Here is a 72,089-nt window from a genome sequence, read left to right as displayed (position 1 = left end):
ATTCAATCAGTCTTTGAAACTGGATCATCTCAGCTAGACCCCTCAAAATTGCCCTGAGCACTTTGTAGTCCCAAGGTGTTGTGTAGATGATGTTTGTCAGCTTAATGGTATTATTCTTGTGCATGTGGAATTATTCTTGTTGTGGGGTCCCATCTTCTTCCTGGAGACTTCAGTTGATGTTAGGCGTGGTTGTTATTTCCTGCAGAAAACTGATAAGAGACTCGAACACAAAGACTTGTGTGGGCAGCTAATTGCAGCCTTTTTTCTAGAATTAGTACTCTATATGACCATTAATATCTTAACAAAGTTTAAAATGTATATATATATATATATTAATCTTGTAAATTTTGATATAAAATTCATACTTTAAGAAAAGTTTAAAGAATCAGAATAGAATCAAATAATTGAGATTAGTAGTAATAGAATAGTCCCTTAATTAATTTGGTTTTTCTCCTGTCCCATATCAGAAGATGGCTCTTTCTTCTGGCATGATACAGGGAGTTTGCATTTTCCTTTTAACAACATGCTTGAGTTTAAAGAAGGAGAGAGCCATTCTCCAACTCCAAAACCAGCTTTAAATTTTAATTGAACTGGGACTACAAGAAGACCAATAGTGTTAAATTTCATTAGAGAAGAGCAGAAACAAACATTTAAGAAGACATGAAATTTTATATGTGATATACCAATAGGCCAATTTACTCTTCTTTTTGGGACATATTTTCTATATGATTTGTCCTTTTTCTTCAGATGTCTCATTTGTCCAGGGTTCTTCAGATTCCTTAACCTTCATTCTCCTAAAAGACAAAAACAAAAACCTTTCCCCAAGACTAATTTTGGGGAGGTTCCCTTTTGGCAAGTTATATCTGATTAAATGAAAAGGCATGTGTTAATGGTCTAAGTTAGTTTAAATTGGATGTTCATGCTGGTTGATGAACTATCACCTCTTCTAATTAAGAGGTCTCTCTTGTTCAAATCAAACCTTTATCAATTTTAATGGTATCCACAGCTTATCTTCTCCTGTAGAAAAAAAGCAAAACCTTGTCCCCAATGTAACACATAACCTGGTTTCCATTCTGAGGTCAGTACATCCTTAAAGTATATAGGCTGATTTAATTCTGTAGTTTTTTTTCTATTATCCAATATCTCTCTGCAGTTGTTGTTCCTTTCTCATTAGCATTGAGAAAATTCAAAGTTAACAGAGCATTATGCAGTCAATTTCTGGGGTTTTTTGTGACCCCTTTCTGTTTATTTAGCATATCCTTTAGAGTTGTTTGACCTTTCTATAACTGCTTGACCTGTAGGATTATGTGGTATACCTGTAATATGCTTTATATTTTAATAAGCAAAAAACGATTTCATTTTAACAGAGACATATGGTGGAGCATTGTCAGTTTTAATTTGTGCAGGTATACCCATGATGGCCATAACATCTAACAAATGAGTGATTGCAGAATCAGCTTTTTTCAGAACTCAAAGCAGTTGCCCATTGAAATCCTGAATAAGTATCGATGGTATGGTGTACATATTTCAATTTTCCAAATTCTGCAAAGTGAAACACTTCCATCTGCCAGATTTAATTCCTCGGAGTACCCTTTGGGTTACATCCTGCTGGTAATGGTGTCTGATTGTAAAAGAAACAATTTCTTTATAATTTCCTTGTCTTGTTGCCAGGTTATGGAAAAAATCCTTTTTTAAACCTTTACTATTGACATGATTTTTTTTATGAAATTCTGAGGCCTCCAGCACATTCCCTTCAATAATTTATCGATCTCATCATTGCCTTGTGCTAGAGGGCCTGGCAGACCAGAATGGGATCGGATGTGAGTTATATATAAAGGATGATTCCTTTTCCTGATTGTATCTTGTAACTGAATAAATAGTGAAGTTAATTCTGAAGCATCAGGGATAAATTCTGCAGTCTCAATATGTAATACCACTCTTTCAGCATACTGAGAGTCAGTAACTATGTTGAGAGATCCTGAAAAATCCATTAATACCAACAGAATAGCATACAATCCCGATTTTTGAACTGAATTATAAGGACTTTGAACCACTTTACTTAAATTTTCTGATTTGTAAGCTGCTTTTCTTTGTTTGTTTGCATCTGTATAAAATGTACAAACTCCAGATATGGGTTTTTCCCATACAATTCTAGGCAAGATCCAATCAGCTCTCCTTATAAGATCAATTCTATCGCTTTTGGGATATTTGCTGTTAATTTCTCTCAAAAAAATTACTGCAAGCTCTTTGCCAAGGTTCACTTTCTGTCCATAATTTTTCAATGTCCTCCTTAGTTAAATGTATGACAATTTCTGCTGGGTCTATTCCTGCTTATTGACAAAGTCTCAATTTTCCTTTCCAAATCAAGTCAGAGATTTTTCCATATAAGTTTTTAATTTTTTATTTGGTTTATTTGGTAAAAAGATCCATTCCAATATAATATCTTCCCTCTGCATTAATATTCCTGTAGGAGAACGCCTAGAGGGTAAAATAACCAAAATGCAATCCAGCTTTGGATCAATACGTACCACCTATCCTTCATGTACTTTCTTTTCTACCAAGGCCAATTCTTTCTCAGCTTCAGGTGATAATTCTCTTGGACTATTTAAGTCCTTGTCACCTTCTAAGGTTTTGAACAAATTAGTCAGTTCATCATTTTTCACCCCAACAATAGTTCATAGATGAGAAATATCTCCAAATAATCTTTGAAAGTCATTAAGAGTCTGTAGTCCATCTCTCCTAATTTGTACCTTTTGGGGGTCTAATTTTTGTAGCTCTATTTTATATCCTAAATAATTAATATTATCTCCTCTTTGTATCTTTTCAGGAGCAATTTGTAATCCTCAGCAAGGCATAATTTTTACTTCTTCAAACATTCTTTCTAAAGTACCTGCATTTGAGTCGGCTAGTAAAATATCATCCATATAATGATAAATTATAGATTTAGTAAACTTTTTACGTATCACTTCGAATGGCTGTTGTACAAAATATTGGCACAGGGTTGGGCTATTCAACATTCCCTGTGGGAGGACCCTCCATTGATATCTTTTAACCAGTTGAGAATTATTGTAAGTTAGGCACCGTGAAGGCAAATCTTTCTCTATCTTTTATTTGTAAGGGTATTGAATAGAAACAGTCTTTTATTATTTTTTTATTTTTTCTTTATTAAGAAATTTTCTACTCACTCCATATACTATCCAAAGGCCCTCCCTCCTTTGAACCCCAGCCCTCTTTCCCAAGCCACCCTGCATCCCCACATCCCCCAAATCAAGGTCTCCCATTGGTATTCAGCGGAGCCCAGCACGCTGAGCCTAGGCAGGTCCAAGCCCCTTCCCACTGCACAAAGGCTGTGCAAGGTATCACACCACAGGCACCGGGTCCCAGAAGCCTGCAAATAGACCAGGGACAGATCCTGGTGCCTCTGCCTTTGTGCCCCCCAAATAGTTCAAGCCAAACAATCCTCTTTCATATCCAGAGGGCTTAGTCCAGTCCCATGGGGGCTCCCCAGGCACCAGTCACACAGTTCATGGGCCTCCACTAGTGTGGCCGGTCATATCTGCACATCCTCCCATCATGATCTCAACGTCCCTCGCCTGCAGTATCTCTCCTCTCTCTCATCAATTGGATTTCCGGATGTCAGCCTGGTGCCTGGGTGTGGATCTCTGTATCTGCCTCCATCAGTCACTGGACAAAGGCTCTATGATGACAGCTAGGTTATTTGCTAGGCTGGTCACTAGAGTAGACTGGTCCAGGCACCCTCTAGACCACTGCCAGCAGACCAATGTAGGGTCAACCTTGTGGATTCCTGAGAGCCTCCTCAGCACCCTGCCTCTTCCTATTCCCATGATATCCTCATCTATCATGGTATCTTCCTCCCTGCCCTCCCACTCTGTCCCTGTTCTAGCTTGACCCTCCCATTTCCCTATGTTCTCACCCCCCACTCCTCGCCCTCTACCACCCCTCCCCACATCCAGTCCACTAATGTACATCTCATCCACTTCTCCTTCACAGGGTCATCCATGTGTCCCTCCTAGGGTTTTTCCCTGTTAGCTAGCCTCTCTGGAGTTGTGGGTTGCAGGCTGGTCATTCATTCCTTCACATTTAGTATTCCTACACACTTATGAGTGAGTACATACTATGTTTGTCCTTCTGAATCTGGGTTACCTCACTCAAGACCATATTTTCTCATTCCATCCATTTGCCTGCAAATTTCATGGTATCATTGTTTTTTACTGCTGAGTAGTACTCCATTGTGTATATGTGCCATATTTTCTTTATCCATTCTTCAGTGAGGTACATCTAGGTTGTTTCCAGGCTCTTGCTATTATGTATAGTGCTGCTATAACATAGGTGAGCATGTGTCCTTGTGGTAAGATTGAGCAATCCTTGGGTATATGTGCAAGAGTGGTATAACTGGGTCTTGAGGAAGACTCCTTCTCAATTTTCTGAGAAACCGCCATACTGATTTCCAGAGTGGCTGTACAAGTTTACACTCCCACCAACAGTGGAAGAGTATTCCTCTTGCTCCACATCCTCTCCAACATAAAATGTCTTCAGTGTTTTTGATCTTAGTCATTCTGACAGGTGTAAGATGGTATCTCAGAGTTATTTTGATTTGCATTTCCCTGATGACTAAGGATGTTGAGCAATTTCTTAAATGCCTTTCAGTCATTTGAGATTCTTCTGTTGAGAATTCTGTTAAGCTCTGTAACCCATTTTTTAATAGGATTGTTCAGTTTTTTTTTTTTTTTTTTTTTTTTTTTTTTTTTTTTTTTTTTTTTTTTTTTTTTTTTTTGGTTTTTCGAGACAGGGTTTCTCTGTGTAGCTTTGCGCCTTTCCTGGAACTCACTTGGTAGCCCAGGCGGGCCTCGAACTCAAAGAGATCCACCTGGCTCTGCCTCCCGAGTGCTGGGATTAAAGGCGTGCACCACCACCGCCCGGCTGGATTGTTCAGTTTTTGATGTGGGGTTGATGAAGATCTTTTCCCATTCTGTAGGCTCTCATTTTGTCTTATTGACTGTGTCCTTTGCTCTACAAAAGCTTCTCAGTTTCAGGAGGTCCCATTTATTAATTGTTGCTCTTAGTGTCTGTGCTACTGGTGTTATATTTAGGAAGTGGTCTCCTGTGCCAATGTGTTCTAGACTACTTCCTACTTTCTCTTCTATCAAGTTCAGTGTACTGGATTTATGTTGAGTTCTTTAATCCACTTGGCTTGAGTTTTTTGCATGGTGAGAGATGTGTATCTATTTGCAATCTTCTGTATGTTGACATCGAGTTATGCCAGCACCATTTGTGGAAGATACTTTCTTTTTTCCATGGTACAGTTTGGCTTCTTAGTTAAAAATCATATGTTCATAGGTGTGTGGATTAATGTCAGGGTCTTCAATTGGATTCCATTGGTCCACATGTCGGTTTTATGTCAGTACCAAGCTGTTTTTATTACTATGGCTCTATAGTAGAGTTTGAAGTCGGGGATCATGATGCCTCCAGAGGTTTCTTTGTTATACAGGATTCTTTTAGCTATCAGACTCTGTAACCAAAGCCACACCTCCCCCAAATACCACCCACCCTCTGAGACTGCAACTGTTCCCTGAGACAGAGCCTGCCAGCATCCAACTGGACTAAGAAGTGAATCTTCATCCTCATACCTGAACACTCCAGCCCCTAGGCTTTGGGCCCAGAGGCACAACCCTGTGCCTCTACACCACAACCCATTTTAGTTCCAGTTTTAGGCCAGTTGGAGGGCAGACCTCCTGCACACAGGACAGACTAACACCATCCCCCATCAGACCATGTATCTGAAGCCACACCTCGCCCAAATCCCAACCACCCTCCAAGACTGCAACTGTTCCCTGAGAAAGAGCCTGCCGGCACCCAACTGGACCAAGAGGCCAGTTGGTAGGCAGACTTCCTGCAAACAGGTCAGATTAACACCATCTACCACATGCTAAGACTGCAGCTACTACCTGAGACAGAGCCCACTTTCACCAGTTGGACTAAGAGTTGCTCCCTAAGACAAAAATCTATCACCATCGATTGGCCAAGAGCTTCCACTGGATCAAGAGTATCAATCAAACCAATAGAGGCTCCCTCAGACACAGACACCACTTGCACCACGTGGAGAAAGAGATGGGTAGACGCCAATGCAAAAAATATAGTCAATAACATAAAAACCAATATGGCTCCATCAGAACCTACATCAGCAAGACCTGAATATCCCAACACAGAAGAAACAGAAGATATCTACCATAAAAATGACTTTAAGAAGATATTAGAGATCTTAAAAGTGGAAATGAAAAATTCCCTTAAAGAAATCAAGGAAAAGTCAAACAAAAAATGGGAAGAAATCAGTAAATCCCTTGAAAGTCAAGAGGAAGCAATTAAACAAGGGAGGGAAACAGTTCAAGATTTCAAAACTGAAATGGAGTCAATAAAGAAGACACAAACTGAGGTAATGCTGGAAGTGGAAAATCAGAGTAAACGAACAGGAACTACAGATACAAGTATAACCAACAGAATGCAAGAGATGGAACAGAGAATCTCTGGCATTGAAGACACAGTAGAGGAAATAGATTCATCAGTCAAAGAAAACACTAAAGCCAATAAAGTCATGACCCAAAATGTCCAGGAAATTTGGGACACCATGAAAAGACCAAATCTAAGAATAATAGGGGTAGAAGAAGGAGAAGAATACCAACTCCAGGGCACAGAAAATATGTTCAACAAAATCATAGAAGAAACAGTCTTTTAAATCAATAACTACAAGAGGCCATCCTTTTGGTAACAGAGTAGGCAAAGGAATTCCAGATTGCAGAGAGCCCATTGGCTGAATTACTTTGATAATTGCTCTAAGATCTGTTACCATTCTCCATTTACCAGATTTCTTTTTAATAACAAATACAGGAGAATTCCAAGGGCTGGTTGATTCTTTAATATGCTGAGCATTTAACTGTTCTTCTACCAGCTCTTCTAAAGCCTGGAGTTTCTCTGTTGTTAAAGGCCATTGATGAACCCATACAGGCTTGTCTGTTAACCATTTTAAAGGTAGAGCTGTTGGTGTCTTTGGAAGATCATCAATTGTTGTGCCCTGTTCTTGTATAATATGGATGGCTAGTGACCACTCATTAGAATAATACCTTCTAATATTTCTTTCAGCAACATGTGCTAGTTTATGATTTGTTTCTGAGGTTGTAGGGATGTTAATCTAAGTATTCCATTGTTGCAACAGGTCTCAAACCCACAGCTTCCTAGCTATGTCATCAACATATGGTTTTAATTTTCCTCTCTGTCCTTCTGGACCTATACATTCAAGCCATCTCCCATCCTGTTTCATTGAGATAATGTTCCAATTCCTGACAGATGAACGTTTACTTCCTGAAGAGGCCAAGTTGGATGCCAAAATTCTGGTGCAATTATGACCATGTCAGCACAAGTGTCTACCAGACCAGACAACAACAACAAAAAAAATTTATTGTTATTGTTAATTTTGGTCTTTGTTCATTTATAGAAGTTTGCCAAAATTTTTTCTTTAAGTTTTCTCCTGAATTTTCTGTTCACTCTTTCTCAGCTGTTTCATCACCCAGAGCAGCCTGGCTTATTCCAATAGGCATTTGTTTATTTAATTGCTCTGAGTAGGGGTTTCCTCTATGACTGAAGCAAAGGTCTGAACTGAATTTGCTGTGGGGGCCTGCATGAGGCCCCTCTGGGAGTTTCCTGAAGACCAAGGCAAAGGATTATCTTGCCTGTCCCTTGTTGATCTACATCCATTGGTCCAGTGTTTTCCCTTACCACACCTTCTGCATACTCCAGAAGGAAGGGGCATTCCCTTGCCATTGTTCCTTGGAGAAACATTGTTTCTAGGAATGGCCTGTTTACAGTCCCTTTTCAAATGTCCTTGCTTTCCACATCTAAAACATCGGACATTCCTCAAACCTCTTGAAATTGCTTCTCCTATCCACATATCATCATGGTCATGAGCCTCAACATTAACCGTGTCTCTAATCCAAACTTCCAAGGGTGCAGATCTTGCCTTTAATGGCCTGATTATTCTCTTGCATGGTGCATTCACATTCTCAAAAGCCAAAGATTCAATTATTATCTTGCTAGCTTCTGAATTCTGGACCATTCTCTTACTGCTGAAGTCAGTCTTTGTAAGAAATCCGTGAAGGATTCTTTTGGGCCGTGTATAACCTTTGTAAATGACTCAGTTTTCTTTCCTGGTTCTTCAACTCTGTCCCATGCATTCAAGGCTGCCACTTGACATAGAATTAGGGTTTGGATATCATATAAATATTGTGTTTGTATTGCAGCATATTGGCCTTCTCCAACAAGCTGATCCTGGGAGATTTGTATACCTTTAGCTCTCCATTGATTTTCTATGGTATTAGCTTCCTCTTTGAACCACATTTGCCACTGCTGCTGTGCCCTGGGTTCCAGAACAGCATTTACCAGCTGTTGCCAGTCCTGTGGTATATTCTTATTGTATGTTGACCAGGAGTTTAACATTTGCTTTACAAATGGGGAATGCATGACATAAGATACTATTGCCTCTTTAAATCTTCATAAATCTAACATTTCAACTAGAGTCCAAATATTTTGTGCATTCACTTGACCAGGTAGTTGCTGTATGGTTACTGGATGAATTAAAGGTGATTGTGCGAAAACAGGCTTTCTTTCTGTAACCTTATAATCCAATCCTGAAAAAAAATTCACTTTTAATTTCTTCTGTATGAATCTGAATTTCTCTATAATTCATTTTAACAGGTTTAATAGGTTTTTCTAAAGTTTTTTATCCTGGAACTTAAATTGACTATCTTTTTAAATAGCAAAATAAGGATAAGGAAAGTAATAATATGCATAATCCCATTAACATTAATCTTCTCATACAGTTGTTACATTTTCAGATTGCCTAAAATTTTATCAAAGCCCAATTTTCTTCCAATTATACATAATACCCATTTTTTTAATGTGGAAAAAAATTTTCTGTTTTAAATAGTTTTTTTTCTTTAAAATATCTGTTATATTAATTCACTTATTCACTTACCACGTCTGTGTAGAACAGTAGAAATTTGAAGGAATTTCAAAATAGGTACCTAGTGTCCGAGTTGGGAATCTAATGAGAGAGGGATATATATATATATATATATATATATATATATATATATAGAGAGAGAGAGAGAGAGAGAGAGAGAGAGAGAGAGAGAGGAGAGAGAGAGAGAGAGAGAATGAAAGAAAGCAAGCATAGCCACGAGTTCTGGCTAAAAGCTAAAATCCAGCCATGTGTTCCTGCTTGAGCTGAGTCTAGCCTGGGCCGAGTGGTTTTTAAAAAATTATTACCATGTTGGGCACCAAATGTAGATGTAACAGTCTTATTAAATAAGAAACACAGAGCCAAATGCAGAGTTAAAAGTCCAAGAGGTCAGAGCAGTAGCTAAGAGCTGAGACTTAAAACTGCCTTCTTATACTTCCTGCGGCTACCATCCTTCCCCTCTAAAAGAAGCCTACTTCCTGTGTCTCTTTTTATTGACTTTGTGTTCTGACTTCTTATTGGTTGTAAACCCAACCACATGATCTCCTCGCAACTGCCTGTTTATACAGACCTCTAGGTCTCTATGGTTGGTATTGAGATTAAAGGTGTGTGTCTCCATGCTGGCTGTATCCTTGAACACACAGAGATCTGCTTGTCATGTGATCAAGATTAAAGGTGTGTGCCACCACCACCCGGCTTCTACTATGGTTGTTATTAGCTCTGACCCCAAGGCAACTTTATTTATTAACATACAAATAAAATCAAATTTCTGTAAAAATAAAATATCACCATACAACTGTTTATTAACTACTGTTTTCTCAAGTACTCTGTGACACTGTTTCTTAACAGGATAGTCAGGATCAATGCTGACAGAAGAAAGAATATGATAGATATATTTATGGCCATTAATCTCTCCCAATCTATTGATATCTATTTACACCATTTGTTATTTCCATGGCAGTATGGAAAATTTTTAGTTTCATGAGATCACAGTTGTCAGTTTTTGGCCTCTATTACTTAGCAAATGGAATCCTGCCTGGAAAAAAATGTCTTATACCTGTTCCTTGTAAAATACTACCTATGTTGTCTTCTAGGGTTTCTAGTATTTCAGGATTCAGATTGAGGTCTATGATCCATTTCTATCTAATATTTGTGAAAAGTAATAACGTGAGTCCAATTTCATTGTACTGCAAGTAGATACCCAGTTTTCTCAGCAGGATCCTTGAAGGTGCTGTCTTTTCTCCAGTGTAGGTGCTTTGCCTTTTGCTAAGCTCCACATGGCCATAGTAATGAGCTCTTCTACTTGATTATCTTGCTCTTTAAGACTATTTTTGTGCCTGTATCGGAGTGCAAATTTCTTTCTGACAATGTTTTGAGATTATCATAGACTTACTTTGCTTCCCCTTCCTTTTTTCCCACCTAAACCATCCCATATGCCCTTTGTACTCACTTCCAAATTCATAGCTTCTTTTTCTGGAAATATCAGACATAAATATATGTGTGTGTTTATTCCTATGACTTTTCCACATAGAAAAATAAAACCTGTTCAGTATGTATAATGTTACTTATGTGTTTACAAGCCTAACATTTGGTATTGAATAACCAATTAATATGCTCCTCAATGGAAAGATTATATCTCCCAATCATGGCTTTCATCAGTTGCCTGTGAGCTTTATCTCTAGGACTGAGGCCTCATGATGTTTCCCCAATCTACTCTGGCATGCCTATTGTTGTTGTCATCCTTATTCTGCTGCTATTGAGCCAGTCATATAGATGACACCTTGTGGGTATAGCTTCTATCATTACGAGGATAAAGAATCTCATACCAAACTCCCTGACCCTCTAGCTCCTTCTATCTTTCTGGCCCCTCTTACACAATGTTGCCCAAACCTTAGGTGTGGGAATGTTTTAAATATACTCCATTGGGACCATGCTCCACATCTCTGCCTTCTGATGGTTTGTGGTTTTCTGTAATCCTTCAGTGTGTTGAAAACAGAAGTTTGCTTTAGGAGAGGTGAAGAATACACTTTTCCATGGGTATAAGCACAAAATTGTGATGTCTTTGTGTGTATCATTTTTGTTGTCATTGCTGCTGTTAGGGGCTATGCTGGTTTAGTAAAGTGGCAGTTATTTATACTGTACATCACATCATTAGCCTGGGTAGTTAGCTAGGTTTTTTTTTTAACATTCTAGCTCCATAAGATATCTTAAAGACAGCAATAATAATACCTCCTGTATTCATCTTTTACCTCAGGATTTGTCATAAAATCTAGAGTCATTTCTGTTACCATATGAAAATTAGGATGTGTATTCTTTCTTATTTGTGTGAAGCATGTTATGTTTTTTGTTTTATTTTTTAATTTGTCATTGCATTATATCTGTGAATTGTTTTTTGCTAGCTGATCATTTCTCCAATATAAATTCTACCATTCTATGATTATTAAATACCTTTTCATTGTGTAGGATTTTTCTCAAACCCTTTCTCCTGTGATTGGAAGTTTACTTTCTTCTTCTTGGTTATGTTTAATCCAAGATATTTTCTTTTAAAGAAAGATGCTATTTTAAATAGGTCTCTGTGTCCTAAGGTGGACTTATTTTTGGTATACAGAAAGGCTGTTGATTATTTTAAATTGATTCTTTCCTTGTCATGTTGTTTAAATATTTGATTTTACTACATGTGTTCTGTTACAATTTTTCTACATCTTAGGTATAATAGCGTGTCACCTGAAGTTGGGTTTAATGTAAGTTTATCTTTTCATAGATGTGTGTTTTCAGTTTCCTTCACTTCCTGTATTGCTCAGTGTAATACCTCCAACACAATATTGTAAAGGAGTGGGGTTAGTGGGCACCCTGTCTTCTTCAAGATTTTAGTAGGTTTCTTTGCAGTATTTCTACATATAGGATGGTGTTGGCAAGCATGTTTGTCAGAGATAGCTTTTAATATTTTGAAGTATGTTCCCTCTGTTTTTACTCTCTCTGGGAGTAGTACTTATAAAATATGAGATATTCTGTCTAAGGCTTTTTCTTCATCCATTGAGGTAATCCTGTACTTTGATGCCTTGATTACATTTTATGATTTATTTTATTTATAGAATTGTGTATGTTGAACCATGCCTGAACCTCTGGAATAAAGACACTTTAATCATTGTGGAAGATCTTCTTGAAATGGGAATGTATTCATTTTTCTAGTTTCTATGCTCTTCAGCACATTTCTCTCTGTCTCTGTCTCTCTATCTCTGTTGCTCTGTGTGTGTGTCTGTGTTTGTTTGTGTGTGTGTGTGTGTGTGTGTGTGTATGTGTGTGTTTTCTTTGATGGGGATTAAATTAACTGGCTCTATATAATATATTTGGGTGTGATTCTTCATATTATAGGTTTCAAATAAAATGCTAAGAGAGTTTGGTTGTAATTCTTTGAAGGACTTGTGGTAAGACTGGTGTCTTTTTTATGAGCCTCCCCATTGATTTTAAGAGCACCTGAACCAGTTTTCACTTCCACCAATAAGGAACAATTGCAACTTTTTCTCTGTATCCTCATCAGTTTGGGATATCATTGATTTTACTGATCTTTATTATTCTGACTGCAGTAAGACAAAAAGCTCTATGTAGTTTTAAATTTTTCCCTGATGGCTAAGGATGTTTAAGACTTTTATGTTTTTGTCAGACATTTGTGTTTCACTTTCTGAAAACATCCTTTTTAGCTCTATAATCCATATTTTGAAATAAAGTCATTTGTTTCCTGTGGTTCCTTTGGCTGGTGAGGTAGAGAGAGAAGGATCCCTGGGCATATTTATAGGGCTTAGTATCTATGGAATATACTTCTCATGAATTTACTCTATTCTTCAAATGTGAATGACTCATGTGTAACCTAGTAAAGCATATCCAGATTCATTTGCTACTGAAGACATTTAACAAAAGATAATCTCCACAGATGTACCTTTGAAAACTGATTTCATCCTCTCTTTTAAATAATGTGTAACACAAAGTTAGACCCAAAGATTTTGTTATGTGAAAACTTTTGGTTTGTTAGGACCATTCAACCACAAATCACAATTACAGCTGAAAGTAAATATGAATGAAACACAACATAAAATTCACTTCTGCAATGTTCTTTTCCATGGCTCCAGTAATTGTGACATTTCCAAGTATTACAATAGTTTTGAGTAATCCAAATATCATTTGTTACACCAGAATGATTATTTTAATTAGTTTAGTATATATTTATGTGCTTTTTGAATGAGATCATTTTCACATGGTCTTTATTGCTTCTTGAAACGCTTTATTTAATCATTCAGAAATGTAAGAACAGATCATAGATTATGAAAATGGAAAGGAGAGGTAAATCAGGAATTTGGTATGCTGTATCCTGACTTAACAGGAGTGGGGACAATTCATTCAGAAAGAAATGGTGATTTATATGTGATACTGATTCCATGGTTAAGAGGATATGCTGCATAATTGTCATCCGGTTGTCCTCTGTGCAAACATGAAAGCAAAAATGAAAACATAGTTGAAAGGACAGGAAATATTTCATCCTTGAGAGTGCATGAACACAAAATTAAATATAACAATATAGAGTATAGAAAAGGGATTGTACACAAACTGTTCCTTTCCTAGAAACCACAAGTACCTTGTACTTTGGATTCCATAGGAGCACTGTCTATAGGAAATAATGACATTCTGTGGCCTCACATGAAAGTTGAGATTGAGAGGGTTCAAAAAATACATAGAAAAGTTCAACATGCTTGTACCTTATCTGTGGCAAATAATATTCCACAATCATATGTAAATTAAGATTTTTCAAAAGACAAGCCACATTTTCTTGATGTAATATTACACAATATGAATGTATTAGTAATTCTGAATAAGATAAAAGTCCTTCATATAAATAAAAATAATCTATCCTTCACTTTTGATACTAATATTTTCAGCTTTAAATGACAGACAATATTCTGTCCTGATTTTGTCTAATTTTGATTTCATTGTTTTTATTTCACATACTTCTTTCTAATTTTTTTATGTAATAAGCAGAAAAACATTCAAATATCAAGGTGATTAAGCATGGCTTCTGTTTCTACTCACCTACAGAAGGTCTTTACTTAGGACAAGTATCTGTAAAAGAATGTGAATGGTGTAAGGAGAGACAGAAATGTTATCATAAGAATATAAGAACAGCTCGCCAAAGACTATTTCTTGAATAACAATTGAAAGTAAGCATATGACTAGATACAGTCTGATTCAGGGGTTTAACTGAATAGATAGATGATAGATAGATAGATATGATAGATAGATAGATAGATACATAGATACATAGATAGATACATAGATAGATACATAGATAGATACATAGATATATAGTTAGACTATATATATGCATATATATAAATGAATACACATCAATACACATACACACATGTATATATATATGTATATATATATATATATATATATATGTATATATATATATGATAAACCCAAAAAAATTCATTGAAGTTACCTGTAGCCAGAACATCTCGAATGTTTTCTGGTGGAATGTTCTGTTTCTCAGTAAATTTCACAAGTTTTTCATGTTCTTCTTCATCCAAAGGCTCACTTTTTCCTACATTGCATGAATGACAATGTCAGAGACATGTTCAGTAGAATTCTGCAGAATTTACATTGCTTCCTTAGTGTCTCAACATGGTGTACAACAGAAAATCCCAACTTCTCCAAATTCATCTATGCTGGGAGGGTCAATACAATCAATAATAATTTCCCCATGTTCCATTTAATGACGTCTAAATGGTGGTAAGACATAATTCCCAGTGTTCCATGATGCATCAAAATAAAAACTCTTCTCTAGAGAATTCACACATCTCAATCCTATCCACTTTTAAAAACATAAAACTAGAGTATCATGAATGCCTCTCAATGGATTCTTCACATTTCTCCTGAGTCTATACTCGAGAGTTCATGTTTTAATTTCAAACACACTTGATCAAATGACACTCAAAATGGTCTGCACTTTGGGAAAACAATATTTGCTTTGGTCTTTCCAGTGAGGATACATGAAGATAAAGTCTTCCAATAGTCTCCCCCATTGTCCCTAGTTGTAAGTGATGATGTAAGTGTTGGTCCACACAACAATAGGACTGTCATTTAGTTAGTGGTCATAAGTTTGGAAATACCATGATATTCTATTTGGGGATAAATCTGACTTAATCCTCTTTTGCAGAGCTATACCTTTGCTTCAAATTCAGAAAATCCACTACCATTCTTACCAAGAACGAATATCAAGTTTGTCTCCCGGTTGGCTCTATCCACATTCTTACTAGTAAAGACTATGTTCTTTGGTGTTGCATACACAGGTTGAAATGTATTGTCACCTTCAACTGTAATAATGGAAATATTTAAAAACTCAGTATCAGTTATTTTTCTACTTTACTTGATGTCACCTATTTGCTAAACAATAATATTGACTCTGACTCTAGCAATCATCTCTGATTCACTATCATATGACACATGTGTGCAAAGGTGTTCCTGTAGTCATTCATTTTGCATGTCCCAGCACTGTACGGTGAACAATCATTTCTGCTCTTCAAACCTGATAGTGAATCATAAGTACAGACACTTTCCCTTTTCTCTGAATTCCTTTTGTCAAGACTTGTGTGACCGGTCTGTTGGGCATTCCTTTCCCTTTCAACCAGATCCCAAAGCCTTTTCCTCAATTTCCTGAAAGTGTAAAACTTGTGTCATATCACAATAATTTTAGGTGAGCAAATGAGTACATGTGCAAAAATAGACCATACTAATTAGTAATATGCACAAGTTATGATGTTGTAAGATTATTGATGTAAAAGATGTAAAGATGAACATTTTGAGTAGACCAGACATTCATATTATGTGTGTGTCTGTGTTTCTGTGTGTGTATGCCGGTCTGTCAGTCTGATTCTCTCTCTCTCTCTCTCTCTCTCTCTCTCTCTCTCTCTCTCTCTGTGTGTGTGTGTGTGTGTGTGTGTGTGTGTGTGTGTGAGAGAGAGAGAGAGAGAGAGAGAGAGAGAGAGAGAGAGAGAGATTTCCACTTACTGACACTTATTAAATAATAAAAATTGGTTCACTGGAAAATAAAAGGATTTTATTTGATTACAGGCAGGACTGCTTTTTAATATCCATGTTAAGTTAGGAAAGCATTAGACTTGCCAGAAAAATGTGTCCTCTGTTCACTTAAGGGTAAACTATGTATAATTCAGTGGAACAGTGTTGCTATTACGTAGGCAATTCTTACAAAATTGGAGTAGTCAATCTGAAATTCTTAAAACAGCTTTTACCCATAACAGTTTTCAAAATTGAAGTTTATCCTCCAATAATCTAAATGTAATGATCTCTCTAAAATATGAGAAAGGAAACTTTGAAATAGCACTGTTAATTTAAATTTTCCATGAATCATGTATGACACATCATGTCTGCAATTTAAGAACTTGAGAACCTGAGGCATGAGGTTTGCAAAGGTGTTTAAGGCCACTGAGACCTATTGGTGAGTGGCAGGCCTGTCTGATAACAAACTGAGACACTGTATGAAAGAATAAACACTGAATATTAACTAGAAATAAATTTTCATGGAGAAAAACTATTTGAGGACATTTTGTTAGAATTATTCACATTTTTAGGCAATAGTGTTCTCCGAGTAACGTTCAGATGGCCTACAATGTAATCTGACTTTGTAGCATATATCAGTTCATTGGAAGGATTGATAGCTTTCCAAGTAGCCATAATTGTTGTAGATCCATGTACAGCCTATGTACACCTATGGGTGGCTGAAGTATTACTATGAATGTGCACACTCACATTGCTTTTGTTCATAGAGGAAACTCCCAGATCATCTACTTACATTGGGTTCTGTAGGAATCATCTGCTTGCTTATACCCAGTGACTTCAGTCTTTGAGCATTGACCATTCGAACTAAAAATCAAACAGAGAATATATGGTTTATTCTTTATAAACTTGGAATTCATATTTCAGACCTTCACGTATTATAATGACCTTGAAGGAGTAATAGTATCTATGAACAGTGTACAGAGCTTGGAATGAAATGTCTATGCTTACCTTATTATTCCTAATTCTTCTTTAGAAAATATCATTCTGTTTGTAATCATAAAGATGACTTCCTTATTTGTGCCAGTTTTGGCAAGTGCTCTGTAGACTCTTATGCCTTCCTTATCCAAACTACACTATTCACAGCATATGATTTTAATTATGCTAATTCTCTTGTTCTTTTCCAGAGATAATATGGACACAAGTTTATATGCATGTGTTTTAAGTGCTTTTATTTGCAACCTAAAACTTACAGTTTTGGCTATAAGAGAGAAATGGTCTAAGCATTTTAGTCCTTACGGTGTTATGTAGTTTTTCATTGAACACAGACATCCAAATGCCAGAGAGAGAGTCTTTGAACCTAAAGCTTCAGAGAAAGGGATTCATGAGTTAGACTTATCTGACCTGTTTGTGGAGGACTTTTCTCTGACATCATTGGTTGGATAAGATAATATATATGGCTTTGACACAAATACTCACACATACATTTTGACTTACTAGAAATGAGAAACTTAGTGTTTCATGCATCTAATATTAGAGAATAAAATTCAACCAAAATCCTCCAACCACAAGAATTTCTAAGGAAAAACTCATGAAATTGGAGACAGTGTGTAATCTCTGTGTGGTGTCAAGAGATACCCCATCATAGATTAATATAATCACATTGGTAAAGATGTGATTTCATGACCAAAAACAGAACATTCTCCTATAAATTTAACATAAAGACTGAGAAACATAAGTAGTCTGCTCAGTTTACATGGCTGACCATTTGCTTACTTGACATAAAATTTGACTCCCATTTCACTACATTCCTCATTACAAGTAAGTTCACGAATGTAGAGTCTCAGAGGTCTTTCCAGTTCTATCTTGTCAACATTGTTAGCAGCAATGGCAACTGTTACCCATTCTCCATCAACCTGAAAAAACAAAAAGATAAACAAATGAGAAAAATGAAACAGGTCATTAAAATATGAGTTCGTATTCTCATCTCTGATCCCAGTCTTTGGAAATAAGTAAAGTATCTAGAACTATCTATCAATCAATAATATTTTATTTATTAGTTCAAGATTTTGTATTTATGGCTGTAGAATAACACAGAGTAGTATGATGACTCGATTAACACAGCATTTTGGACCTGAGACTTTGCAGAACTGTTCATACTTTGGCCTCTTTCACTCTGCAAAATCAACCCATATTTACCTTATTTTAATTGTTTATCCTAGAGAAATAAGATTGGAAAAGTGTACCTGAGTAAAAGTCAGAAAGGGTATTTCATAAATATGGACTTGCATGGACTAGCTGAATGATGCAGCATGTCCATAGAAATATGGTGTTGAGGAACCACAGACACATGCACTGACCAAATGAATTTACCTTATCATGAGCATGAGCCAGTCCAAATGCTAAAGCCAGAAGCAGAAACTTTACCATGGTGGCACCTGTCTTTGGTCTTCTGCAGAAGCTCAAAATAGGTCAATGGATGTGAAGGAATTGAACTGACAAAGCTTGTAAGACAGCTACTTAGAGGGAGTTGCATGGAATCAACCAATGGTTCTGCACCACAACAACCTACATGTGTCCGGTATTTCCTCTTTGGCCCTGCTGAATCGTGTATGATATCATATTCCTAAACTAGTAAGATTAGCCTTAAGGTCAGGTTATGTTGGGATGATTAATTGAACATCCTGTCAGAAAGAAAGGACTATCCCTGTGAGAACATTAAGGAATGGCTTTGCCTCCAGAACTATACTGGTGGGTAAAGGTCACAATGCATATGTCTTATATGATTTATTTAACCAACATGACATGCATTTTAAAATACATCCTGAATCTAAGCATAATACTGTGCAGTTAAATGAATTTAAAACTGTGGCCTGAGATATATGAGCCAGAATAACCACACTCTTAGAAGACAAGATTTTAAAACATTTGGAGGATTTATGAGGATGTTGATATGTCTTGTGCTACTTTTAAGTCTTTCCATACATTGACTACTATAGCCTCCCAGTACATTAAATTCAACTACCATGGTACAAAGCTACAAGAGTTATCATCAAAGCTTAACTGTGTGAATAATAGGAAAAATGCTGCTAGATGTCCACTGGTAATAAAGACAAGTATCACTGATTAAAATAAACACAATCAAGTGAATCAGCCTATAATGTCCTCAGAGAAATTTTATAATTGTGCAAAGGGACACTACATTAAAGCTGAAAATAATGCTTTACATTTCCTAAAGCGATGACCCTCCCCACCCAGTTGACTTCTTTACACATCAAAACCAAGGTCTCTGTTGTGCTTAGCCATAGGATCTTGTCATCCATTTCTAGGAACCCCCAAGAAGAATATCAGGACTCTGCAGTTCTTGTTTATCCTCAGGGCTTCTCTCTCTAGCACATCAAATAACCTAGGGTTAGCACTTTGGTAATTTTGTTTGACAACCCACGGTTTCTGACTACACCACTACAAAGAGTTAGTCTGTAATTTATGACACTTTCTTTAGATTATATCCTGTTATTATCTCTATTTCTTTCAGTTTTTGAGATTATACCATAATAACATCATTCTGCAGTCCCCTTTCTCCCCTCTAAACTCTCCAATATGTACCTCCTTCATCTATTTCAAATTTGTGGACTCTTTCTTCACTAAATGTTGTTATATGCATATGAGTTTGAATGGTCACATTTGAGTCCTAACTTTTATCTGAAGATTTGGAGCTAGGAATAATAGAAGAGACTTAACATGCCACATGTGTCTTTTTAGATCTAGGTTACCTCACCCAGTAGGATCTTTTATAGTTCCTGTGATTTAGCTTCAAATGTCATGAATTCATTTTCCTTTACCATGGAATATTATCACATAGTGTATAACTATTACTATTTCAGTATTCATTAGACAGTTGAAGAACATTTTTGTTGGTTCCATTTCCTGGCTGTTGTGAATAGAGTAGCAATGAACATGGATGATATCTGTGAAACAAAATATCAAGGAGCAATGCAAAATATCAAGGAGCTATATAACTGAGTCACATGGTACATATTTACTTTGAGAAAACTAAGAATTCTCCATACTGCTTTCCAGAATTGGATACAATTTTGTGATATCAACAACAAAGGATGTCTCTGGCCTTGTCGTTCTCTCTCTCTCTCTCTCTCTCTCTCTCTCTCTCTCTCTCTCTCTCTCTCCTCACTTTTGCTCTCTCTCCATCTTATGTTGTTTGTGATTGTCTGTGTGTGTGTGTGTGTGTGGACAAGAGTGTGTATCTGTGTGTTTGTCTGTGTGTCTATGTCTGTGTGTGTATGTTTATTTTTCAAATGACTCTCTCAATGTCCCAGACCCATATTGACTGGACTGTCTCTGTTCTTATATGTTGTGTTTTAAATTTGTCAGATTTACAGGGTATTCATTCACAGCTGGCATGTTTGCTTATGCTAGACATAAACTAGCCTTTTCCTGACTTCTGAAGATTATGGAAGAAGACCTGGCTTATGGAGTTGTTCATTTCATTTCTAACCATTGTGTTTTAAAAGAAACATGAATTATTTTAAAAATGTACTGAAGAGTACAAAGTTGAATTAACCATGAGAATCTGAAAAGTAAATATTCTTTATTTTCAGTTGAGTGACAAGTCTCCTCAGAGTTCCCAACCTCAACAGTTCCCTGCGGTTTTGGCTTCATGTTGAACCCTAGGCAATTGGCCTCATCTGTTCAGGTTGAAGTTAAATCAGGATAGTTTTTAAATATTTCCTTTTCTGTCATCTTAATCTTCTTCTGGCATTAATATTCCAGGAAATTCCTTGTGTCATTGTTTGAGTATAAGCATATGTACAAACTTAGTTAAGGATTTGGTTTTCTGAAAAGCTTTATGGAACATTAATCAAATTCATTCATTCCAATTCCCTTGTTTCTGTCTATACTCATAAAACAGTCATATAAGTTCATCAAGTTTTCACAATTTTTAATGTGACAACAATCAATTTTAAAAGAAGTCCTGAATAATGACAAAGACAAGAGGGGAATATGAGCTGGTTGAGAAGGAGGAAAAGTATGGATCAAATGATGTGGTTATAATATAATATCTTAAAATGGAAGAAATGAAAGTATTTCACAATTTTAAATTAATATCTGTTATAAATATAATCCTATGTTTATTTTGAACAGTCTGAAATCCATTTTTTATTTCTTTCACATTCCCTGATTTTTATTTTATATTAATCTTATGAGTGACAAGCCTTCAGGGCTTATTTTGATGTTGTATTCAGGATTCAGCCAAGAGTAGTAACTAGGCCTTCCATGGTCACACAGTAAAAGCACCCAGGATATTTACACATGAGGTCTTTATCTAAGGACATGTTGCATTCTCAGAGCCTTCTCTCACTCTGATGACAGACCTTATACTAAGGTTTTGGCTAGAAGGAGAAAACCCCAGGCAGTAGCTTTCATGGAATACACAACTTTATACACATGAAGCTATTGCCCTCTTTCTTGCATGTTTTGTTTGTAGGTTCACACACACACATGCCACACTGAAAACAATGTACTGCTCTATACTTTCTCCTTGTCTCTCTATTTTCTCTTTTCTCAAAATAAATTTGGCAGACACAACTTCCTGAGCCACAGCTTTGAGGAAAGGAGGCAGTTGGGAGTGACTCAATTGAAATTCTGTATGTATGGAACTACCTTAAACAATCTTCAAGACACGTAATGAAAATAAGAGTAAATGGTCCTCAGCAAAGAGAAAATGACATAGTAAATATAGAGAAGATGGAAATGAATCATAGTCAAATGACATATGGTCCTGACTGTAAAATATATGAAGTTCAATGCTCTGTTGTAATAGAAAGAAAATCCCAACTCAAATGTCAAATATTTAACTGTGTTCTTTACATATCAGGTGCTATGTTGATACATTTTCTTGTTTTCAGTAACCTTCAACTTACATAATTTCCCTCTTCTTTTCCTTCCTCAAGCCCCTTCCACATTCCTTCCCTCCACCATCTCTTGTGCACCACCCACTCACCTTTATAGCCCTTTACTTGTATTATTATTGATATATATATATACACATAGACATGTATGGGTGTGCACATGCACACAACCTGATGAATGCCATTTTATTCCTTGAGTATATATGATTCCTGGGCTGACTATTCTGCAATGAACAACCAATTGCATTGCCCTTCTTACCTGGGAGAGGTTAATTCTCCTTCTTCCCACACTCATTAGATTTTTGTGGTCATCATCCAGGGCTGGGTTTCTACATAGATTTCCCCTTCCATGTTAATATTGCCACTGATACAGAAGTCTCCTCCATCTTGTTAATCATATAATTTCTAGCCAAGAAAGTTTCACAGATTTCTTAATATTCTGGCTTTTAGGATCTTTCCACTTTCTCTTCTGAGACAACATCCCTTGTTCTTAGATGCAAAAGCTGAGATGTAGACTGGTCTTTTGAAACATGGCCCCCACAAATTGTTGTTCTCTACCTTGTGTCCAGTTGTGAATTTCTGTGATGGTTTCCATTTGCTATAAAGAGAAGTCTTTTTTTTTCAGTAGGAGTTTCTACCTACACTTCTTTCTGTTATAAAGATGATGTTTAGACTATAGAAAGGAGTTGTGCTGGTCTAGCAAAGTTGCAGTAGTAGATGCTTTTCTAAAATCCATGACCTCACTAACCCTGAGCATTTGACAAGCTTTCCAGTACCAGGAATGATTTCCCTCCGGTTGGGCGGTCCTTGAGTCCTATCAGACAACTGTCCGTTTGCCACCCACACATTAGTGTCACTTCTTGTACCTTTTTGCTCATCTTGCAATGTCATTCTTCACAGGTGCCTCATCTGGGTAGGGTTGTTTGTTTCCCTCCCTTAACATCCTGAAGAGTATTTTCTGGAACAAAAATTTGGGATCATGGATCCAGCTGGAATTGTTTGAGTCCTGTGTCCTAACTATATAGTATAGTTAGCCAAAGGGCTTCACCTCTGAGATACAACCAAGCTAAGAATAGAAAATTTGGAATTAAAGACATGTGTCTGGCCTACAAAGCGAATTCTAGAAAAGGCACAAAGCTACACAGAGAAACCCTGTCTCGAAAAACTATTGAAAAAAGAATAGAAAATTTGTATTGTTTTGGCAGTACATTGTCAGTCAACCTGACAAATCATTCAAAAGAAGTTTTACCATTCTTGATATTACCTACTTGTTAGGCAATCATTCATGTGGGGAGTTTATCAGCCCAAGTGGCTTAGCTTCTTTGAATATACAAATTTCTATGCACATGTATATGTATATATGTACATTCCTATGTTTAGGTAAATGTAAAATATGAACACAAAATAAAATTTTAAATTGAATTTAAAAATGATTCCATGAGGATTCATCAAATGTCTTTGTTCTCATTTCACCACTGCTCCAGCCCCCACTCCCTTATTGGATTAAATTATTTCCCTCATCCCTACTTTGAAACCTGGCCCTATGATTCTCTTTTCATCTTCATAGAACCTTTATCCTGTATTAACTTCCCAAGCCACAGGACCACCCAGCATATGGTCCCTTTACACTTTCCTGATGTCTTTGTTCACTCGATATTGTATATCAGATATGTGGATTTGGAGCTAGGAACTCCAGATGAGAAAGAAGATGTGATGTTTCTGGTGTCTTGGTCTGGGTTACCTCCTCAATATGACCTTTCTTGCTTCATTTCATTTGCCTGCAAAGATCAAGATTTCATTTTTATTTACAGCTGAACCGTTTCTTTAATGCATGTGGAAAACACATTCATTGTCCATTCTTCAGTTGAAGAGGATTAAGGTGGTTTCCATTTTGTAGCTATTGTGAATGGAGCAGCAGTAAACATGACCTAGAAAGTGTCCTTAGAATAGTAAGTCCTTCAGGCATGTGACATTCAGGGATATAGTTTTTTTTTTTTTATATGGTAGATTTACTGTCTGCTTCTTGGAAATTATCCACACTGGTTTGCAGAATTGTAAAATTCAGAAAACTCACCATGAGTGAATGAGTGTTGCTTTTTCCCTTCACACTTCCCACTTTTCCTGCTTGTCCTTTTTTACCTTTGCCCTTCTGACTGGGGTAAGAGGAAATGTAAGCAGTGCTTTGATTTGCATTCTCAAATGACTAATACAGACAGACATTTTATAAGATATTTTTGAGCAATTTGTCTCTCTTTCTTTCATTAAACACATATTCTATTGAGGTGCAAGGACTATTTAGAATGAAGTATTTATTTCCTGACTCTGGTTTTGAGTTCTTTATATGTTATAGATATTGCCCCTGTCAGCTGTAGAGTTGACAAAGATTCTTTCCCATTCTGTGGGTTTCCTCTTCACTCTGTTTATTGTTTCTTTAACTATACCTTTTTTTTCTTTTGTGACATCCTACTTGTAAACTTTTCACCTTAATTCACCTCTGACATGTTTGCCTGCCCTGAGTCTGTACTAGACTTTGTCCATAAGTGGGGAGTTCTAGATGAGGGGCTCAGTTATGTGATTTTACCCTTCCATTCTGAACTACAGGTCATTGAAAGATTTTTCTGTAGGGAGATATTGCCTTCACCATTGTACCCAATGATGAGGCCCCTGGAGTCCCATTATTTTCCAAAGCTATACATAATCACAATGATGGGATAAATTTACAGAGTCAGACAGAAATTTTTTTTTTAAAATCAAAAAAATAAATACGGATCTCTGAAAGGGACCTGTTGGTTGGGGTAGCTTTGATTATCTTGGCATGGAGTTCTGAAAAGTGTGAGATCATAGCAAACAGAAAAAGAATATTCTTTGTGTGTGTGTGTGTGTGTGTGTGTGTGTATGTGTGTGTGTGTGTGTGTGTGTGTAGCTTGTGTTTTTGTCTGTGTCTCTGTTTCTGTGTATCTGTATGTGAGTCTTTGCCTGTCTGTGTAGGAAACTGTCAAAGAACAATTTTATTTAAACAATATATAATACTGAGGATATATATGGCAAACCACCTATTTTTACAAATAAGAAAATAATTGTAGAGTCCTGAATAATGTATGAAACATCGAGATATTCTATGCTTTCAAATTCATGGAAATAGCACATGACTCACATGGAATCCAGGAAATCCCTCCATCCTGCCTGAGGAACACATCATAAGGTTTGTTAAAATTTGATGTTTGTCTCAAAAATTCTAGAATTATTAGTGAAAGGGTGATTAATTTCAATATTTAACCATGTAGCACAGTTTTCTCTGGTTTGTCTCCCATGGTCTTTGAAAGGCTGATTTACGTCTATCAGAGAGTAATAATCAGGCATTCAAATGCCAAATTACCATTGAATTAATAACTGATGGATGTATTTTTATAGTTGTTGACCTTTTCAAAGTAAAAGGAAGAAACACTCACTACTTGTCCTCAACAACTGTGCAGATGTATTTCTTGGCTTGATACTCAGGCTTAGTAGTGTCATAAGAGGGCAGATTTAGTGCATTAACTTAATGCATTAACTCTTTGATATTTTCCCTAAAAATTTTCTTCTCTCCACAGTTGAAATTTTTAAAGTCAAATGTTATCATTTCTACTAAACCTTCTCCAGATTTCTTCTTAACTATTCAGATCTATGGCATGCCTCTACACAACTCTACTATATTCTGGAAAATATCTCTTTTTTATAGATGTTCAATTTACGAGAAAAGAAAAAAAAACAGCCTACAACAACAAAACAGCTCTTCTTGTAAAGACTAAGATTTATTGAGCTCATACTTAGGAAAATCCTTCTTCATAAAACATCTACTGACAACACACTTCTTTAGATTTCCATTGAATCAGAGGATTTTACTATTCCCAAATTTATATCTATATTTTGGACACTGTTACAAATTGAAAGAGATATGAATTCTTTTTGACAAAAATAAGGTTTAAACACAACCAAGACAAATCAACCATGACAAGTCAAGAAAGTTAATATACTTTCATTTCACTTGAGTGACAAATCCCCTGAGAGTCTCCAACCTTCTGCAATGCCTTTGACTTTGGCTTCTTCCATAGTCCATGGCAAATTGTCTCTTTAATTGAGATTGAAGTTAAATCAGAACAGATTTATTTTATCATTTCCTTATTCCTTATTCTTCCACTTCTGCAGGACAGGAATACTCCACGGACATTCCCTGTGTCCTTGCTGGAGTAAAAGCATATACACAAACTAAATGAAAGAAGAAGGAGGGGAGACAGCAGTAAGGATGCAAAAAATGACAAATAAAAAACATATAGAAGAATAAATTTTCATTTCTGCAAAATTTTTTTGAACACTGAAATGGGCCTTCATTCATTGATTTTCTTCCCTCTACATATCATAATATATTTATAGTAGTAAACCAAGTAGCCACAACATTTAAATTAAAATTAAAGACTGTATTATATTACTACTTCTGTTTATTTGAAAAATAAATATCCAATGTTCCATTTCTTTCAAATTCCCTCAATTTTTGTTACATTTTATACTAAACTTTTTTAATTTTCATTTTATTTTATTGATGATTTTTTTCTTTATTTGGAAATATTTTATTTATTTTACATTTCAACCATAAATCCACAGATTCCCATCTCTTCCCTCCTCCTACTCCCCTCCAAACCACCCACCCCCCATCCCCTCCTCCAAAAAGTTAAGGCCTCCCATGTGGAGTCAGCAAAGCGTGGTACATTCAGTTGAGGCAGGTCCAGGTCACTCCCCCTGCATCAAAGGCTGTACAAGGTATCCTACCATAGGCAATGAGCTCCAAAAAGGCAGTTCATACACCAAGGATAGATCCTGATACCAGGAGCCTGTTAAGCAGACTAAGCTAAACAACTGTCTTGCTTTGTGCAGAGGGCCTGGTCTAGTCTAAAGCAAGCTCCACAGCTGTTGGTTTAAAGTAGTTCATGAGTTCCCACTAGCTTGGTATGGTGGTCTCTGTAGGTTTCCTCATCATGATCGTCATGCCCTTTACTCATGGAATCCCTCTTACCTCTCTTAGACTGGACTTCTGGAGCTTGACCTAGTGATTGGCTGTGGATCTCTGAGTATGCTACCATCAGTTATTAGATGAAGTCTCTCTTAGTCTAATCAGGAACTTTCAGGGCTTATTTTTATCTGGTTTGCAGGATTCAACTAACAACAACAACTAAGAATAACAAGTTCAGTGAGTGAAAATTCCCAGAATATTGAATCCTGAGAATCCTTTTTTTTTCTTATACTTACACACTAAGCTAATCTTCCCTTCCCTTCCCTCTTCCAACCCCCTTTCCTTACCCTCATCCCTCCCCAGCCCTATCTACTCCTCCTCCACTTTTTCTCTTCAGGCGCAGGCCAGCATACCCTAGATGTCAGCCAGCCAAGATATATCAAGCTGCATTGAGACCAGACACCCTCTCCTTCAGCAAGGTTGGATGAGGTAATCCTGCAGAAGGAATGGGTCCCAAAATTAGGCAACAGTTAGAGACATCCCCTGCTCTCACTGCTAGGAGTCCCACAGGAAGACCAAATTATACAACTGTAATATATATGCAAAGGACCTAGGTTGGTCCCACACATGCTCCCTGGTTTTTCATTTCAACCACTTTCAGCCCCTAGAGCCCAGGTTTGAATTTTCTGTGGGTTTTTATGTGGTGCCCTTGACACCACTGGGTCCTACAATCTTTCTTCCCCATCTTCTGCAAGATTCTCCAAGCTCTGCCTGATGTTTGCCTGTAGTCATAAGTTTTCCTGTGTCATACCCGACACATGGTCAGGACAAATCTCTCCCACCCAAGGTCCCACAGATGCTTATAAAATAATTACACAGGGGCTTACTATTAATTACAAATTGCATGGCCTATGGCAGGCTTCTTGCTAGCTAGCTCTTATATCTTGACCCATTTCTATTTATCTACAAGTTTCCACATGGCTGTGGCATTACTGGTCTGCTGGCATCTTGCTGTTCCTTAGGCAGCTGTTGGTGACTCTTCTACTTCCTTAGGCAGCTGCTGGTGACTCTTCTACTTCGGCCTTTCTTCTTCCTGTCTCTCTCTTCAGTGTCCCGCCTAGCTATAACCTGCCTTGCCATAGGCCAAATGGATTTATTTATCAACCAATCAGGGAAACATATATTCACATCATACAGAAAGATATCCCACAGCATTTGCCTGTGTGTCTCTTCATCTGTTTTCATAGTTGCTGGGTAAAGCCTCTCATTTAACAGTTGGGCTATGCAACAATTGATTCTGGCTGTATTGTCTGCTTATGAGTGACTGAAGTATGCTGGGGTTGGGGGCAAGGCCCAGCAGTAGGGCCAGGGAATAGGTGGGATAGCCTGGGCATGGGGCAGAGAGCCAGGGAACAGAAACCATATAGGTGGGCAGTTGTACTGGCAAGCATGTCACTCACTGGTTCTGGCTGGTGTGGCCTGTTCTTGAGTGGCAGAAGACCACTGGTGTTGAGGGCAGGGCCGAGCAGCCAGACCAGGGATGATGTGGGATAGCGTAGCACCTAGTATTCTTGCCCAAGGATACATTGCATCCTCAGTGCCTCCTTTCAATCTGATAGCTGACCTTACAATATACCTTAGCTAGAAGAAGAAAGACTCAGGAAGCCCATTCCAAGGGAAATATAACTTTATATACATAAAGAAGCCATGCTACTGTCTAACCTTGCATGTTTTGCTATTAGATTTATACTTTCCTGTACATTTTTCAACATGCTTATCTATATCTACTTTTATTTCTGCTTGTCTACATATTCCTTTTTCACAGAAAATAGTGGTGGATACTACTCCCAAGGGGCAGGAATGTAAAAGAGGAAGTGGTAGGGAGATATTGAATTAAAATTATGCACAAAAATATCTTATGGAATCCTCAAAATATGCTATCAAAATAATAATGAATAAAGTGAGCAAAGAGAAAAATAATTGAATGTATAAAGAGAATAATAAAAATGAAACATTGAAAAAGTAACACATTTTCCTGAAGGTACAATGAAGTATGTCTAGTTCGGTGTCACACTAGGATGAGTATTTCAACTCATATGTTAATTACTGAATTGTATCCTTAATATATCAGGTGCTACTTTAATGTGCTTTAATGTTGTTAATCGAAGTAAGAAAATATATGTTCCTTCTCCCAGCACCTCTAAGATATATACCCTCTAAATCCTCTCATAGCCACCCACTCTCAGGATTATATCCTCTATTTCTTTGGTCATTATTGCCAAATACACAACACATCTACATGTTCATGTGTTTGCATATGTGTGTGTGGTTATATACATACAAACTGAGTCCATTTTTGTTCTTCATGTGTACATGGTTTCAAGGCTGATCTTTCTGAATTGGACAACAGTAGATGTAACCAACCGTCTTATTAAATAAGAAACACAGAATCAATGCAAAGAAGAAAGCCAAGAGATCAAAGCTAAGAGCCTTACCCGCCTGCTGCAGCTAGCCTCTTCAGCCAAGAGACCTCTCCGAAAGAGAGACGTACTTCCTGTCTGTTTGTCTTTATATAGACTTTCTGTTCTGCCTTCTCATTGGTTGTAAACCCAACCACATGACTGCCACGTCACTGCCTGTATGTACAGCCCTCCAGGTCTTCTATGGTATTGAGATTAAAGGCTTGTATCTCCAATGCTGGCTGTATCCTTGACCACACAGAGATCTACCTAGCTCTGCCTACCAAGTACTGGGATTAAAGGCATGCGCCATGAACGCCCAGCTCTGCTATGGCTTGCTATTAGCTCTGACCCCCAGGCAACTTTATTTATTAACAAATAAAATCACATTTCAGTACAATTAAAATATCACCATAGACAACTTTTCTTGGGTCATCCCTTGGAGAGGCTGACTCTCATTCTTCTAGCCACCTTTAATTACCTCTAGTTTACAGCTAGGGTGGGAAGCTGAAGACTTTTTTATTTTCCATTTTATCATGTCCATCGATATTATCATTGTCCTAATGTTTATTATGCAGCTATTTCTAGAAAAGACTTATTCACAGCCATCAACCTTATTTTCTAGCTCTAAGAAACTTTCTGCTCCCCACTTTTTCTGTGTTCCTTGAGCCATTGGTGCAGGAGCTTTGTTGTAGTTGTATCCATTGGTGCTAGGCAAGAATTGTCAAGATACCCTCAATGATGCAATAGTGGCACTTTCAATAGTGGGTAACCAACAACTATCTATTGGATTTATATTTCCTGATTGCAAATAGGAAATTTTCACAGTGTTCTAAGTGGTAATCTGTTAATCTACACTTCCTGGGGAGGTTTAAATAGCATAGAAATTTGTTATTATTTTCAGGTTGAACTGCATACATAAAATGTTCCAATAAGGACATTTTTCTTTATTTTTAAATAAAACATAACAAGTGGAATTTAAATTTACCACAGACATTGAGTTTTAGACAAGCAAAGTGAACTGACGATGCTGTCTCTTCTTTTTCCCAAGATCTACACATTTTTTTTTTATTTTTTAGTAAATTTATTTTACAACATCATTTAGTTCAACATAATAGCCACAGATTCCCCTGTTCTCCCACTCTCGCCCCCCTCCCCCTCCCCCAACTGCTGTGGATATTGTTCTATATAAATAAAACACTGATGGCCAATGACCAGGCAGGAGGTAGGTGGGACAAGGAGAGAGGAGAATTCTGGGAAGCGGAAGGCTGAGGGGGAGACACTGCAGCGACCGCCAGGAGAAGAGCATGTAGAGACGCCGGTAAGCCACCAGCCACGTGGCAAGCTATAGATTTATAAAAATGGGTTAATTTAAGATAAAAGAACAGTTAGCGAGAAGCCTGCCACGGCCATACAGTTTATAAGTGATATAAGCGTCTGAGTGATTATTTTATAAGTGGATTGTGGGGCTGCGGGGCTTGGGGAACCTGGAGAGAAGCCCTCCAGCTACACCCAACCCCACCCCCCATTCCCACCTCCTCCAGATCAAGGTCTCCCCCGAGGACAGGGATCGACCTGGTAGACTCAGTCCAGCCAGGTCCAGTCCCCCCTCCCAGACCGAGCCAAGCGTCGCTGCATAGGTCCCAGGATTCAAACAGCCAACTCATGCAACAAGCCCAGGACCCGGCACCAACACAAAGCTGCCTCCCAAACAGATCAAGCCAAATGACTGTCTCACCTGTTCAGGGGGCCTGATCCAGTTGGGGGCCCCTCAGCCTTTGGTTCATAGATCCTGTGCTTCCGTTCATTTGGTTATTTGTCCCTGTGCTTTATCCAACCCTGGCTTCAACAATTCTCACTCATATAAACCCTCTTCTTTCTCACTAATTAGACTCCCAGTGCTCCATCAGGGGCCCAGCTGTGGATGTCTGCATCCAGATTCCTCAGACCTTCCTTGGATAGGGTTTATGGCACAACTAACAGGGTGGCTGGCCATTCCATCACCGGAGTAGGTCAGTTCCTGCTGTCTCTCAACCATTGCCAGCAGTCTTTTGTGGGGGTATCTTTGTGGATCTCCGTGGGCCTCCCTAGCTCTCTGCTTCCTCCCCTTCTCATGTGGTCTTCATTTACCATGGTCTCCTATTCGTTGTTCTCCCTCTTTTTTCTGGATCCAGCTAGGATCTCCCACTCTCTTTCCCTCGACCGTCGCCCTTCATTGTTCCGATCATGACCAGGCTGTTCATGTAGATCTCATCCATTTCTCCGTGTCTTTTTTGGGGTCCCATTTTCCAGGTAGCCTCACTGGTGATGTGAGTAGCAGTCCAGTCATCCTTGTTCCACATTTAGCATCTTCCTATGAGTGAGTACATATCATATTTGTCTTTCTGAGTCTGGGTCACTTCACTCAGGATGATTTTTTCTAGATCGATCCATTTGTCTGCAAACCGTATGATGTCATTGTTTTTCTCTGCTGAGTAGTATTCCATTGTGTATATGTGCCACAATTTATTTATCCATTCTTCAGTTGAAGGGCATCTAGGTTGTTTCCAGTTTCTGGCTATTACAAACAATGCTGATATGAACATAGCTGAGCAAGTGCTCTTGTGGTATGATTGAGCATTTCTTGGGTATATGCCCAAAAGTGGTATAGCTGGATCTTGGGGGAGATTGATTCCCAATTTTCTAAGAAAGCGCCATATTGATTTCCAAAGTGGTTGTACAAGCTTGCATTCCCACCAGCAGTGGAGGAGAGTTCCCCTGGTTCCACAACCTCTCCAGCATAAAGTGTCTTCAGTGTTTTTGATCTTAGCCACTCTGACAGGCGTAAGGTGGTATCTCAGAGTTGTTTTGATTTGCATTTCCCTGATGATTAGGGATGTTGAACAATTCCTTAAATGTCTTTCAGCCATTTGGGTTTCCTCTGCTGAGAATTCTCTGTTTAATTCTAAAGCCCATTTCTCAATTGGACTGTTGGTCGTTTTGATGTCTAATTTCTTGAGTTCCTTATATATTCTGGATATCAGTCCTCTGTCACCTGTGGGGGTGGTGAAGATCTTTTTCCATTCTGTAGGCTGTCGCTTTGCCTTGTTGACCGTATCCTTTGCTCTACAAAAGCTTCTCAGTTTCAAGAGGTCCCATTGATTGATTGTTTGTCTCAGTGTCTGCGCTACTGGTGTTATATTTAGGAAGTGATCTCCTATGCCAATGCGTTCAAGACTACTTCCTATTTTCTCTTCTAGCAGGTTTAGAGTAGCTGGATTTATGTTGAGGTCTTTGATCCACTTGGATTTAAGTTTTGTGCACGGTGACAGATATGGATCTATTTGAAGCCTTCTATACATTGATATCCAGTTATGCCAGCACCATTTGTTGAAGATGCTTTCTTTTTTCCATTGTACACTTTTGGCTTCTTTGTCAAAAATTATATGTCCATAGGTGTGTGGGTTAATGTCAGGGTCTTCAATTCGATTCCATTGGTCCACATGTCATTTTTATGCCAATACCAAGCTGTTTTTATTACTGTAGCTTTATAGTAGAGCTTGAAGTCAGGGATTGTGATGCCTCCAGAAGTTGTTTTATTGTACAGGTTTCTTTTAGCTATTCTGGGTTTTTTGTTTTTCCATATGAAGTTGAGTATTATTCTTTCCAGGTCTGTGAAGAATTGTCTTGGTATTTTGATGGGGATTGCATTGAATCTGTAGATTGCTTTTGGCAAGATTGCCATTTTTACTATGTTAACCCTGCCTATCCATGAGCATGGGAGATCTTTCCATTTTCTGACATCTTCTTCAATTTCTTTTTTCAGGGACTTAAAGTTCTTGTCATATAGGTTCTTCACTTGCTTGGTTAGTGTTACCCCAAGGTATTTTATGTCATTTTTGGCTATTGTAAAGGGTGATGTATCTCTAATTGTCTTCTCATCTTCTTTGTCCATTGTATATAGGAAGGCTACTGATTTTTTTGAGTTGATCTTGTATCCTGCTATGTTGCTGAAGGTGTTTATAAGCTTTATCAATTCCTGGGTGGAATCTTTGGGGTCACTCAAGTATACTATCATGTCATCTGCAAATAGGGAAAGCTTGACTTCTTCCTTTCCAATTTGAATCCCCTTAATCTTCTTATGTTGTCTTATTGCTCTGGCTAGAACTTCAAGTACTATATTGAATAAGTATGGGGAGAGTGGACAGCCTTTTCTCGTTCCTGATTTTAGTGGAATTGCTTTGAGTTTCTCTCCATTTAATTTGATGTTGGCTCTTGGTTTGCTATATATTGCCTTTATTATGTTTAGGTATGTTCCCTGTATTCCTGATCGCTCCAAGACTTTTATCATGAAGGGGTGTTGGATTTTGTCAAATGCCTTTTCTGCATCTAGTGAGATGATCATGTGGTTTTTTTCTTTGAGTTTGTTTATATGGTGTATTACGTTGATGGACTTTCGTATGTTGAACCACCCTTGCATCCCTGGGATGAAGCCTACTTGATCATGGTGGATAATTGTTCTGATGTGTTCTTGGAGTCTGTTTGCCAATATTTTATTGAGTATTTTTGCATCAATGTTCATGAGGGAGATCGGTCTGTAGTTCTCTTTCTTTGTTGTATCCTTGTTTGGTTTAGGAATCAGGGTAATTGTAGCCTCATAAAAGGAGTTTGGTAATGTTCCTTCTGTTTCTATTATGTGGAACAATTTAGAGAGTATTGGTATTAACTCTTCTTTGAAGATCTGGTAGAATTCTGCGCTGAAACCATCTGGTCCTGGGCTTTTTTTGGTTGGGAGAATTTTAATGACTGTTTCTATTTCCTTAGGGGTTATTGGGCTATTTAAATAGTTTATCTGGTCTTGATTTAACTTAGGTATGTGGTACTTGTCCAGAAAAATGTCCATTTCTTTTAGGTTTTCCAGTTTTGTGGAGTAGAGGTTTTTGAAATATGACCTTATAATTCTCTGGATTTCCTCAATGTCTGTTGTTATGTCCCCCTTTTCATTTCTGATTTTGTTGATTTCGATTCTCTCTCTCTGTCTTTTGGTTAGTTTGGATAAGGGCTTGTCTATCTTGTTGATTTTCTCAAAGAACCAACTCTTTGTTTCATTAATTTTTTGCATTATTCTCTTAGTTTCTAATTTATTAATTTCACCTCTCACTTTGATAATTTCCTGGCATCTATTTTTCCTGGGAGACTTTGCTTCTTCTTGTTCTAGAGCTTTCAGGTGTGCTGTTAAGTCACTAGTGTGAGATTTCTCCAACTTCTTTATGTGGGCATTTAGTGCTATGAATTTCCCTCTTAGCACTGCTTTCATAGTGTCCCATAAGTTTGGGTATGTGGTGTCTTCATTTTCATTGATCTCTAGGAAGTCTTTAATTTCTTTCTTTATTTCTTCCTTAACCCATTGGTGATTTAGTTGAGCATTATTCAGTTTCCATGAGATTGTAGGTTTTCTGTAGTTTTTGTTGTTGTTTAAATCTAACTTTAACCCATGGTGGTCTGATAGAACACAGGAGGTTATTCTAATTGTTTTATATCTGTTGAGATTTGCTTTGTGGCCAAGTATGTGGTCGATTTTAGAGAAAGTTCCATGGGGTGCTGATAAGAATGTATATTCTTTCTTGTTAGGATGGAATGTTCTGTAGATATCTATTAGGTCCAATTGGGTCATGACATCAGTTAAGTCCTTTATTTCTCTGTTAAGTTTTGATTTGGGAGATCTGTCCAGTGGTGAACGTGGGGTGTTGAGATCTCCCACTATTAATGTGTGGGATTTTATATGTGGTTTAAGCTTTAGTAATGTTTCTTTTACATATGTGGGTGCCCTTGTGTTTGGGGCATAAATGTTCAGAATTGAGACTTCATCTTGGTGGATCTTTCCTGTGATGAATATGTAATGTCCTTCTTTATCTCTTTTGATTGATTTTAGTTTGAAGTCTATTTTGTTGGATATCAGGATGGCTACCCCTGCTTGTTTCTTAAGACCATTTGATTGGAAAGTCTTTTCCCAGCCTTTTATTCTTAGGTAGTGTCTGTCTTTGAATTTGAGATGTGTTTCTTGTATGCAGCAAAAAGTTGGGTTCGGCTTTCGTATCCATTCTGTAAGTCTATGTCTTTTTATAGGTGAATTAAGTCCGTTAATATTAAGGGATATTAATGACCAGTGATTGTTCATCCCTGTCATTTTTGGTGGTAGTGTGTGTGTACTTCCCTTCTTTGGGGTTTACTGTTGTGGCTTTATCTATTGCCTGTGTTTTCGAGTGTGTATCTGACTTCCTTTGGTTGGAATTTTCCTTCTAGTGCTTTCTGTAGGGCTGGCTTTGTGGATAGGTATTGTTTAAATCTGGCTTTGTCTTTGAATGTCTTGTTCCTTCCATCTATGATGATTGAAAGTTTTGCTGGGTATATTAGTCTGGGCTGACATCCATGGTCTCTTAGTGTCTGCATTACATCTGTCCAGGTCCTTCTGGCTTTCAAAGTCTCCATTGAGAAATCGGGTGTTATTCTGATGGGTTTACCTTTATAGGTCACTTGGCCTTTTTCCTTGGCTGCTCTTAATATTCTTTCTTTATTCTGTACATTTAGTTGTTTAATTATTATGTGTCGAGGGACTTTTTTGGGGGGTCTAGTCTGTTTGGTGTTCTATAGGCTTCTTGTATCTTCATAGGCATTTCCTTCTTTAAGTTGGGAAAGTTTTCTTCTATAATTTTGTTGAATATATTTTCTGTGCCTTTGAGTTGGTATTCTTCACCTTCTTCTATCCCTATAATTCGTAGGTTTGGTCTTTTCATGGTGTCCCAGATTTCTTGGACATTTTGGTTCATGACTTTGTTGGCTTTAGTGTTTCCTTCGACTGATGAAACTATTTCTTCTACTGTATCTTCAATGCCAGAAATCCTCTCTTCCACCTCTTGCATTCTGTTGGTTATACTTGCATCCGAAGTTCCTGATCTTTTACTCAGGTTTTCTATTTCCAGCATTCCCTCTGTTTGTGTCTTCTTTATTTTTTCAATTTCCCTTTTCAGTTCTTGGACTGTTTCCTTTGTTTGTTTCATTGCTTTTTCATGATTTTCTTTCAGTGCTTTATTGTTTTCTTCCAGGACTTTATTGTTTTCTTGGAGGGCTTTATTGTTTTCTTCTAATTTGTTTGCCCTTTCCTCTAGTTGTTTACAGCGTTCTTCCAATTTTCTTGTCTTTTCCTCTACACAAGCCTCTACCTTCTTCATGAAGTTACTCATAAGGCTACTTTCTTCTGCTTCTTCCAATTTTTGGTGTTCAGTTCTAGATGTTGGAGGCGGGCTAGGTTCTGGTGATGCTGTATTGCTCTTCATTTTGTTGTATGTACTTCTGCCTTGATGTCTGCCCATCTCCTTGTGGTTCCTTCTTGGTCTTAACAGTGTACTTGTTTCAGAAAGAGCTGACAGATTCAGGAAGACTCTCTCTCTTGTCCAAAAGGGAGTTCTCTTGTCCAACTCTCTGGTCCAGAAGGGAAGTCGGGGGCAGGCTCTGGTCCAGAATGGCAATCGGGGGCAGGCTGGGAGCTGGGGGCCGGTCTCTAAGTCTCAGGAAGTGGCTGGGGTCTCGGGCAGATGGGCGTGGGGCAGGGTGCGGAGATTGCAGGGGCTGCCGGGGGCTTGGAAAAGGGGATCCCTCCGGTGGGGCTAAAAGGGGAGCTGTCCGGTGGCCAGAACCTGGTGCCAAGTTGGGCAGGTCTTCCCGGAGTGGCTGGTGCCCAGGGATGGGGTCCGGGTTGGACCCGGGTACTCACCTCTGGTCCAGAATGGCAATCGGGGGGCAGGCTGGGAGCTGGGGGCCGGTCTCTAAGTCTCAGGAAGTGGCTGGGGTCTCGGGCAGATGGGCGTGGGGCAGGGTGCGGAGATTGCAGGGCTGCCGGGGGGCTTGGAAAAGGGGATCCCTCCCGGTGGGCTAAAAGGGGAGCTGTCCGGTGGCCAGAACCTGGTGCCAAGTTGGGCAGGTCTTCCCGGAGTGGCTGGTGCCCAGGGATGGGGTCCGGGTTGGACCCGGGTACTCACCTCTGGTCCAGAAGGGAAGTCGGGGGCAGGCTGGGAGCTGGGGGCCAGTCTCTAAGTCTCAGGAAGTGGCTGGAGTCTCGGGCAGATGGGCGTGGGGGCAGGGCGCAGAGATTGCAGGGGCTGCCGGGGGGCTTGGAAAAGGGGATCCCTCCCGGTGGGGCTAGAAGGGGAGCTGTCTGGTGGCCAGAACCTGGTGCCAAATTGGGTAGGTCTTCCTGGAGTGGCTGGTGTCCAGGGATGGGGTCCGGGTTGGACCCGGGTACTCACCTCTGGACCAGAAGGGAAGTAGGGGGCAGGCTGGGTGATCTACACATTTTTTAAATCCTCATCAATATTGTGCTTAAATGGCATGCATTTGGAGAGCAAAGTTTATCCTCCTGTGTCAGTTCTCATGAGCCATCCAGCCACTTTTCCAGACATGTTCTTTCATTGCACTGAGGCTTCTCAAACACCTGAGTTTAACTGTTTACCAGGGCCCAGGGATCCTCCTGTTTCCATTTCCCCAGGACAAGATTGCCATATGGTCCACATCTGGCACATCATATGGGAGAGGGCAGTGAACTTAGATCTACAGGTTTACCCTGAAAACACATTACTGAATGAGGTATCTCCCATGAAATTCAAATGATAAAAATTTGGAGACAGACTCTCCATGTGTAGCAGGGTTTTGTGTGCATCTCTGCAACCACTGTGGTCAGCAGGGTAATGATCCACCAGAGGAAACAAGGCAGTTTGGTTCAAAAGGACTAAACAAACTTTGTTAGTCTGGCCCCACATAGTTTATTGTAGCTATATTTAAGCACCACACAATTTAGTGAAAACTTGCCTGATGTTTCTTAACTCAATGCCATGTACATAATAAAGCACAAAGTAAACTAAAGATCAAACATGGATACATCAAAACTCTATAAAGTGTATGTGACACCTTCCATAAAGATTGGTTCTACAAATTGAATACATGTGACACCTTTCATAAAGATGGGTGTTATAGATTGACTACACGCGACACCTTCCATCAGGATAGGTTCTATAATCTGATTGATAAAAACAAGATCATAATAAGGGTCTAACTGAGGCTTTGGTCTGGTCTCTGTCACAATGATACTTCAAAGGTCACCCAAGCCTTCTGGGATGATAACAGGTTATGCATTGCTATCTTTGAAGGAACAACCCCGTGTGGTTAACATCTCAGGTTCCCTATTACTTTTTATGAGCACAAGACTTCAGTTCCTCGTACACTGTTAGACCTTGAAATCATATTCCCCTGCCCCCACTTACCATGTTCTAGGATTAGAGAAGTTAACCACACCATAGAGATTTTAATAGGACTAGTACAAATAACTTTTCTAAAACTACTAAAATAAAACACAATCTGTATTGTATATAATTTTGATTTCTATAATGTTTGGATTCTTGATATTTTGAAATAATGTAGTTAATATTAAAAACAAAATATATAATTTATTACATTAATTTAAACTACTTAATAGGATATTACTAAAACTTAAAATGTATTTATAATTGTTCACATGGAATAATCTGAAGAAATGGTTACGGTTTGTGACTAAGAGTTTGCATCATCACTCATTTCCAAATTCATGCTTCTCTTCAAATTTAGAAAAGCATAACTCACATTATTTGTATAAGAAAATTTCTAAGCAAAATGGCTGACCATTGGAAAAATCTTAACAGATGGGTAATTCACTTTTAGTCTTCATGTAGTCTGTTTCCTGTTACCAGTGAGTTAAAATAAGTGAAGAATTCCCTTTGCACTCTTTTTTTTTTTTTTTTTTTTTTTTTTTTTTTCAACTTTAAAGACTGGATTTATTTGGAGAAAAACAAAAAACCCTCAACCCAAAGGATGGGATTTTACATCTCAAGACATCTCCCAAGTAATGTCTACAGATTACAAATCATTTTCATAGAAGATATTTTTGTACAAATTTTACATGTATTCAGGAGCGGGACATAAGTCAACCCCTGCTTTTATTTTAACAGAGGAGCAAAGTAGGAGAGTGGGACAGAACAGCTTTCTTCTGGTGCAACTATCTGGAAGGGAAATAGACATGAAGAGGGCAAACTACCTTTTCATTGTCTACAACCAACGGTTTTAAAAAACCCATTCAACCGTGGGTCTCTCTCTAAAAGCCCACTTTCTAGCTACTAGCCAATCAAGACCACTGGGCAAGCGACTTGCTATGGTCACTGCTGCAGCACACCAAACCAGCCTCCTGCACAGCAGGCCTCGGGCTTGCACACTAAGACCAAGGTCTCCTCTGCCTGCGGTAGGGGGTAATTGGGAGTGAGTCTACAGGCCACTAACAAGTAGTACCGCTTGGGGACCAAAATGAATGGGAAACTCAATCGTGGTTTGAAAAGCTTTGAGGGAGTGATCAGTTATTTTATACCAGGTAGTAAGGGAAATGGCATGACCTCCAATAAACACATGAATAGAAGGATCGTTTCCCGGATGAGGAAGCACGTAGCAGGTGTGGGAAATTCGTCTTCTAAATTCTGTCCTTTCTAAAGGTTCGAATCTATCCACATTCTTTCCTTGTCACTCTGGTCGTCTCATGTTCTTGATGACGCTGTCAGCCTTCCAAAATCAGTCCCTGCTCTCACCAGAAGCTGTGGCCTGAGGCTCTGTGGTGGTGGTGATCCTGCCCCGTCTGCTCCTGCTGCTTTCACCACCCCCTTGGAGGTCAGAGTATTTCAGTTGATGGGCTTGGGTGGTGAATAGGGGTACATACATGGGGAGAGTTGAGTTAAAGGTCTTCAGCCTGGATTGGGGTGTTTCTATACTTTTCTTCACTGGAACCCCATGCTAGTGCTTGGGTTTGTAATGTGACCTAGGCTGTGGTTTTCTGCTTAGAGGGGGTTGGTTTCTTGACCTCCCTCAAGAATAAAGGATAATGCAAAGAACTATTGAATAAGGTCCTGGCTTCTCTTGCACAGTAGCTTGACCTGTCTGCTTTGATCTGCACCTTTGTGTACGGGTCAGCTCCAAAGTCGGCAGGCTTCCCTTTGCACTCTTTTTTATTTTATAATTAACTTAATTTCACATATCTGCCACGGATTCCCCCGTCCTCCCTCCTCCCACCCTCAGCCCTCCCTCCCAATCCACAGCCCATTCCCATGTCCTCCAAGGCAAGGTCTCCCCTGTGGAGTCATCCCAGCCTGGTATACTCAGCCGAAGCACGTCCAGTCTCCTCCTCCCTACACTAAGGCTGAACAAAGTGTCCCAGCATAGACCCCAGGCTCTGAAAAGCCAGCCTATGCACCAAGGACAAGTCCTGGCTCCACTGCCTGGGGGCCTCCCAAACAGTTCAAGCTAATCAACTGTCTCACTTATCCAGAGGGCATGCTCCAGTTCCACAGGGGCTCCTTTCGCACTCTTATTTCAAATTGATGATATGCTTTTTTGTGGTGGTATTGTGTTCCCCAAAATATTGTGTACCCTAATAAACTTATCTTGGGTCAGAGACAGAACAACCACTAGATACAAAGGCTAGAAAATGGTGGCACTCATACCTTTAATCCTATCACTCCAGAGGTAGAAATCCCTTTGGATCTCTGTGAGTTCAAGGCCACATTGGAAACGGCCAGGCATGGTGACACATGCCTTTAATCCCAAGAAGTGAGCCTTTAATCCCAGGGAGTGATGGTAGAAAGCAGAAAGGTATATAAGGCGTGAGGACCAGAAACTAGAAGCATTTGGCTGGTTAAGCTTTCAGGCTTTTGAGCAGCAGTTCAGCTGAGACCCATTCTGGATGAGGACTCCGAGGACTCCAGTCTGAGGAAACAGGACCAGCTGAGGATCTGGCAAGGTGAGATAGCTGTGGCTTGTTCTGGTTCTCTGATCTTCCAGTTCACCCCAATACCTGGTTCAGGTTTGATTTTATTAATAAGAACTTTTAAGACTCCTGTTACACTTTTGTGTTTGTTGACCTTCTCAAAACAAATAGAACAGCTGTTTACTAACTACTGTTTTTTCAAGAATTTTGTGACACTTTTTCTTGACACAATGGTCAGGATCAATACTGACAGAAGAAAGAATGTGATAGATATATCTATGGCCATTAATCTCTCCCAATCTATTGATATCTATTTATACCATTCATTACTACCATGGCAGTGTGGACGATTTTTAGTTTCCTGAGGTCACAGTTGTCAGTTTTTGGCCTCTATTCCTTAGCAAATGGAATCCTGCCTGGAAAATACCGTCTTACACCTGTTCCTTGTAAAATACTGCCTATGTTGTCTTCTAGGGTTTCTAGTATTTCAGGATTCAGATTGAGGTCTTTGATCCATTTCTATCTAATATTTGTGAAAAGTAATAACGTGAGTCCCATTTCATTGTACTGCAAGTAGATACCCAGTTTTCTCAGCAGGGTCCTTGAAGACGCTTTCTTTTCTCCAGTGTAGGTGCTTTGCCTTTTGCTAAGGTCCACATGGCCATAGTAATGAGTCCTTGTATTTGGCTCTTCTACTTGATTATCTTGCTCTTTAAGACTATTTTTTTGTGCCTGTATCAGACTGAAACTTACTCTCTGAGAATGTTTTAAGATTATCATGGACTTACTTAACTTCCCCTTCCTTTTTCTCCCCATCTAAACAATCCCATATGCCCTTTGTGCTCACTTCCAAATTCATAACTTCATTTTTCTGGAATTGTTTTCACATAAATATATGTGTGTGTTTATTCCTATGATTTTTCCACATAGGAAAATACAACCTGTTCAGTATGTATAATGTTACTTATGTGTTTACAAGCCTACCATTTGGTATTGAATAACCAATTAATATGCTCCTCAATAGAAAGATTATATCTCCCAATCATGACTTTCATCAGTTGCTTGTGAGTTTTATCTCTAGGACTGAGGCCTCATGATGTTTCCCCAGTCTACTCTGGGGAATGCCTATTGTTGTTGTCATCCTTATTCTGCTGCTATTGAGACAGTCATATAGATGACACCTTGTGGGTATAGCTTCTGATATTATGAGGATAAAGAATATCATACCAAACTCCCTGACCCTCTGGCTCCTTCTACCTTTCTGGCCCCTCTTACACAATGTTCCCTGAACCTCAGTTATGGGGATGTTTTTATTATACTCCATGGGAACCAGGCTCCACATCTCTGCCTTCTGATTGGTTGTGGTTTTCTGTAATCGTTCAGTGTGTTGAAAACAGAAGTTTGCTTTAGGAGAGGTGAAGAATACACTTTTCCATGGGTATAAGCACAAAATTGTGATGTCTTTGTGTGTATCATTTTTGTTGTCGTTGCTGCTGTTAGGGGCTATGCTGGTTTAGTAAAGCGGCAGTTATTTATACTGTACATCACATCATTAGCCTGGGTAGTTAGCTAGGTTTTTTTTTTTTTAACATTCTAGCTCCATAAGATATCTTAAAGACAGCAATAATAATACCTCCTGTATTCATCTTTTACCTCAGGATTTGTCATAAAATCTAGAGTCATTTCTGGTTCCATATGAAAATTAGGATGTATATTCTTTCATATTTGTGTGAAGAATGTTATGTTTTTTGTTTTCTTTTTTAATTTGGCATTGCATTGTATCTGTAAATTTTTTTTTCTGGATGATCATTTCTCTAATATAAATTCTACCATTCTGTGATTATTAAATACCTTTTCATTGTGTAGGATTTTTCTCAAACCCTTTCTCCTGAGATTGGAAGTTTACTTTCTTCTTCTTCTTCTTCTTCTTCTTCTTCTTCTTCTTCTTCTTCTTCTTCTTCTTCTTCTTCTTCTTCTTGGTTATGTAGCACCCAAGATATTTTCTTTTAAAAAAAGATGCTATTTTAAATGGGATTCTGTCCATAATGTCTTCCTAAGGTGGCTTTGTTGTTGGAATACAGAAAGGGTGTTGATTATTGTAAACTTATTCTCTCCTTGTCATGTTGTTTAAATTGTTTATTCTACAACTTGTGTTCTGGTACAATTTGCCTATATCTTAGGTATAATAGTGTGTCACCTGAAGTTGGGGATAATGTAAGTTCATCTTTTCATAGATATGTGCTTTCAATTTCCTTCTCTTCCTGTATTGCTCAGTGTAATACCTCCAACACAATATTGTAAAGGGGGTAGTGGTCACCCTGTCTTCTTCAAGATTTCAGTAGGTTTCTATGCAGTATTTCTACATATAGGATGGTGTTGGCAAGTTTGTCAGAGATAGCTTTTAATATTTTAAAATATGTTCCCTCTGTTACTCTTCTCTCTGGGAGTTCTATTTATAAAGCATGAGATATGCTGTCTAAGGCTTTATTTTCACCATTGAGTTAATCCTGTTTTTGTTGCCTTGAGTACATTTTATGACATTTGGTATTTATAGAATTCTGTATGTTCAACCAAGCCTGTACGTCTGTAATAAAGAATCTTTAATCATTGTGGTTGATCTCCTTGATATGGGCATGTATTCATTTTTCTAGTAGGTTTTTAAGGATTTTTACCACTATGGGCACCATATGAAAATTATGTAAATGTACATTGAATATACACAATTTTCAAAGAATATTACTCAAGTATGTTTTCTAGAGTGGCATTGTTTAACTTGCCACACAGAGAAAGGTTAAATAACTGGGTTTTTTTTCAACAAAAAATATATTACTGTTCCTTATTTATATCTTTTGCTGTTAAATATTGAATGTAATTTGCATCTGTTATATCTTTACACTTCAGGAGATTGGATGTAGCAACATGGTCTAAAATCTTTTCTTTTTCCTTGTTCCAAGCCCTTTTAAAAAATTTCATCTACCTTTTCTATCTTGATAGCTAACTACATTCTAAGGAAGCATTGTAATACAAACAGAAAATTGTAATATTTACATGCATATTTGTAGGCCTTCATATCTATGGAATATACTTCTCATGAATTTACTCTATTCTTCAAATGTGAATGACTCATGTGCACCCTAGTAAAGCATATCCAGATTCATTTGCTTACTGAAGTCATTTAACAAAAGATAATCTCCTCAGATGTACTTTTGAAAACTGATTTCATTCTCTCTTTTAAATAATGTGGAACTCAAAGGTAAACACAAAGAGTTTGTTATATGAAACCTTTTAGTTTGTTAGGACCACTCAACCACAAGTCACAATTTACAACTGAAAGAGTAAATATGAAGCACAACATAAAATTCACTTCTGCAGTGTTCTTGTCCGTGGCTCCAGTAATTGTGACATTTCCAAGTATTACAATAGTTTTTAGTAATACAGATATCATTTGTTATACCAGAATGATTATTTTAATTAGATTAGTGGATACTTATGTGCTTTTTGAATGAGATCATTTTCACACGGTCTTTATTGCTTCTTGAAATGCTTTATTTAATCATTCAGAAAAGTAGGAACAGCTCATAGATCATGAGAATGGAAAGGAGAGATAAGTCAGGAATCCAATATGTGGTATGCTGACTTCACAGGAGAGGGGACAATTCATTCAGAAAGAAATGGTGATTTATATGTGAAACTGATTCCGTGGTCAAGAGGATATGACCCTAATTGTCATCCGGTTGTCCTCTGTGCAAACATGAAAGCAAATATGAAAACATAGTTGAAAGGGCAGGAAAGATTTCATCCTAGAGAGTGCATGAACACAAAATTAAATATAACAATATAGAGTATAGAAAAGGGATTATACACAAACAGTTCCTTTCCTAGAAACCACAAGTAATTTATACTTTGGATTCCATTGGAGCACTGTGTACAGGAAATAATGGTATTCTGTGGCCTCACATGAAAGTTGACATTGAGAGGATTCAAAGAATATGTAGAAAAGATCAGCATGCTTGTATCATATCTGTGGCAAATAATAGTCCATAATCATAAGTTAACTAAGAATTTTCAAATGACAAGACACTTTTCTTGATCCAATATTACACAATATGAATGTATTAGTAATTCTGAATAAGATAAAAGTCCTTCACATGAATAAAAATATTCTATCCTTCACTTTTGACACTAAGATTTTCAGCTTTAAATGACAGATAATATTCTGTCCTGATTTTGTCTAATTTTTAGTTCATTGTTTACCTTTCACATACTTACTTCTAACTTTTTATGTAATAAGCACAAATACATACAAATATCAACATGAATAACCATGGCTTCTGTTTCTACTCACCTACAGAAGGTCTTTACTTGGGACAAGTATCTGTAAAAGAATATGAATGGTGTAAGGAGAGACAGAAATGTTATCATAAGAATATAAGAACAGCTCGCCAATGACTATTTCTTCAATAACAATTGAAAGATAGCATATAACTAGATACAATCTGAATGAGGGGATTAACTGAGTACATAGATGATATATAGGTAGATAGATACATACATACATACATACATACATACATGCATACATGCATACATACATACATATATAGTTATACTCTATATGTATGCATACATATATTTATTAATATACATCAATACACACACACACACACACACACACATATATATGTGATATAGCCAAAAATATTTCATTGATGTTACCTGTAGCCCGAACATCCTGAATGTTTTCTGGTGGAATGTTCTTATTCTCAGCAAATTTCTCAAGTTTTTCATGTTCTTCTTTATTTAAAGGCCCACCTTTTCCTACATTGCATGAATGACAATGTCAGAGACAAGTTCGGTAGAATTCTATAAAACTTGCATTGCTTCCCTAGTGTCCCACCATGGTATGCAACAGAAAATCTCAACTTCTCCAAATTTATCTATGCTGGGAGGGTCAATACAATCAATAATAATTTCTCCATGTTCCATTTAATGAAGTCTAATGGTGGTAAGACATACTTTCTAGTGTTCTATGATGCATCAAAATAAAAACTCTTCACTAGAGAATTCGCACACCTCAATCCTATCCACTTTTAAAAACATAACACTAGGGAGTCATGAATGCCACTCAATGGAACCTTCACATTTCTCCTGAGTCTATACTCGAGAGTTCATGTTTTAATTTCATATACACTTGATCAAATGATACTCATAATGGTCTGAACTTTAGGAAAACAATATTTCCTCTACTCTTTCTAGTGAGGAAACATGAAGACAACATCTTCCAATAGCCTCACCCCTTGTCACTAGTCGTCAATGACCATTCTACTTGAATTACCATATATTGTAAGAGTTGGTCCACACAACAATGGGATTGTCATTTAGTGGACAGGAATTCAGAAATCCCATGATACTGTATTTGGGGGTGAATCTGCCTGAATCCTCTTTTGCAGAGTGATACTTTTGTTACATTTTCAGATAATCCACTGCCATTCTTACCAAGAACAAAAATCAAGTTTGTTTCTGTGCCGGCACTATCCACATTCTTACTGGTAAAGACTGCATGCTTTGGTGTTAAATGCACAAGTTCATATTTGTTGTCACCTTCATCTATAAAATGGAAATATTTAAAAACCCAGTGTCAGTCATTTTTCTACTTTATTTAATGTCACCTATTTGCTAAACATTAGTATTGACCTTGACTCTAGCAATCATCTCTGATTCAATATCACATGTGTGCAAAGGTGTTTCTGTAGTCATTTATTTTGGATATCCATCCCATCATAATGTGGTGACCAATCATTTCTGCTCTTCAAACCTGATAGTGAATCGTAAGTACAGACATATTCCTTTTCTCTGAATTTTTTTTTGTCAAGACTTGTGTGAACAGTCTGTTGGGTATTCCTTTTCCTTTCAACCAGATCCCAAAGCTCATTTGTTAATTTCCTGAAAGTGTATTACATTGGTGTCACATCATGATAATACTTGGTGTGCAAATGAGTACATGTGCAAAAATAGACGATACTAATTAGTAATATGCACAAGTTATTATCTTGTAAGGTTATTGATGCAAAAGATGTAAAGATGAACATTTTGAGTATACCAGACATTCATGTTTTGTAGTCTGTCTGTGTGTTTATGTGTTTAAGTGTCTGTATGTCTTCTCTCTCTCTTTCCTTCTATCTCTCTCTAACTAATTCTCTCTCTCTCTCTCTCTCTTTCTCTCTCTCTCTCTCTCTCTCTCTCTCTCTCTCTCTCGTGTGTGTGTGTGTGTGTGTGTGTGTGTGTGTGTGTGTGTGTGTGTTTAAATGGTATTTCTACTTACTGACACTTATGAAATGGTAAAAGTGGTTCATGAGATAATTGAAGGAGTTAGGATCTGGTCATTTTCTATTACAGGACTGCATTTTAATATCCATGTTAAGTTAAGAAAACATTAGACTTGCCAGATGAATGTGTCCTCTGTTCACTTAAGATAAAAATCAAAAGTCAAAGTGTGTATAATTCAGTGGTATGGTGTTGCTATTACTTTAGCAATTTTTAAAAAATTGAAGGAGTCAGTCTGAAATTCTTAAATAGATTTTTCTCTAAATGCTTTAAAAATTGAAGTTTATCATCCAATAACATAAATGTTGTGATCTCTCCAAAATATGAGAAAAGGAAACATTGAAAAAGCACTGTTAATTTAAATTATTTATGAATCAAAGATGACACATCATGTCTTCAATATAAGTACTTGAGAGCCTAAGGCATGAAGTTTAAGAAGATGCTTGAGGCCATTGAGGCCTATTAGTGAGTGGCAGGTCTGTCTGATAGCAAACTGAGACACTGTATGAAAGAAAAAACACTGAATATCAACTAGAAATAAATTTTCATTCAGGAAAACTATTTGAAGATATCTTGTTAGAATTATTTGCATTTTTAGGTAATAGTGTTCTTCTCCATGTAAATTTCAGATGACCTACAATGTACTCTGACTTTGTAGTGTATCTCAGTTCATTGGAAGGATTGATAACTTTCTGAGAAGCCAAAATTTTTCTAGATTCATGTCTGTCCCTATGTGTGGCTGAAGTATTAGCTTGAATGTGCACACTCAAATTGCTTTTGTTCATAAAGGAAACTCCTAGATCCTGTACTTACATTGGGTTCTGTAGGAGCCATCTGCTTGCTTATACCCAGTGACTGTGGTCTTTGAGCATTGGCCATTCAAACTAAAAATCAAACAGAGAATCCATGGTTTATTCTTTATAACTTTTAAATTCCTATTAAACATCTTCAAATGTTATAGTGAACTTCAGAGAATCACAGTATCTATGAACAGTGTATAGAATTAGGACTTACCTTACTGTTCCTAATTCTTGTTTAGATAAGTTCATTCTGTTTGTAATCATACAGATGACTGGCTTTATTGGTGCCCATTTTGCCAAGTGCTCTATAGGCCCTGATGTCTTCCTTATCAAAACTATGCTATTCACTGAGTATGATTTTCATTATGCTAATTCTCTTGTTCTAGTCCAACAATATTAGGAACACAATTTTATATGCATGTTTTTAAGTGCTTTTATTTGTATCCTGAAACATAAAATTGTGGCTACAAGAGAGAAATGGTTCTAAGCATTTTAGTCCTAATGGCGTTATGTACTGTTTCATTAAACATAGTCATCCAAATGCCAGAGAGAGAGTCTTTAAACCTAAAGCTTCAGAGAAAGGGATTCATAAGTTAGATTTTCTGTCCTGTTTGTGGAGGACTTTTTTATGACATCAATGATTGGATGAGATAACGTGCATGGCTTAGACCTAAATGCTCACCTATACCTTTTACTTACTACAAATGAGAACCTTAGAATCTCCTACATCTAATATTAGAGAATAAAATTCAACCACAATCCTTCAGCCACAAGGATTTCTAAATAAACACTTATGGAATTGGAGACAGTATCTAATCTCTGTATGGTGTCCAGAGATACCCCATCATGGAATGATATAATCACATTGCTAAAGATGTGATTTCATGACCAGAAGAAAAAAATTCCCCTATAAATTAAACAACATAAAGGCTGAGAAACATAAATAGTCTGCTCAGTTTACATGGTTGACAATTTACTGACTTGACATAAAATGTGACTCCCATTTCACTACATTCCTCATTACAAGTAAGTTCACGAAGGTAGAGTCTCAGAGGTCTTTCCAGTTCTATCTTGTCAACATTGTCAGCAGCGATGGCAACTGTTTCCCATTTTCCATCAACCTGAAAAAACAAAAAGGCAAAAAAAGGAGAAAAATAAAACAGGTCATTAAAGTATGATTTGGTATTCTCATCTCTGATCCCAGTCCTTGGAAATATGTAAACTAACTAAAACTACCAATCAATAATATTTTATGTATTAGTTCAAGATTATGTATCTATAGCTGTAGAATAACACAGGGTAGTATGATGACTTGATTAATACAACATTTTGGACTTGAGACTTTGTCAAACTGCTCATGTTTTAGCCTCTTATGCTCTGCAGATTCAACCTATTGTTTGCTTATTTCATTTGTTTCATCCTAGAGAAATATGATTGGAAAAGCATATCTCAGTGAAGGTCAGAAAGCTTATTTCATGAATACAGACTTGCAAGGACTAACTGAATGACACATCACATCCACAGAAATATGCTATTGAGGAAACTCAGACATAGGCACAGACCAAATGAATTTACCTCCACATGAGCATGAGCCAGTCCAAATGCCAAAGCCAGCAGCAGAAACTTTACCATGGTGGCACCTGTCTTTGGTCTTCTGCAGAAGCTCAAAGAAGTTCAGTGGATGTGAAGGAACTGAACTGACAAAGATTTTTATACAGCTGGTTAGAGGGAGTTTCATGGAATCAACCAATGGTTCTGCACCACAGCAACCTACATCCATCTGGTATTTCCTCTTTGGCCCTGCTGAATGGTGTATAATATCATATCCCTAAACTAAGAAGCCTAGCCTTAAGGTCAGGTTATGTTGGGATGATTAATTGAACATCCTGTCAGAAAGAAAGGGCTATCCCTGTGAGAACATTAAGGAATGGCTTTGCCTCCAGAACTATACTGGTGGGTAAACGTCACAATGCATATATATATATATATATATATATATATTATATATATATATATATATATATATGCATTTGTCTTATATGATTCATTTAACCAACATGACATGCATTTTAAAATACATCCTGAATCTAAGCATAATACTGTGCAGTTAACTGAATTTAAACTGTGGCCTGGGATATATGCGCCAGAGTAACCACACTCGTAGAAGACAAGATTTTAAAACATTTGGAGAATTTCTTCTGAGGATGTTGATACATCTTGTGCTACTTTTAAGTCTTTCCATACATTGACTACTATAGCCTCCCAGTACATTAAATTCAACTACCATGGTACAGAGCTACAAGAGCTATCATCAAAGCTTAACTGTGTGATGTTAATGCTGCTAGATGTCCACTGGTCATAAAACAAGCAACATTGATTAAAATAAACACAATCAAGTGAATCAGCCTATAATGTCCTCAGAGAAATTTTATAATTGTGCAAAGGAACTCTTCATTCAAGCTGAAAACAATGCTTTACATTTCCTAAAGCGATGATCCTCCCCACCCAGTTGACTTCTTTACACATCAAAACCAAGGTCTTTGTTGTGCTTAGCCATAGGATCTTGTCATCCATTTCTAGGAACCCCCAAGAAGAATACCAGGACTCTGCAGTTCTTGTTTCTCCTCTGGGGCTTCTCTCTATAACCCATCGAATCACCTACAGTTAGCACTTTGGTAATTTTGTTTGACAACCCACGGTTTCTGACTACACCACTACAAAGAGTTAGTCTGTAACTTATGACACTTTCTTTAGATTATATCCTGTTATTATCTCTATTTCTTTCAGTTTTTGAGATTATTCCATAATAACATCATTCTGCACTCCCCTTTCTTGTCTCTAGACTCTCTAATATGTAGCTCCTTCATCTATTTCAATTTTGTGGACTCTTTCTTCACTAAATGTTGTTACATGCATATGAGTTTGAGTGGTCACATTTGAGTGCTAACTTTTATCTGAAGATTTGGAGCTCAGAATAACAGAAGAGACCTAACATGCCACATTTGTCTTTTTAGATCTGGGTTACCTCACCCAGTAGGATCTTTTGTAGTGCATGCCATTTACCTGCAAATGTCATGAATTCATTTTCCTTTACCTTGGAATATTATCACATAGTGTATAAGTATCACTATTTCATTATCCATTAGACAGCTGTAGAATATTTTTGTTGTGAATAGAGTAGCAATGAACATGGATAAGAAAGTATCTATGAAATAGAATATCAAGTCATCTAAGCATATTTCAAGGAACTATATATCTGAGTCACACAGTATATATTTACCTTCAGAAAACTAAGAATTCTCCACACCACTTTCCAGAGTTGCTATACAAATATGTAAATCCCAACAAAAGATGTCTCTGGGCAACAAAATTGTACAAGTATTCGATATCTCTCTGTGTGTCTCTGTCCTGTCTCTGTCTCTCTGTCTCTCTCTCTGTCTCTCTCTCTGTCTCTCTCTCTCTCTCTTCTCTCTCTCTCTTGCTCTTGCTTTCTCACTCTTTTGCTCTGTGTGATTGTGTGTGTATATGATTGTGTGTGTATTTACATGAGTGTGTGTGTGTGTGTGTGTGTGTGTGTGTGTGTGTGTGTGTGTGTGTGTTTTCAATTGTCTCTCTTCAGGTCCTGGACCCATTTGACTGGATTTTCTCTTTTCTTATATGATGTGTTTTAAATTTGTCGGGTTTTCTGGATACTCATTCACACCAAGCATGTTTGCTTATACTGGACATAAAGTAGCCTTTTCCTGTCTTCTGAAGATTATGGAAGAGGACTTCACTCATGGGATTGTACACTTCGTTTCTAACCTAGGGGCCACTGATGGGTTGAAACTAGGAAGAATGTTGTCCAGCCTTATTCTTTCTGCTTGTGAAAACATTAGGGCCCAAGCGTTAGTGCCAAAATGAAGGGCACACATGTAGCCCTGATTAAACTCAAACTCATAGAGCCACAAATAAAATTAAAATAAATGATACTGTGAAAGGGACTTGTTTTGGAGGGAGGACTTGACAAGATTGAAATGGCATCAGAGAGAATTATCAGAAAATTTTATTTATGTGAGAAATTGTCAACAAACAAGTTTTTAAAAAGCATGTTACTCGAGGTATTCATGGAAAATCACCTTTTTGAAAAAAATTAAAAAGAAATATTTTGGAGTACAGAATGAAATGTGAAATATTGAGACATTCTGTACATTCAGGTTCACAGACCTGGGCCCCTGAGCCGCAAATATTCTTTATTCCATAAAATCCCTCCACTCTGTCCCAAGACCCAATCTTCTGTTTAGTGACACTCATGGACTGTGTGTGGTCCCCATATTCTACAAATATGAAAATAACAGTGGAAGGGACACTAGTTCTCATTCTTTCTTCATGTGCTTTTGTTTTCTGTTGCCAGTCAGTAACAAAGAGAGGAGAATCCACTTTATAATCCAATTACAGACTGATGATGTGCTTCTCTGTTTGTTGACCTTTTCAAACCAAGTTGATGATTCACTGACTTCTGTTTCTCAAGAACTCAGCTGCTGTATTTCTTGGCTTGATGCTCAGGACCAATAGGAACAGAGGTAGGCACCTGTATGACTTATTTGCCTCCATCATTTGGCTAATACTCAGCCCTTTGGCACAGAAGTACTGTAATACATTTGTTATGGTTTCCAATGCGAGTTTTATTTTATATTTTCAGAAAGAATAAACTGACTTGTTACATGATTGCTCCTTCACTATTTTCTATAGTCCTCTGTTCAAATCACTACTCATTTATATTTGCTGTGTTCTTTTTATTAATGATATGAGGGATTTTGTTATGCATTCTGAATACATGTGCTGTTAGAAACAATGTATTCAATTATCTTCTCAATATATGAACTTTCTATCAACTATTTCTTCAGTGCACCTCAATATCCCAAATATCTAAATTTTAATAAAGTTCTCCTCTGTCCCTCTGTCTCTCTCTCTCTGATTCATAAGATAATCCAGAAATTCAATGATGGTTTTCCTAAAACATTTATCCTTTATCCTATATCCAAGATTTTAAAGCTTCACATGGTCAGTTCTCCTAAATCTTTTCCAGTTTTGTCTCTTAAATATAAGGATCTTGTGGGTTTTTTTTAATCTGTAAATCTATGTTCAGTGGAAAATGACTCAGGAGTTTCTGATTACACATTTTCATTTTTCCTGAAAAATAAATATGTTGTAAGGAGTGATTTTATTTACTCAAAGGTTTATCAAAATCCTTAACAAAGAATATCCACCAGCCAGCATATGCCCCTTGACATATTTAATAAAACAGTTTCTTTTACTATTCCCAAATTAATAACCATATTTGGACCCTGCTACATTATAAAAGAGATGTGCTTTCTCTTCAATGCACAAAATGGTATAAACATCACCAAAAATGAATCAACCATGGTGATTCAGAAAATCAATACTCTTTAACTATCAGTTGAGTGACAAATGATCTCAGAGTGCCCAACCTCAAGCAGTGCCTTTGGCTTAGGATTCTTGCATCATCAAATTCAATCATCATCATCCATTCATGTTGATGTGAAATCAGAAGAGATTTGTTTTTTTTCCTTCAGTCACCATTTCTCTTCTGTATGGCAGGAACATGCCCTGGACGTTCTCACTGTCCTTGCTGGAGTAAAAGCATATAAATTCTCTACTTACTACACCAGTGCTCATAGTGCCTAATATCTAAAGGTTAATGAAGTTTACCTCTGCTCTCCATCTCTTTGAAAATCCTAGAATAAAATGTTCATTCATTGATGCTTTCTCTAAGTGAATTCCTATGTCCAATGTCAATCAAAGTCTTATACTTTAACATGATCAGATCTAAAGTTTCTTAAGCTTTCCTTCTCAAATACATAGATCCAGGGTTCACCTGGACTTAGCTCTAGTGTATTTGGGAAAACAACTCTGAAATATATCATTGCACACATTCATTCCCTTCCAAAAATGTGTTTATTATTAATAATATTTTCTCTTCTGCTTATCAAAATTCTGTGTCCTTTGCATTTTCCATTATAAAGTGTAGTTTTAAATTTCCAAATTAATATCTACATTTTGCCCCATTGTGTATTAAAAGAAACGTATCTTTTTTCCAAATCTAGAGTTTCTTTTTTTTATTTATTTTATTTTACAATACTATTCAGTTCTACATAACAGCCACAGATTTCCTTGTTCACCCACTTCCTGCCCCCCTCCCCTTCCCCCAGCCCACCCCCATTTCCCACCACCTCTAGATCAAGGCGTCTTTTAAAAACACACTGAAGATTACAAAGTTGAATTAACCATGAGAATCTGAAAAGTAAATATTCTTTATTTTCAGTTGAGTGACAAGTCTCCTCAGAGTTCCCAACCTCAACAGTTTCCTGTGGTTTTGGCTTCATGTTGAATCCTACGCAGTTTGCCTCATCTTTTCAGGTTGAGGTTAAATCAGGATAGTTTTTAAATATTTCCTTCTTCCGTCATCTTAATCTTCTTCTGACATTAATGTGCCAGGAAATTCCAGGTGTCTTTGCTTGAGTGTAAGGATATGCACAAACATAGTTAAGGATTTGCTTTTCTGAAAAGCTTTATGGAACATTAATCAAATCCATTCATTCCAATTCCCTTGTTTCTGTATATACTCATAAAACAGTCATATTAGTTCATCAAGTTTTCACAATTTTTAATGTGACAACAATCAATTTTAAAAGAAGCCCTGAATAATGACAAAGACAAGAGGGGAATATGAGCTGGTTGAGAAGGAGGAAAAGTATGGATCAAATGATGTGATTATAATATAATATCTTAAAATGGAAGAAATGAAAGTATTTCACAATTTTAAATTAATATCTGTTATAAATGTAATCCTATGGTTATTTTGAACAGTCTGAAATCCATTTTTTATTTCTTTCATATTCCCTGATTTTTATTTTATATTAATCTTATGAGTGACAAGCCTTCAGGGCTTATTTTGATGTTGTATTCAGGATTCAGCCAAGAGTAGTAACTAGGCCTTCCATGGTCACACAGTAAAAGCACCCAGGATATTTACACATGAGGTCTTTATCTAAGGACATGATGCATTCTCAGAGCCTTCTCTCACTCTGATGACAGACCTTATACTAAGGTTTTGGCTAGAAGGAGAAAACTCCAGGCAGTAGCTTTCATGGAATACACAACTTTATACACATGAAGCTATTGCCCTCTTTCTTGCATGTTTTGTTTGTAGGTTCACACACACATGCCACACTGAAAACAATGTACTGCTCTATACTTTCTCCTTGTCTCTCTATTTTCTCTTTTCTCAAAATAAATTTGGCAGACACAACTTCCTGAGCCACAGCTTTGAGGAAAGGAGGCAGTTGGGAGTGACTCAATTGAAATTCTGTATGTATGGAACTACCTTAAACAATCTTCAAGACACGTAATGAAAATAAGAGTAAATAGTCCTCAGCAAAGAGAAAATGACATAGTAAATATAGAGAAGATGGAAATGAATCATAGTCAAGTGACATATGGTCCTGACTGTAAAATATATGAAGTTCAATGCTCTGTTGTAATAGAAAGAAAATCCCAACTCAAATGTCAAATATTTAACTGTGTTCTTTACATATCAGGTGCTATATTAATACATTTTTTTGTTTTCAGTAGCCTTCAACTTACATAATTTCCCTCTTCTTTTCCTTCCTCAAGCCCCTCCCACATTCCTTCCCTCCACCATCTCTTGTGCACCACCCACTCACCTTTATAGCCCTTTACTTGTATTTTTATTAATGCATACATATATATGCATAGACATGTATGGGTGTGCACATGCACACAACCTGATGAATGCCATTTTATTCCTTGAGTATATATGATTTCTGGGCTGACTATTCTGCAATGAACAACCAATTGCAGTGCCCTTCTTAACTGGGAGAAGTTAATTCTCCTTCTTCCCACACTTATTAGATTTTTATGGTCATCGTCCAGGGCTGGGTTTCTACATAGATTTCCCCTTCCATGTTAACATTGCCACTGATACAGACATCTCCCCCATCTTGTTAATCATATAATTTCTAGCCAAGAAAGTTTCACAAAAGAATTCTTGGTATTCTGGCTTTTAGGATCTTTCCACTTTCTCTTCAGAGATGTACACCGAGTTGTGGATGTATCCATTGAGACCTCGCCCCCACAATCTGTTTTTTTCTACCTTGTATTCTGTGGGAGATTTCTGTGATGATTTCCATTTGCTATAAAGTGAAGTTTTTTTGTCAGGAGGAGTTCCAACTACACTTGTCTGTGGTTATAAATATCAAATTTAGAATGCATAGTTGGAATTGTGCTGGTCTAGTAAAGTTGCAGTAGTAAATTCTGTGACCTCAGTAACCCTGGGCACCTGACAAGGTTATCAGGAATAATTTCCTTTCTGTTATGTTGTTATTGAGTCCTATCAGACAGTTAGGTGCTGCCAACACAAGGTCACTTCTTGTACCTTTTTCCTTATCTTGCCATGCTTCTAATTGCCATTGTTCATAGTTGTTTCATCTGGTAAGGACTGTTTACTTCCCACTCTTTACCTCCGAAACAGTATTTTCTAGAACCAGGAAAGTGAAATCACAGGAAAGAAAACTTAAGATCATAGATCCAGTTAGAATTTTCTGAGTCCTGTATCCTAACTGTAGTCATTGTGTAGTGACTTCAGCAGTAGGGGCCTAACCACAACCTCTGAGATGTAAGCAAGCTCAAAACATTTTATATTTTTGTCAGTCAGACTGAAAACCTGCCAGATCATTCTAAAGGAATTTTCTCATTCCTGATACTACCTATTTGTTAGTCTATTTTTCTTGTGGGTAGTTTATCAGTCCAAGTGCTTAGCTTCTTTTATTACATGAATGTCTATTCGCATTTATATGTATATACCTCCATTTATATGTATTGTGCATAATTTAAGGTAAATATAAAATGCAAATGCAAAATAAAAATAAAATAAATTAGATAAATATATAATATAAATATAAAATATGTTCCCTTGAAGCTTGATCAAACAACTTTGATGTTATTTCATATTCCCCTCCCCATGCCTTCTTGTATTAAATATCTCCCTCATCGCCATTTGGTACCTTGGCTCTGTGATTCTGTTTTCATCTTTATAGCACCTTTATCTTATCATTAACCTATCAATCCTCAAGCCTCCCCTATACATGCTCCCTTTCCACTGTCCAGTGTCTTTGTTCCCTCAATATTGTGTGTTTAGATATGTGGATCTGTAGCTAGGAAGTGAAGATGAGAAAGAAAATATGATGTTTGGGGGTTTGGGTCTGGGTTATCTCACTCAGTATAATCTTTCCTTCATCTTTTCATTTACTTGCAAAGTTCATGATCCCAATTTTATTTATGGCTGAATCTTATCCCATAGTGCATTTGGAATACATTTTGATTATCCATTCCTCAGTTGAAGAGTATTTAGGTTGTTTCCATTTCCTAGATATTGTGAATAGAGCAGCAATAAAAATGACTGAGAAAATATTAATAGGAGAGGAAGTAAAGTCCTTTGGGCATATGACATGGAGTGGTATAGTTGTTTCATATAGTAGAATCACTATCAGCTTCTTGAGAATTTTCCACACTGGTTTGCAGAGTTGTACAATTTTGCAATCCCACCAAGAGTGAATGGATGTTCCCCTTTCTCTAGATGTCCTCGCAGGTTTCTTGTTTGTTGTCTTTTTTATCTTTGCTGTTCTGACTGGGTTAAGATGAAGTCTCAACAGTGCTCAGATTTGCATTTCCCAAATGACTAGTGCAAAAAGACATTTTTATAAAATGTTTCTTGCTGTGGGATGGTCTGTATGTCAAATTGCTCTGATTGGTCAATAAATAAAACATTGATTGGCCAGTGGCCAGGCAGGAAGTAGGTGGGACAAGGAGAGAGAAGAATTCTTAGAAGCGGAAGGCTGAGGCAGAGAGACACTGCCAGCCGCCGCCATGACCAGCAGCATGTGAAGACACCTGTAAGCTACCAGCCACGTGGCAAGGTACAGATTTATGGAAATGGATTAATTTAAGGTATAAGAACAGTTAGCAAGAAGCCTGCCACGGCCATACAGTTTGTAAGCAATATAAGTCTCTGTGTTTACTTGGTTGGGTCTGAGCGGCTGTGGGACTGGCGGGTGACAAAGATTTGTCCTGACTGTTGGCCAGGCAGGAAAACTCTAGCTACAGTTTCTGAGCCATTTTTCTCTCATTGTCTCTGTATTTTTTAAAGAATATTCTCTTTGAGGCCCAGACCAATTTTGAGTGGAGTATTTGTTTTCTGAATCTGTTTTTTGAATTCTTTTTATGTTTTGTGGACATTTATCATCTGCCACTTGTAGAGATGGCAAATATTCCTATCTCTTCTGTGGGCTTTCTCTTCACCCAACTGATTGTTTCCTTATCTTTGCAAATACTTTTCAGTTTTCTGAAGTCCCAGTAAGTCAATTGTTGAATTCATTCACAGCTAACACATTTGTCTACACTGGGCCTATTGTAGACATTGCCTGTCTGACAGGGGACATGGATGAGAACCTAGCATATAGGATTGTATCCTTTCTTCCTAAACTCTGGTCTCTTGATAGGATTTTGCAGTTGGGAAAGCCCTGGCACCCCCTTGTTCTTACTGGTGATGTCATTAGGGTCCAAGAGATAGTTCCAAAGCTAATATCACACACATAGCCCTGATTAAACTCATAGGGCCACAAATAAAACTAAAATAAATAATACTGTGAAAGGGACTTGTTGGGTGGAGAAATTTTGTGAAGCTTCAGATGGAGATGTGAGTAATCTTGGATAAAAATAATATGTGTTCATGTGTGTGTGTGTGTGTGTGTGTGTGTGTGTGTGTGTGTGTGAAATTGTCCAGGAATACTTTCTAAAGATAAAAACACATTACTGGAGATAACAATGACAAACTACTATTTTGACAAATGAAAAAATGTGAAGAAAGAAATTAAATATGAAATAATGTGGCATTCTGTGCATTCAGGATCACAGACCTGGGCCCCTGAGTCACATAAAGTCTTTCTTCCATATAATATCTCCAGCTCTTTTCAAGTTCAAATCTTCTGTTTTGTGATACTCATGGAATGTGTATGTTCTCCCAAATTCTGGAACTCTAAAATCATAGTAAAATGGACATTTGTTTTAATTCTTTCTTCATATGGTTTTGTTTTCTGTTACTAGTCAGTAAGAATGAGTAGAGAATCCATTATAAACAAGTTACAGATGTTGATATGTTTTTCTGTATGTTGGCCTTTTCTTTTTATTGAAAATATATTCTTATCTCACACAACACATCCCAACCACAGTTTCCCCTCCGACTATTTGTTCCAGCTTCCCCCTATCTCCCCTCTCCCCAACTCCTATTCCCCCTCTATTTCCCTTCGGAGAAAGAGCAGGCCACCAAGAGACAACAACCAAACATGACAAAACAGGATTCAATAAGACAAGGCCAAAGCCTGCATATCAAGGCTGGACAAGGCAACCCAATAGGAGGAAAAGAGTCCCAAGAGTGGGCAAAGGAGTCAGAGATACACCCTCTTCCACTGTTAGGAGTCCCACGAAAACCCCAAGCTAACAGCCACAACATATAAACAGAGGACATAGTGCAAACCCATGCAGGCCCCATGCTTGCTACTTCAGTCTCTGTGAGCCCTGATTAGTTGATTCAGTGGGTCATGTTCTACTGGTGTCCTCCATCTCCTCTTGCTTTTAAAATCTTTCCTCCCCCTCTTCCATGGGATTCCTAGTTTTTTGAGAGGAGGGATCCAATGGAGACTTCCGATTGAGACTCTATCTCCACATGTCTGGCTGTTGATCTCTGCACCCACTCCTATCTGTTGGCAGAGGAAACCTCTCTAATGATGACTGCAAAAGTCACCAATCTATGAGTATAGCAGAATATTATTAGGAATCATTTCATTGATTTTTTTTCTGCCAGTTCTGTTTGGTTCCACCTTAGGTCTCTGGGCTATCCAATTTCCAATTCCTGGCCATCCAGACAGTATAGAGCTGAGTTCCAGATCATGGTATATGAAGCATTAATCTATTCAATCTACATCAATAAAAAAGTTTGAAGTCAAATATCAGGATAAGAACCTGAAAGATCAGAGAAACAGGGAGCAGCCACCAGTCACCTCCTACCTCTTTTGTTCCTCAGTCCAAAAGGACAGAGATCCTCTCTCAGCCCCACCTTGCCACTTCCTTTCTCCTGTCTGTCTACAGTCCTCCAAACCTCTATAGTCAGCTAGTGGCTATCTCTGCCCTCTCATTCAAAGCAATCTTTATTCATCAGAACATAATCAAAATATTACACAACAGTGTGGGTCTCAAGTTAATCAGCCACTCCCACAAGTTCTACATCACCTTTGACCCAGCATATCTTGCAAGAAGGACAGAATCTAGATTAAGGGTTTTGTGGTGGCTTAGTGTTCAGGTTTCTCTTTCCATAGCCTGTAGAGTACATTCATGTACCAAAGAGACTAGAAATTAGGAGTGAAGGCTCCATGCATGTACCATCTTGAAATCTACATTCAATGAGCTGTGTAGGTGTTGTCCTCATTAGTTAGGCCCCTACTATCAGCTTTCAGAGAGTGACCCACTGCCCTCGCTTCAGCCTGACTTATTTAGGGATCTCCATGGGACCCCCTTAGCCAACAACACAACCAAACACAACCCTTTCAAACCAGTGGAAACCTTCCCTGGCTAGAAAAGATGATGAGTTAAGACTCCACATCCTACATTGCTAAGAGTTTCCATTAGGGTCACCCTCATATATTCTAGGAAGTTTCCACTGCACTAAGTTTCCATACACCCTCCCAATTCTCCCCATACTATCTCCCTCCATGCCTCCCACCTGATCCCTCCTGTTCCAGTTACTACCTTGCCCATAGTCCACTCACAAAATCTATTTCCCCTTCCCAGGGAGATCCCTGAGTCACCTCTAGAGCCCTCTTCTTTATCTATCCTCTCTTGGTCTATGGATTGTAGCTTGATTATCATTTACTTAACAGCTACTATCCACTTATAAACTAGTACATACCATGTTTGTCATTCTGGGTCTGAGTTATCTCACTCAGAATGATTTTTTCCTAGTTCCATCCATTTGCCTGAAAACTTCGTGATGTCATTTTTAAGAGCTGAGTAATACTCTATTGTGTAAATATACCACAGTTTCTTTATCCATTCTTTGGTTGAAGGACATCTAAGTTGTTTCCACTTTCTAGGTATTATGAATAAAGCTTCTGTGGGAAAATAGAATATCCTTTGGATATATTCCCAAGAGCAATATAGCTAGTCTTGAGGTAGATATATTCCAAATATTCTGAGAAATAGCCATATTGATTTCCAAAGTGGCTGTGCAAGTTTGCACTCCCACCAGAAATGGAGAAGTGATCCTCTTGTTACACATCCTCTCCAGCATGAGCTGTCACTTGTGTTTTTTATCTTAGCCATTCTGGTAGGCACAAGATGGAATCTCAAAGTACTTTTCATTTGCATTTCCCTGAAGAATTTGAATGTTGGATGTTTATTTAAGTGTTTCTCAGCCATTTGAGATTCCTCTATTGGGAATTCTCTGTTTAGATCTGTATCTCATTAATTGGATATTTGGGGGGTTTGATATCAAGTTTCTTGAGTTCTTTATAATCTCCTTATAAATCTTTGATATTAGAGCTTTTCAAAGCAAATGGATGATTCACTGGCTTCTGTTTCTCAAGAAATCAGCTGTGGCCGGGCGGTGGTGGCGCACGCCTTTAATCCCAGCACTCGGGAGGCAGAGGCAGGCGGATCTCTGTGAGTTCGAGGCCAGCCTGGTCTACCAAGTGAGTTCCAGGAAAGGCGCAAAGCTACAAAAAGAAACTGTCTCGAAAAAAAAACCAAAAAAAAAAAAAAGAAAAAAGAAAAGAAATCAGCTGTGGTGGTATTGTGTTCCCCAAAATATTGTGTACTCTAATAAATTTATCTGGGGTCAGAGAACAGACAGCCACTAGATACAAATGCTAGAAAATGGTGGCACTCACACCTTTAATCCTAGCATTCCAGAGATAGAAATCTCTCTGAATCTCTGTGAGTTCAAGGCCACATTGGAAATAGCCAAGCATGGTGACACACACCTTTAATCCCAGAAAGCCAGCCTTTAATCCCAGGGAGTGGTGGTAGAAAGCAGAAAGATATATAAGGCGTGAGGACCAGAGACTAGAAGCATTTGGCTGGTTAAGCATTCGGCTGGTTAAGCATTCAGGCTTTTGAGCAGTAATTCAGCTGAGACCCATTCCGGATGAGGACTCAGAGGCCTCCAGTCTGAGGAGACAAGACCAGCTGAGGATCTGGCGAGGTGAGATAGCTGTGGCTTGTTCTGTCTCTCTGATCTACCAGCATGGACCCCAATAACTCGCCTCAGGTTTGATTTTATTAATAAGAACTTTTAAGATTCATGCTACAATCAGCTGTGATATTTCTTGGCTTGATGTTCAGGATCAATATAGACAGAGGAATGCACCTGTATGACGTCAAATTTCTCAAACACCTGAATGCTAATTAAATGCCTCTGGTATTTTGTGAATACTGAGACATTGTGCAAAGAAATATTGTAATATGATTGTTATGGTTTCTATGGGTTTTTTTTTACATTTTCAGAAGAACTACCATAAAATATTCCATTTTCTATAGTCCTATGTCCAATTTATTACTCATTAATATTTTATGTGTTTATTTTTATTAATGATATTAAAGATTTATTCATGCATTTTGAATATGTCTGCCATTATAAACAATATTTATCTCAATGTCCCAAATATCTACATTTTTATAAAGTTTGCTTTTCCTCTCTCCTTCCCTGTCCTGCACAGGACAATGCATTAACTCATTTGTGTTTGCTCTAGAAGTTTTTCCTACTTCTAGTGTTCAAATTTTTAAAGATTCATGGGTTAATACTGATACATTTTCTTCAGGTTTTCCTCTTAAATTCATAGGTGTGAGGTGCACCTAGATGCACAATTATCTTTCTATGGAAAATGATTTAGAGGTTATTGTTTACAGATTTTCATTTTTCTCAAAAATCTTATTGTAAATTTTTTTATCTCATGTTTTTCAAAATCCTTTTACTTAGAATATCTATTGACAATTTGCTACCTTACATTTCCATGAATCTCTATATTATATTATTCCCAAATTATTATCTATATTTTGGCCTCATTACGTTATAAAAAGATATGAATTCCCTTAGTCACAAACTATGGTTTACTCACTACCAAGGTGAATTGACTATGAGAATTTGATAAGTAAAAACTATTTAATTTTCAATTGAGTGACAGGTTTGCCAGATTCTCCAACCTTAAAAATTCCCTGTTGCAAGGGCACATGCTCAGCTATGTACATAGCACCATTATTTGTAATAGCCAGAACCTGGAAACAACCTAGATGCCCTTCAACTGAAGAACAGATAAATAAAATGTGGTACATATACACAATGGAGTACTACTCAGAAGAGAAAAACAAAGATATCATGAGGTTTGCAGGCAAATGGATGGATCTAGAAAAAAAATCATCCTCAGTGAGGTAACCCAGACTCAGAAAGACAAACATGGTATGTACTCACTCATAGGAGGATACTAGATATAAAACAAAGGATGACTAGACTGCTACTCACAACTCCAGGAAGGCTACCTGGAAAACAGGACCCTAAGAAAGACATGGGGATCACCCAATGACAGAGAAATGGATAGGATCTACATGAGCAAACTGGACATGAGGGGGGGTAATGAAGGGCAAAGGTCGGGGGAAAGAGAGCTTAGGGGAGCAGGAGATCCCAGCTGGATCAAGAACAGAGAGGAAGAACAAGGAAAAAGAGACCATGATAAATGAAGACCCCATGGGAATAGGAAGAAGTAAAGTGCTAGAGAGGTCCCCAGAAATCCACAAAGATACCTCCACAATAACTACTGGCAATGGTTGAGAGAAAGCCCAAACTGACCTACTCTGGTGATAGGATGGCCAAACACCCTAACTGTCGTGCTAGAAATCTCATCCAATGACTAATGGAAGCAGTTGCAGAGATCCATGGCCAGGCCCAAGGTGGAGCTCCAGGAACCCAATCGGGGAGAAAGAGGAGGGATTGTATGAGCGAGAATTGTTGAGACCAAGATTGGAAAAAGCACAGGGACAAATAGCCAAACTAGTGGAAACACATAAATTATGAACCAATAGCTGAGGAGCCCCCAACTGGATCAGGCCCTCTGGATAAGTGAGACAGCTGATCAGCTTGAACTGTTTGGGAGGCACCCAGGCAGTGGGACCAGGACTTGTCCTTAGTGAATGAGCTGGCTGTTTGGAACCTGAGGCCTATGCAGGGACACTTTGCTCAGCCTGGGAGGAGGGGACTGGACCTGCCTGGACTGAATCTACCAGGTTGAGCTGAATCCCCAGGGGATTCCTTGCCCTGGAGGAGATGGGAATGGGGGGTGGGCTGGGGGGAGTGGGGGTGGGAGGAGGGAGGACAGGGAAATCCATGGCTGGTATGTAAAATTAAATCAAATTATAAAATAAAAAAAAAATTTTCATAATAAAAAATTAAAATGTTTTTTGTTTATTTTGAAAAAAATCCCTGTGGCTTTGGCTTCCTGTACAATCCTAGGCAATTTGCCTCATCCATTTAGGTTGAGGTCATATGAGAACAACTTTTGAAATTATTTCCTTCTTTCTTCTTTACTCTTCTATTTAGCGCAAATGCTCCCTGGAAAGTCTCCATGTCTTTGCTTGAGTATAAGCATATGCACAACCTAAGTTCATAATATTATTTTCTGAAAGCTTTATAGAACACAAAGCTAACACATTTACTGACTACCTCTCATGTCTCTGAGCAATCACAAAACAGTGCTAGTACTTCATCAAATGCTCACAACATTGAAATTAAAGTCTGCACTACAACTCTACATCTCTATTTTCAACAATAAAGAGTTCATGTGTTTTCATCTCTTTCACCTTTTCTTATATTTTCATTTCATTTTATTCTAATGTGAATGATGAGGAGCCTTAAGGACTTATTTTCTTGTGAGATTCAACCAACCACAGTAACTAAGAATTTCAAGTTCACTAATTGAAAATACCCCAAATATTGACACAACAGATTTTTTTTCTAAGTACACATTGTGTCCTCAGAGCTTCCTCTCACTCTGATGGCTGACCTTACACTAAAATTTGGCTAGGAGAAAAGAAAACTCCAGGAAGCAACTCCCAAGCCAAATATAACTTCATACTCATGAAGAAGCAAAGCGACTGTCCTTATTTTTGCTGTTAGATTTGCACTTTGCTCAATTTATTAGATGTACTTTTTATCTGGTTCTATTTCTGCTTGTCTCTAAAGTCTTCTTTTTACTATATAACTATTGATAGGCATTACACACAAAAGACAAGGAGATAGAAAACAAGAATGGGGTTTGGAGTCACTCAATTAAAATATGTTTGAAAAATGCTTAAAGAATCCTGAAATCATATAGTAAAATATATAATAAATAAAAAATAACAAATAGAACAATCACATAATTATTAATAAGAAGATTAAAAATAAATCCTAGGAAAAATAACATGTGGACATAAATGTAAAATGTGAAGTTCAGCATTGTGTTATATTAGAAACATTATTCCAACTCAAATGTAAAATATTTAATTATGTTCTTTGCATATCAGGTCCTGCTTTATTTCATTTCTTGCTTACATTAAAATATAATTACATCATACCCCACCCTCCCTCTCCTCCTTGCAACTGCTCTCTTGTCTACCCACTTACTCCTTCTCAAATTAATGACCTTTTTCTCTAATTATTATTGCTACATATATGATTATTCCACATATTTAAACATGAACATATGAATACAACCTGATAAGTCATTTTTGTGTATCTTGTTTATATATGAGTTTTCAGCTAACCACTTAATATTGGATAACCAATTAGGGGATTCATCCCTGGGAAACAATAATACTCCTCCTCCCTTGATTAGTCCTCAGTGGACTATAGTTTTATCTAGGATTGGGAACCAATAAGATTGTCCGTTTTATGACAGCATAATTTGTTTTATTGTCATTGTTCAGATCCTCCTTAAGCAGCCATATTTTTTATATATTTTAAGTGAAGCTTCCCTATTATTTTAAGAGAAAATGTCTTTCAACAGACTCTCTGATCTGGCTCTTACAATCTTTCAGGCCCCTCTTCTGTAATGGTTGTATATCCATTGGTACAAAGTTATGCTACAAATATTCCCACTAGGATGTATTGCTGTCTCCATTTTGACAGACTGTGATTTTCTGTGATAGTGTCTGTTGCAAAGAAAAGGTTCAAGAAAAGTTTAGAACCACACTTCTTTATGGGTATAACGGTAAGGATTTTTAAATGTAGTTTTAAATTATGCTGGTCTAGCAAAATCATGGTAGTGCATTCTCTAGGATTCATGACCTCACTAGCCCTGGAGAGTTTGCTAGTTTGCTTCTTTCATTATTTACTTCTTGTGGAGTAGGTCTTAAGTCCAGTTATAGAGATGTTGGTTACTGCCAAGATATGAGTACCTCTATTGAACCTTTAGGGATATTTTGCCATACTGGTAATTTTCGATTTAGGCTTGATCAGGTGATATTTGACCTTTGAACTCTTGAGATTTTTGTTGTTGTACTTGAGACAGAAGTCCCAATCTAGCCTGTATTGGCATGGACCTCACTATGGTGGCCAAATTGATCTTAAATAGTTAACAGTTCACCAGTCCCTACTGAGTACTGGGATTTTAGGCATACAACATCACTCCCAGCTGAAACCTTTACATTACTTGTAATTCATTTTTATTTAGAATTTACTTGATCCACAAGACTCTGCCTTATTTGCTACATTGGAAAATCAAATCACATTTTATTTCCTAACTATGGGGTTGAGCTTGATGTCGTGATAAGTGTCCTGTCTTCTTCAATTCATGTTTCTTCCTTATCTTTGATTACTATAGTCTCTATTAGGCTGTGACCTGACTGTAGCCAAGTCAATAAACACCATAGAATGAAGGTTAGTAGTAGAAGCCTATGTCTTCTTTTGTTCTTAGCATGGACCCTTTAGTGCCATCCTACTCACATATTCCATCTTATAAACTCAAAGTCCCACTTCTCTGAGAGGTACTAGTGACTTAGCTTCTCCATCATCAGTGCGAAGCAGAGCCCCCTTGATGAGCATCTATCCCTGAACAATAGGAAAAACCCGAGTAAATCACGAGCACATTCTTATATTCAACATGAAACTTCTTTGTTGGTTAGATATTAAACAAAAGTCAAATTTATCTTCACCTCTGACTAAAGTAGCAGCCACATACAATCAGTGAGTATTGTTTATATTAGAACTTCTATTTTTAACAAAAGGCATTTACTGAGGGACACAAACAACAGAAATGTATTCTCCCACATTTGGGAAGACCAGATATGCAAAGATTTCAGGTAATTCCTGCTCTTTGTTCTGAAAGACAATCTTATCAAGTCTTCTTTCCTAGTTTATGGAGGCGAGCTGACAATTTTTAGGTTGTATGATCTCATACCCTGCCATGATATTCAAAACCTCCTGACCATAAGAAGACTTCTGCCTCCAATGTTCACTCTCCTTACAAGGAGAGTAGAAATACTTGACACAGTCCAGTCACCAGGTATCATTGCACTTGAAGACATTTTCAAAGACTGTTTTCAAATCAAATCATGCTGTGACATAGTATGATGGCACTCTCTACCATACAAATGTTGTGTAGAACACAAATGAAAATCAAATATACTTTAAATGAAGATACATCTCAGTGATAATGCTTTCACCTAGCACACAAGAAAACCAGGTTCATTCCACCCAAACACACATACAACACACACACACACACACACACACACACACACACACACACACGCTTGCGCACGCACACGCACATGCGCACACACATACATGCACACACATAAATAGAAAGCATAATCTATAAGACACTTGATTGAACCAACGTCAAGATTTCAGCTAGACTCTGTGGCTCATAATTATTCATGGAGCAGAATTAAACCTTGTCAAGTATATGAAAGAGATGTCTCACAATGGTTCATCAATAATGCTTTTATAATCACCTATGAAAATATTCCCATTATCCACTACCCATCTGAATAGTAGGTAGGTTCCCAAAAGGTGGGAGATTTATTTTTTTAAACGTATTCATAGTTCTAACATCCAGAATTGCAAAGTTAACATGAATACTCTCCAGTTGCACTGTGCAAAGACCCTTCCTATGCTCTCAGATTCTGGATTTTTGTCAATAACCTTTGACATTTCTTGCTTTGTAGATACATGTCACCAATTTTCCACAAACTTGCCATTCAGCCCTTAACTCTGTATAAACCTTATGAAATGTATTGTTGTTGTTTTGCTTGTTTGTTTTCTTGGGTTTTATTTTCAGATGGGGGTTTCTCTGTGTAATAGCCCTGGCTGTTCTGGAACTCATTCTGTAGACCAGGATGGCCTCAAAATCATAGAGATCTGCCTGCCTCTGCCTCCCTAGTGCTAGGATTAAAGCGTTCACCACCACTGCACAGTGAAATGTATTTTCTTTCCAAAAAAACCATGCAAATTAAGTTAGAGCCCTCACTATTGACCTCCTTTTTTCTGTTTTTCTAAAGATTTATTTATGGTTATGTTTTTGTATTGCTGTTTTGCCTGCATGTATGCCCATGTATGTTGGATCCCCTGGAATTGGATTACAGACAGTTGTGAGCTGTCATGTGAGTGCTAGGAATTGAACCCAGATCCTCTGGAAGAGCAGCCAGTACTCTTAACAACTGAACCATCTCTCTTGCATCCTCATTTTTCTTTAATGGCCAGGTCTTTTGTTGAAAGAAAAGGTTGGGTAGAAGAAGGAGAAGAATACCAACTCAAAGGCACAGAAAATATATTCAACAAAATCATAGAAGAAAACTTTACCAATCTAAAGAAGGAAATGCCTGTGAAGATATGAGAAGCTTACAAAACACCAACTAGATTGGATCAAAAAAAAGTCCCACATAATAATCAAACCACTAAACATACAGAATAAAGGAAAAATATTAAGAGCTGCAAAGGAAAAAGTCCAAGCAACATATAAAAGCAGACCCAAAAGAATAACACCTGACTTCTCAATCAATGGAGACTCTTAAAGGCAGAAGGTCCTTGACAAATGTTATATTGACAATAAGAGACCATGGATGCCAACCCAGAATATTATGCACAGCAAAACTCTCAATCAGCATAGACAGAGTAAACAAAATATTCCATGATAAAATGAGATTTAAACAATATCTATCTACAAACCCAGCCCTACAGAAAGCACTACAAAGAAAAATTCAACCTAAGGAAGTTAGATACACTCATGAAAACACAGACAATAGATAATCCCACAGCAACAAATACCAAAGAAGGGAAATACACAACACTACCACCAAAAAATAATAGGAATTAACAACCACTGGTTATTAATATCCATTAATATCAATGGTCTCAATTCACCTATAAAAAGACACAGGCTAACAGAATGGGTATGAAAACAGAATCGATCCTTCTGCTGCATACAAAAAACACACCTCAGCTTCAAAGACAGACATTTACTCCACAGACACTTGCTCAGTCTTGTTCATTGCTGCTCTGTTCACAATATCTAGGAAATGGAAACAAACTAAATGTCCTACAGCCAATATACATATGTGTTACATACACTCTATGAAATACTATTCAGGTATAAAGAAAAATTGTATCAACTTTGTGTGTAAATTGATGGAACTAGAAAACATCATACTGAGTGAGGTAACTCAGACCGAGAAAGACATACACAGTATATTCTGTCTCTTCTGTTGTTCCTAGCTCCATGTCTTCAGATATGAGTATGTAACATGGAGTAACCACAGAAACTCAAAAGGTATAAAAGAATTGTAGACTGGTGTGGACAGTTCCTAGAAGTGCAATACCAGATTAAAGATGAAGTGAAGCTATAAATGGAATAATGGGAAGTTTCCTTCAATTGAGTCAATACCCAAAAAGAAGGATGGAAAAATTACACCAAGGTTTTTTTGATAAGGCCTTGAGAAATAACATTAATTTTATATTTACCTAAATTTACATATAATACATATGACTCTAGATATATACCTTCTATCATCTATTTTTCTATCTCTCTATCATTTCTATATATACCTCCATATATTATATATGTATGCATGTATCTTATAGGAAGTTAGGCCACAAGGACTGACAAAGATCCCCACAAGAATCATAGACTAACAAAAACTAGAATACCCAGCATGGAACACCTTCTTTCAAATGGTTGGTCAGGTTAAGACAAGTGACTCCAAAAACAACATATATTATTGCTGTAGCCCTTTGTTTTTCTCTCATGGGATTGAGTGAAGGCTCTTATTGCTGAAGACATTGTACAGTAAAAACACAGGACTCAGATAATTCTAGATAGACTTGACCTGAAAGCCTCGTTCCTGCAGTCTAACATCAATGTTCCCAGAAAATTCTATTCATGCTACCAAAGGATGGAAGTAATTGAACATTCTACCCACTGAAAACCTATGACTCATCACAATTGCCAGCATGACAAGATATGCTTAAAGGACCAATGAGTGGCACTCACATTTTGGTAGCAACCAAGAGCTATCTAATTGGACCAAATGCCCAATGAGTGGGAAGAAAAACCATAGTACAGGGAGGATAGTCAACCACAAAGGGTTATTGAGGACATGGTTCATAGAAAAACATCTACTACCATCATTTTGCTAGACCCGCATAATTCCATAATACATTCTAAATATTCTCTTTCCAGCCACAGATAAGTGGAGGTGTCACTCCTCAGCAAAGAAACCTCTCTTTACATCAAATGGAGGCCATCACAGAAACCCACAAATGAATTCAATGCAGAAATCAATGGATCCTGGGGAACCCAACCCCAATGGATACATCTATTGCTCAGCTCCTCCATCTGTGGCACAGATTATATTTCAGGACAGGGAACAGAAAGATTGTAAAATCCAAAATACCAGAATATCTGAAGCCATATAGTCTCTCCTAGAAATGACTGGAACAATGGCAATAACAATGAACATATGAATGTGGAAGGGGGAAATTTTGAGGAGATGCCTCTCCATTCTAAGTCCAATACCTCAGACTCATCCCACCTCTGCAACACATGTGGCAGCCTCCCCCTACAATTTTATCCCTGCCTAGTGGATCCCACAGATCTTCAGTGATCAATTTTGTAACAATATACACCCATACAACAAAAACAGACTCTGTATGTTTTAATTATACACACACACACACACACACACATATATATATGTATATATGTGTCACACGCATATATATGTATATATGTGTGTGCATATGTGTGTGTACATAATTACATACATATAATAATAATAATCAAAGAAAAAGAGCCTATATACTTTACTTGAGAGTAGGGCCATGGAGGGGTTCTAGCTGGGAGAGAATGGGGGAAAGAAAGGTGGGAGGAATATGATATAGTTCCATTTCAAATGAAATATTAAATAGTGTATTAAAACAGGATTTAATATGTAAAGAACATAATTCAATATCTGCCATTTTAGTCAGAATATTCTTTCAAATATAACACAATTACTGGTGCTAAAACATTTTACATTCAGGACAATTA

At 37.6% G+C, this 72,089-nt stretch overlaps 2 protein-coding genes across 2 annotated transcripts; both read right to left on the bottom strand.

The window, feature by feature from the left end:
- Nucleotides 1-13,061: 13,061 nt before the first annotated feature.
- LOC114686660 (odorant-binding protein-like) lies at nt 13,062-18,526 on the bottom strand. The gene is made up of 6 exons (XM_028861296.1): nt 18,470-18,526; nt 17,873-18,012; nt 16,893-16,963; nt 15,286-15,396; nt 14,523-14,624; nt 13,062-13,084 (listed from the first exon to the last, which is right to left on the bottom strand). The coding sequence occupies exons 1-6, from the start codon at nt 18,524-18,526 to the stop codon at nt 13,062-13,064; spliced, it is 504 nt and encodes a 167-aa protein (XP_028717129.1).
- An 8,920-nt stretch (nt 18,527-27,446) lies between these two features.
- On the bottom strand, nt 27,447-50,031 carry LOC114686659 (odorant-binding protein-like). The gene is made up of 6 exons (XM_028861295.1): nt 49,975-50,031; nt 49,381-49,520; nt 48,413-48,483; nt 46,772-46,882; nt 45,992-46,093; nt 27,447-27,502 (listed from the first exon to the last, which is right to left on the bottom strand). The coding sequence occupies exons 1-6, from the start codon at nt 50,029-50,031 to the stop codon at nt 27,447-27,449; spliced, it is 537 nt and encodes a 178-aa protein (XP_028717128.1).
- Between the last annotated feature and the right edge of the window lie 22,058 nt (nt 50,032-72,089).

Source organism: Peromyscus leucopus, chromosome X (genome assembly GCF_004664715.2).
Source record: "Peromyscus leucopus breed LL Stock chromosome X, UCI_PerLeu_2.1, whole genome shotgun sequence".
NCBI classification, from domain to species: domain Eukaryota; kingdom Metazoa; phylum Chordata; class Mammalia; order Rodentia; family Cricetidae; genus Peromyscus; species Peromyscus leucopus.
Note: the sequence above shows the minus strand (reverse complement) of the source record. Positions and strands in the feature narration are given on the sequence as shown.

What these genes read in the sequence shown, in the direction of transcription:
- LOC114686660 (XM_028861296.1), bottom strand. Translation starts at nt 18,526, where the DNA reads ATGGTAAAGTTTCTGCTTCTGGCTTTAGCATTTGGACTGGCTCATGCT. An exon ending in TGGCTCATGCTCATGATAAG is followed by an intron (nt 18,013 to 18,469) that starts GTAAATTCATTT and finishes TTGTTTTTTCAG; the next exon opens with GTTGATGGAGAATGGGTAAC. An exon ending in GGAGTCAAATTTTATGTCAA is followed by an intron (nt 16,964 to 17,872) that starts GTAAGCAAATGG and finishes TTTGATTTTTAG; the next exon opens with TTCGAATGGTCAATGCTCAA.
- LOC114686659 (XM_028861295.1), bottom strand. Translation starts at nt 50,031, where the DNA reads ATGGTAAAGTTTCTGCTGCTGGCTTTGGCATTTGGACTGGCTCATGCT. An exon ending in AAACTTGATTTTTGTTCTTG is followed by an intron (nt 46,094 to 46,771) that starts GTAAGAATGGCA and finishes CATGCAATGTAG; the next exon opens with GAAAAGGTGGGCCTTTAAAT. An exon ending in TCAGGATGTTCGGGCTACAG is followed by an intron (nt 27,503 to 45,991) that starts GTAACATCAATG and finishes TTCCTTCTGCAG; the next exon opens with GATTACCTCATCCAACCTTG.